Source organism: Chenopodium album, chromosome 16 (genome assembly GCF_948465745.1).
Source record: "Chenopodium album chromosome 16, dcCheAlbu1.1, whole genome shotgun sequence".
NCBI classification, from domain to species: Eukaryota; Viridiplantae; Streptophyta; class Magnoliopsida; order Caryophyllales; family Amaranthaceae; genus Chenopodium; species Chenopodium album.
In genome coordinates, this window is record NC_137849.1 from 20,272,732 (window position 1) to 20,344,820 (window position 72,089).

General features: G+C 35.2%; 1 protein-coding gene and 2 non-coding genes across 3 annotated transcripts; 2 read left to right on the top strand and 1 right to left on the bottom strand.

The window, feature by feature from the left end:
- Positions 1-10,219: 10,219 nt before the first annotated feature.
- On the top strand, positions 10,220-10,293 carry TRNAD-GUC (transfer RNA aspartic acid (anticodon GUC)). Its single transcript has one exon. It is a non-coding gene; the product is annotated as a tRNA-Asp (tRNA).
- Positions 10,294-12,440: 2,147 nt separating this feature from the next.
- On the bottom strand, positions 12,441-12,511 carry TRNAC-GCA (transfer RNA cysteine (anticodon GCA)). The gene has a single exon. It is a non-coding gene; the product is annotated as a tRNA-Cys (tRNA).
- Positions 12,512-32,509: 19,998 nt separating this feature from the next.
- LOC145586297 (uncharacterized) lies at positions 32,510-44,598 on the top strand. Its single transcript, XM_081643081.1, has 17 exons — positions 32,510-33,211; positions 33,827-34,180; positions 34,274-34,414; positions 34,929-35,061; positions 35,159-35,272; positions 35,377-35,450; positions 35,536-35,610; positions 37,751-37,843; positions 37,929-37,989; positions 39,478-39,810; positions 40,257-40,383; positions 40,551-40,650; positions 41,629-41,698; positions 41,794-41,946; positions 42,044-42,139; positions 42,493-42,812; positions 43,790-44,598. The coding sequence occupies exons 1-17, from the start codon at positions 33,131-33,133 to the stop codon at positions 44,048-44,050; spliced, it is 2,586 nt and encodes an 861-aa protein (XP_081499207.1). The 5' UTR covers positions 32,510-33,130; the 3' UTR covers positions 44,051-44,598.
- The last annotated feature ends 27,491 nt before the right edge of the window (positions 44,599-72,089 follow it).

Consider the following 72,089-nt stretch of genomic DNA (forward strand, 5'->3'; position numbering starts at 1 on the left):
ACTGAAATAAAAAGGGAAGAAATTGTTACCAAAGTTAACGAAAATAATGAATTGAATTAAACCAAGAGTTGTATAGAGAGAAACAAGAGAGAAGTTTTAGCTTAAGGGAAGATTAAACTAATGAAAGAGAGGTAATTATATCAAAAGCAACTAAAATGTATTTATACAAAAACATAAAAATCCTAATTAAAATCTAAGTAAGAAAATCGCCGAAAAAACACTCCAAGACACGCACCCGACCAGGCGCTTGCTCGCCCGGCCGGGTCCGCCTTTTTCATCAAGGGCCCCATCCGGACGGGCGAAGCCTTGGGCTATGGTTAGCACTTTGATTGGGCTTTTAATCCTAAGCCCAATCCGGATTTCCACTTCGGGACTTGAATACTCGGTCCAAAGCCTCGGCTTCTCACATGTCAAGCCCTTAATCATCGGTTTGATGACTCCAACCGGCCCTGGGCTACAAGAGATGGTCGTACTCCTCCAATGCTCGTAGTTGCTCCAAATAATCCCTGGAAAATGCTCCAAAAGTGCAATTTCCTACAAAACTACGAAAACACTATAAAGCACACATTAGCAATAAAAGTGGCTCTAAAGAGCCAAAAATACTCCTAAATATGATTAAGGGACGGGGGCAAATCACTATATAAAATAGACATATCACCAATCTTCTAATTCTCTTAATCCTTTAATCCGTGTCAACTCGTATAACATAGGATTGTAGATTTTTATTTTTATTTTTTTATTTATACTCATGAGTCCTAACTCTTCTAGAATTCCAGTCCTCTTCCTTGTTTCTCGTGATTATTGTGCTAACCTTAACATGTGTTCTTTGGTTGTGTTTGATCTTATTTATGACTAACAATTGCCTATGGACCTTAACATGTGTTCTTTGGTTGTGTTTGATCTTATTTATGACTAACAATTGCCAATGGATCGTTTTCAACTAGTAAATAGCATAAACATTAAAATTGGACAAAATTAATCAAGTTAGTTTGTCTTCTTATTCTTCTATGCTATTTTGGCCCAAGTGTCAGTCGTCTTGGTGTTTTTTACATGTCTAGCCATACAATCATACCACGAGTCTTATAACATCACTCACAAGTCAAGTTGAGTCCATACACTTTACTTTAGACTCGAGTCATGCACCATGTCATTTATGATCGTATACTAGGTTCATGCACCTTTTTTACCTTCATAAAAAATGAGGTGCATGATGTAGCAAATCAATTTAATTGTTTCAATTTTATTTATGTTTTTATTGAAGTTACTAACAATTTATTCATGATGTAGCAATTCAAAGAAACGCAGAACGTGAGTAATTAATTCTATTAATTACTCTTTTTATTATTCTTGTTGCTAGTATTATGATTAGGTTTATTATTATTTGATTTTATTAACGTTATTATGGTTAAATTGCTTCCAATGTTGATGTTTATTCTATCGTTTGTTCATGATCACTAAATTGCATGTTTAAAGGGAATATGTAATTGGAAAATCACGACTAATAAGATAATTTGGACGACCGGCTTAGGTTCCTTTTTAATCTTGTTGTTAATTGAAATGATCATAATATTTTAGAATTATATGTTGAATTAACTTTCAACCAATTTAGCATAATTATAGTTTGGAGCAAATTGAATCTTTTTCTTTTCATGCCTTTGAGATCGCAGAAAATACTTTTCACTGTAAGAATCGAGTAGAAGCCAATACAGGCGAAAGTGACTCCATGACTCACTTCGCACCATCATCCCCGATCCTCCTTTCGTGGTTCCGAACCATATGGAGTTAGTATCTCATGGATTATGAATGAGGTGTAACCTTCACGGGTCAATCGTTGTTGCCTACTGTTGTCCCTTTATCGCGGTTGCCTTAAATTATCCGTGAACGGTTTACAAGTTTCTTAAAAACTTGTTGATGGCTCCCCACTTTGTTTTGTCCCTAATCGTGTCCCTACTCGTATATGTCAATTCCCACTTCCTATAAGTGCCAAGCATATTCACAACATGCTTACGTAGGCGCGCTTCGAACAATGCCTACAATAACCGTTCACTCACGAAATTCACTAAGTTAAAAGGATACTCACTTAACATCAAGGCAAACAAGTAAATATCAAGTCTTTAGCAAAGTTAGTCACTATCATGCTTTGCATCAAATAAAAGAGAAAATAAAATTGATGCTTCTTATTCCTCTTATAGTCAAATTGTTCACTCAACAAACAAAATAAATACTTAATAAGATGGGAATATAGCAATCAAGAGACATGATGATTACAATATGCAGACCTAAATCACTTGTCTTTTAAACATTGCATAAGCATAAAATTGCTAAAAACAAATTGTTATAGTAAAGGATAACAATTATGGATAATAACAGTTATAGTGGGACAAGGAGATAACCTAACATTCACACATAAAGTCATGGAGCATACGATCAACTGCTTAAAAGCCAAAACAAGGTATTACACAAACCAAGACTTTGAGTCCAACACTAATTCATCATATTACACTTTTCCCCACATTGGATGACAAAGGTCTTTCACTAAGTATTGAATTTAGACATGAAAAACTATACACATTTCACATGGGGCTCATAAGAACTAAATTCCTACAAGAAAATTCTATAAACTCATAGAACCATTACCCTCAGATGTCAAAGTTAAGTCTAAAAACAAAATATAGTTAATTATGGAGAAAAGAATATGTGAACATACCTCCATGGTGCCTCCAATAATATACCTTAGCGATCAATTAGGAACAACCCAATGACCACCACTTGTATTATTGTGCATCCACTAAGTATTTTGAGCTCTTGAAGCACACTTAGATCCTTCTTCTTTAATTGAATCATATTGGCATCGTGTGGAGATTTACTAGAAATAGCATCAAAAGAAATAAAATTCTAAAGAATCACTTTCCACACATAAAGAAATTGATAATGATTTTTTGAACAAATGCCAATACTAAACTAATTCGAACCAAATAAGAACAAAATTGAGCAAAACATGCAATAATAATTAATAACTCTTGAAACTCTCTCCTAGGGTGGACACTTAAAGGAGTAAAATAATCTAACCATTGAATTAATTAAAAATAATTCAAGCTTTATCATACTTCAAAAAATCATCGCAAGGTTAACACAACTTAGTTAACACACTAAAATATTAAAAATAGCCACCAAAAGAATTTCAAGAGTAAAATTAATAGAAGTAGTCATGTATCCCCAACAAGAGTTGTAATATATAGCACAACTAAGAGTCACAAAAACAACAACCATTAGTGATATTCTCCTATGGAGAATAATACATATATAATTCAAAAACTTTACTCACTTAGTTATTTAATAGAATTAACACAAGTTCTTGAGATAAAAAAGTATGCAAAGTAACCATCATGAGCATGAACAAAGTTTCCACAAAGCAAGACATATATATGTCAACATATATGTTCCAAAGTAATACATTTTGAGATCATACTCAACATCATACTCATTGTAGCAAAAATCCATGGCAATAATACATACAAGAACATGCATCCTAAAGTTGACCAACCCACGAATTATCTAACTAAATATAAGTATGTAAACATTAGGAAGAAACATCTTGCTAATAAAATTTATTTATAAACCAAGGGCATAACAAAGCCCTTCATAATGAATAACCACATATTACCCCAATACTCTAATAAAAAGATACATAAATCAATTAGGGGATAACTTTAAATACTAAATCCAAACACAAGTATTGTACCAATAAATGAGACAAACATACCGTGTAATATCATACTTGTATAACATGGATTATACATAAGCCTTTACTCTAATATTCACATTAGCAATAAACATATATATTTGACAAAATCAATATGTAACACTCATTTGTCAAACATCAATATTCATAAAATTGCTAAGAGTATTATCAGAAATTTAAACCACATGCTAAACTAATCAATAAAAACTTAGTTCAGAATGGACCTCCCTTGAATTAAATCAAGTAATGAAATTAATCCTTCTCATGACATGTCCAAATATCATCTCCAAATATAGCTCAAAGACTCCGTCATAAGTCCTAAACGTGAGCAGAAATAAACAATCCACCCGTTCAAAATAAAGCCTCATATGTCCCAAACAAGCTCCCAAAATTTTAGCCAAAACCGACAACAATGACCTTTGATCGGGGGCCATCTTCAAGACTGCTCCAAGAAAAACGTGAACATAAGTTTTTTTTTTAAAGAATACTTTTCTTCACACCATACCATCTTTCAATCAATACCCATTGAGTAGCCATTGAAATTTAAAAATTCGTTTTCAAAATTGTTGTAGTAAAATAAGTGTTTCAAAGGCTACAAATAACAGAATGAATAATGCAATTGTTTAATCAAAAGGAAGATGGTGTGGCGTGACTTCGTCAGTGACTTTGAAAAAAGAATTTTGGCACAACAGGGGTGCACATTGTATCGCCGGTACATGCCCTAAGATTACATACCACTCTCACTCAAAGGTACTTTTGGATGAGAAGTGGAGTCATATAAACTTATGCACAAAAGAAGAGGAAAAGTGTTTAGCTCTTTTATGTGTATATTTCTGATTTTTGCACCGTGATTATATAGCATAATCATGGATAGATGAAAAGATGAGGGAGATGAAATGAAGATAGTTTAATTAGAATTAAGGAGGTAGATTAAACTCTAAAACATACACTTAAAGACGGAGTAATGTGGAGGTTACAAAGCATCGATCTAGAAAAAGAAAAGAATTCAAGAAGAAGGCTAAAAGACGCTCAAGAACTCGATAGTCCCACGTGCCCTACTGGCATGGTCACTCCCGACCGGGCGAGCAAACCCAACTGGACGTTGTTGCTCGCGCCCGACCGGGCGAGCTTGCTTGGTCTGCCTGGACACCTAGGAGTTTCCCTTTTTTTCTTGATATTGTATTTCAGCTTTCTTCCGCCCTGCCAGGACGGGCACTAGGGTATTCACCAAAATACTTTTTCTTGATATTTAATTTATTTTCCTTCCTTTAATACAATAAGAACCCTTTGGGTATTGGAATCCATTACTAAAAACCTCAACCAAACAAAAAACAAGATAGAATGAATTCTAACTCCAGTCCTATCCATTCCAAATGATCCAACCAAACGACCCCTAAAATATTCCACCTTAAAGGCGAATTACAAGTCAGGTACAAAATACATGTCTTTGATAAAGAGAGAATCATTATATGTAATCTAAGGAACTATTAAATAGCATGTCCAAATTATTAAGGAATTCTGTTATTTTAAATAGTTGTATATTTTAAATCTCTTCTCTTTTCTCTAATAATTACTCTTGTAACTCGTCAATATATAGTGATTCAACATTGGTATTATTAATTATATAGAATGATACAACTTTAATTTGACGACATTAGTAACATGTTTACTAACATTATCTATGCACTAACATTCCTAATTTCTTTCTTAATTAGAAAGTAAAGAAAACCAATAGAAACATATTTACTAATATAATTTACACCTCTTCTCGTTTCTTGAACGGTTTCCCAATATAATGTTAGAAATAAAATAAAATTAACAATCTAGTGTTGTGTCAATAAATTCCATATTCTAGTGTTCATGTAGGTTCGGGATACACAAAGCTAGTATATTTCTTGGGTTGGTGTGGTTAACTAAAATATATTTAGGGTTTACAACTTCTTTTATTTTTATATTTTATTTACAAGTATTTATTTTTTATTTTTAAGGAAAAGCGAGCTTCATGTTTATAAAATCAAATTAAATCAAGTTGCACCAAAGTAGATAAACTTTGACTCTTTGAGGAAACTAACCCATAAATATTCATCATTACCATTAGCATTCGCTCTTAATGTCAGACAAAATCAAGCTCTTACATATTAAATCTAGCATCTCTAGATTTTTTTTTTTTTTCTGAAACTTGGCATCTCTAGATTTGGGAGAGTTCATATATAAAATTATGAATAGAACAACCTATCTAAGTTGGGGAATATATAATTTTAAATTAAAGGCATAAATTAAGATTTGGGGAAATTGTAACTTACCAATTTTTTTTATTATTATTTTTTTATTATCAAAATCAACAAATAAATTGTAGTGTTGGCAATGGCCATTCGAGATCGTCAATTTTGTTGGCTTGCAATGGTGGGCGGAGGAGGGAGGAAACCAAGAGAGACAACTGCCCTTTTCTATTGGAGTAAGAGTTGTATGTAAAATATTTTATTTAATTAGTTAACCACTTCAATCCAAGAAATATACTAGCTTTGTGTATCCGAACCCACATGACCATCAGAATATGGAATTTATTTTGACACAACACTAGATTGCGAATTTCTTTTATTTCTAACACTAGATTGGGAAACCTATAACTATTTTTTTTTTAATGACACCAGTTTACAACAAATATAGACACAAGTGACACATACATTACAGTACACTTGTGGAAGAAATTGCTTTAGGGTAAAGACATACAAATTAGAAAACTTGTCGATCAATTTGTTTTAAGGGAGCATACATGAACCATTAAAATAACAAATTAAAAAATAACAATTGTTTTATTACGCATAAGATGGTTTTAAAGAAGACATAAGAAATTACATGTAGAACTGTAAATCTAACCATTATGACAATCTTATGGGTGACTACTATTCGTTTATGAAATTAATTAAGAAAAAAAAACAACGGTAAATCTGAAATCAGGAGAATTACCCACTACAACAGAGATGCGTAAATTAGATATGAAAAAATAAAAAAGGATCAAGTCCAATTCACTCGTAAATTATCCGATAGATCCCCTCTTAAATGAACTTGAGAATTGTATAGGGTCGGAATAGCTAGTTGTTTTGGGGTTTTTTGTACGTACTCGAGTGGAGGGCGTCTACGTCCCGCGGGAGACAGATTCGCAATGCAACACTCGAACGGCTTGGTCATCTACAAAACAACGGACCCCCGGGGGGGCGGAGGTCCACCTCCGACGATCAAGTTAGTGACCGGAATAATGTATTTTAGAGAGAGAAAGTAGAGAGAAGGGAGAGTAATTGTGGGGGGCATTGCCCTTGGAGGATGAATTGGATCCCTTGAAACTGATGTAAATGATCAGTATTTATAGAGCATTGGGACATGTGCCTTTTAGGTTTTTTAACCTAAGTACATTGGCTTCCCACCATTTTACGGTTTCTAGGGTTTTGGGCTTAGAGCCCATTTTTACCCTTCTATCATTGAGTGACACGTGTCATGCTCTAATTGGCTCATTGAGCGTTGAGCTAGCGGACACGTGTCGCGGTGGCAGAGCATACATGGCCGGTTGTATATACTTTGTGTAAAATACCTGCTTGTTGATTAACAAGGCCGGCTGTAGCATTAATTCATGCTATTAAATGCGACTAGATATATGGATATTTGTTTGATAATGATCAGACATCACAATAATGCCGCATGTATACCCTTGTAAATAGGATATTACTCTTCAAAAGCTTTGATATATATAAATATGAAAAATAACAAATGGGAAGAGTAGGTTGTTTGAGAATGAATAACCAGGCGCTTGGCTTATTACATACGGCTGCCGCCTCTATTAATCAAACAATCAAGTAGCCGACTTTGAGGTTGAACAAGGCAACCATGGCAGCCGGCTTTAAGGTTGAACTAGGCAACCATGGCAGCCGGCTTTGAGTAATGAACAGAGCAGCCGCTTAATTGATGAATATAGCAGCCACGCAGCCGGCTTAATTGAAGAACAAAGCAGCCATTTGCAGCCCCTAGAGCTGGCTTTGATTAATGAACAAAGTAACCATGGCAGCTGGTTTTTGATTAACGAACACAGCAGCCCTACAGCCGGACATAATCGGTGAACATAGCAGCCCTGCAGCTGGGCTTATTTAGTGAGCAACGCAGCCCTTCAGCCAGATATAATTGGTGAACAAAATAGCCCTTACGGCTGGGCTTGATTGAAGCACAAATCGGCCCTTACGGTTGGGCTTGGTTGAAGCGCAAAGCAGCCCCTACGGCTGGTAGGTGCGGCTGCTCTCCCAAGGTGAGCTAGCTCGCTAAAGACATGGTCATTCGGGCACCATTGCCGGCTGACATCATTGATGATAGTGACCGGCTGCCACCATTGATTGTGGTATCCGGCTGATACATTTGATGATGGTAACCGGCTGACTTGCTTGCAAAAAATTTAGCCATGCCGCTTGTATATTAATGGTGGAGCAGCTCAATGGTGCCGCTTGTATTAGCGGTGTTGAAAACTTGGTGGTTGCGTGGCATACATGGCCGATTTGTATGCACTCATGTAAAGTAGAAGCATAGCGTAGCTGGGCATCCGGCTGAGCATACTCAAACTCTAACTGTTGGTTGGCCTTGCTGACTGTCAACTCTTTATTTTTAAGGGGCGTCAAATACTCTTGAGCTTTTCCACCTATATCAATTTACCCAAGCAAGCTAACAAAAGACAAGCTGTGCCATTTGCCTCATACATTATTCTCATATATGATAATAACAAAAGACGAGCTTATTAGTGGGCCATTTGTAGCATAGATGTGAGTGCCGCTTGGCAACCACTTGAGTGTAAATAATTACCACTTGTATTTATACAAGTTGAGGCTTCCTCATCATTCATGGATAATGAAGGATGGATGCTCAAGTTTGGCCGCATGTGATAGTGCATAATAGCACTTTGTTGGTTTAATTAAAAACCACTAAATTCTTCTCTTTTTTACAAAAGTTTGATAAGCTCATTCCATTAGTTGTCAAAACTAGTGGAATATATAGATAAAGTAGAATGCGGGGCTGGATGAGGTGGCCTGAGCATGCGGCCGACTCATTAAATGAGTTGGATTAAAATAGTGGAGTTGGCCAATTTAGCCGTCTCACCCCCAAGGTATCATCCCCCAACTTAGATCAAACGACATTGCCTTTAAACCTTCCATTGAGAGAATAAAAGATGCATGACTTGGTCTGACAGGCCTTCTTGACCGTCTTACTCTCGGCATTCGGTCTCATGACGCCTGATATACTTGACACCTTGCCTTATGACGCCTGCTGTCTCCTAAAGGAGGCTCTCCCTCTTGAGTCGGGGATCCACCACCATTGTGCCATTACAGATGTGTCTCCCCACAGACGGCGCCAAATGTTTTGGGGTTTTTTGTAGAGCTCTGGATTTTTGTTCATCCCTCGCCATAATAGTATCCTTGGGTTTGCAACGATAACTTGGTATATCTACTATATGGCCGTTAACTAAAATATGTCTATGGTTAACTAATTGGCGGGCTCCAGGAATAGTCGGAGCCATGCCCAATCGAAAAAGAATGTTATCCAAACGCATTTCAAGTAATTGTAGTAAAACCTGACCTGTTGACCCTTTGGCTTTTCTGGCGATCCGAACGTATTTAAGTAATTATCGTTCTGTAATACCATAATGAAAACGTAATTTTTGTTTTTCTTCTAGACGAATACGATATTGCGATCTTTTCCCGGAACGTGATTGGTTTCTAAGATCACTTCCGGCTCTAGGCCTTTTATTAGTTAGTCCGGGTAAAGCCCCTAGACGGCGTATTTTTTTGAAACGAGGCCCTCGGTAATGCGACATAAAGACTCCTTTCTTTATTTATTTTCTTTATTTCTATTTATATATATATATATTCGATTTTTTTGTAAAACCGAAATTAAAACTGAACTAAATGATAAATGAAATGAAATCCACTGAAGTGTTGGATTCCAATGAATAATGAAATGGGTTGTATATACATCATATACAAAATATATAGAATATTCTATATTTTATTTTGTATTAAAATATGTAAGTAAAAAGAAAAAGGAAAAGAAAGAGTTTTCCTGATTTGGTCTGTCGAGCTTGAACCCTTTTCTTTTTATTCCTAGGTGGAAGTTTCTACAACATAATCGATCGTTATTTTTTTCTTTGATCAGAATAATGATCTAGATTCATATTATGGTATGGTCTTTAAGTTAAAATTGTTAAAGTATAAATAGAATAAAATAGAAAGAAAAAAAGAAAACTCTTTTTCTTTATTTTATCAATAGATTTTGAAATAAGAAAAATTTACTAGCAATTCGTGTCGTTCTCACTAAATAAAGTCCATATTCATGTGAAATGAAGATAAATATATCACTCGCGTCTCTGTTACAACACAAAAATTCTACCTAGAAATGCTTTGAGTCAAATCATATAAAAAGTATAGATACTGTATACTTTAGTTCCTTGGGATTGTAGTTCAATTGGTTAGAGCACCGCCCTGTCAAGGCGGAAGTTGCGGGTTCGAGCCCCGTCAGTCCCGACGGATCTAATAATCAATAAATATATCAATGGATCTTTCCACTTTTTTGGAAAAGAACAACAATAGAATTTCACTTTTAATAGGAAGTCTTCGGATGATTCTTAGGTCTTTTTTTTTCTTTTTGAGTTTATTTTCTTCTCATTTTCAAACAAATAGAAAAATTTCCATTACTTGAACTAGAACAAATTCCTAAAACGGATATGTGGCTTAGTACTAGAAAATTTTTTGATTGGTAAGATTTTATTTAGGATTTCAAAAGATAACATAGTAGGTCTGGTTTTTCAATTTCTCGCGTCTATCTAATGGAATAGAATTCCAGATGTTTCTCGGGAGTACATGTATAAATGGAATTTGTTTCTTGTACAACACCCAATTTTTTATTAAAATTACCTTGACAAAATACTTTTCAGATTGATCCCATTTCCGTCTATTTTTTGTTTTTGGATTTTTCTAACCAGCGGAAGTGGAAACGAAAAAGTGAAACTTCATTAGATGATTGATTGTAGAAGAAAGACGTCAGGTTCTGGAAAAAAGAGTAAAAAAGAACGATAACTTAAGGGAATTCTTGATTAGCTAACAAATTCCATTTTTCTTTTTTTGGATTCGGTATGGATAAAAGAGCTTCCTATGGTATACTATTCAATTCGCGACCGCGAATTGATATGATAGCTCAGATATTGTTATTCCTGATATTAATCTGATTCAATATCATCAACAGATAAAATTTGGATCATCTCTATGGGATTAAATCCCGAGTTAATGGTACGTAAAAAAACGATAAGATTATGGAAGTAAATATTCTCGCATTTATTGCTACTGCACTATTCATTCTAGTTCCTACTGCTTTTTTACTTATTATCTATGTAAAAACGGTTAGCCAGAATGATTAATTTGAATGAAACTTGATTTCGTAGTTCTTTGACGGATTCCAATTGCGTTTCTTAACTGAAACGAGCAGGCGCGAATCAGCAATATTCGATGAGAGCGGATAGTATGGTAGAAAGATTCATATGAATCTTTCTACCATACTATCAATTAGATTAGTCTTTTTTCGTGTAAGACGCTGTACTATAAACTATAATTTATGATAAAGATACAAACTTAATCCCGGTACCTGCCGAAAGAATCAAAGAAAAAAAAAGTAAAGTTTGGTATATATTAAGAAAAAACCAAATTAGTAATCTTTTTTTATCATTGCCAAGCCAACCCAAGAAGAAAAGTAATTGAATTGATTGGCTGGTGGATAGATGCTCGAAAGAGTTCGATGGGATGAAAACTTCTTTGAATTTTGAAATGAAATATTGAAACAAAAGGGATCCGCTGTTCCCCATTATACTTATAAAACTTATCTAATTGAATTTTGATAAGAGTCCATTCGTGGAAATTTAAGAAAAATTCAATTAGATAAATTTCCTATCATCTATATCTCCTTTCGAAATATAAACGTGGGAATTATTGAAATATCTTTTTTATTGACATTATTATCTTTAAATACACTTTGCGAAGCGATCGATAAAACAAATGATAATGATACAGTTTTATTCCTCAACTAAACTAAATTAGTATTTCTAGAGTCCACTTCTTCCCCATACTACAAGTGAAAGAGAAAATGTAAAGACTACCATTAAAGCAGCCCAAGCCAGACTTACAATATCCATGTGAATTATGTTCCCTATTTCTATGAATATGAAGGAATTTTTCCATAATTGTTTCATAATAATAGTGAAATCCCTGGTACAGAGTCAAAAATTTTGGGGATTATTCCTTTAATGAACTAATCCAATACCTGAATACTCAGCTCAGAGACTCTTTTGAGTTTGTATAGAAACTATATTACGCTTTTCTTTATCCACAATTCGAAATTGGTTAGATATTCCCTCCCGCCGACTTCAAGGCCCAGTCAGTAATCGCGCCAATAGGGCGGGAAGGGAATGGAGAGTTTTCGATAGTCCTTCTACTACTTACTAAAAGTCAAATCTTTTCTTGAATCCTAGACACAACAATTTATAGAACTTTCTTTTTTGAGAACCCCACAAGTACGTACCAAGAGACTTCTTCTTCTCCTTCCCCTCGGCCGACGAAGAATTTGGGGAGTTATCGATTATAGCAGTTGATAAGGGAGTTCGAGTCTTTTGTTAATTAGAATCAGGCGACACCCGGATTTGAACTGGGGAACAAGGATTTGCAGTCCTCCGCCTTACCACTCGGCCATGCCGCCAAAACAATACAAAATAGACGATACTTAAATAGTCCCTTTTGGGGGTAGATTACTGCACTTCGTTTTTTATTTATTGGACTTGCATTTTGAATCTCTTTTCCTTGGTTGCCCTTCCACTACTTACTAAATACTTACTAAAAGCAAAATCTTTCTTTTTTTGTTTTGATTCGATTCAGACCAAAAACTACGGACTTTCAGTCAAAATTCATGATAAACACGATCAATTGGAACCATTAACTATTGGCTTGACTGCGGTTTCATGAACGATTCGTAAATTTTGATTTCAAATTATGTTTACCTAATGACATAAGAAAATCCAAAGGATAACTAATCAGTATTGCATCTTTTCAAGAAAAAATCGAAAACTCTTTATTTCCTTTTCTTTTTCTCAATTGCAATTATAACAAGAATTATGAGTATATGTAAACCCCGGAACCAGAACAAAAATTACACAGACGATAGTCAAGTATCTTATATATGATATATAGATATCTGCACGTGGTTAAATTGACTATTTAATAGAATAAACATAACCCGCTTTACAATACAACGATATTTTAGTAATTCTACAAATAGAGTACTAAGATAGGTAAAAATATCTCTTTTCTACGCAAATCCCTTTTTTTTGTATTGTTACAAAAGGGCCAAAAATATTGATTAAATAAATGAACTCTTTATTGTTTCTGATTATTATGTCTTTATCTCGGCGAAGGGATCAAATCCTGCATCTGTTTCGTTTTTGGTATCCAATCGGGTTGGAATATGTAATATCATAATAATGGTAGAAATGGAACTGATATTCTATACTAAAACTCAATTTTATAAATCGAATTTAAGTTAAGTATAAGTAACAGAATTCTTTTTATTAAGAATGTTTTATCAATTCCTTTTGCATCTGTTACATTTTAAAATTTGAGTAGAAACTTTTCTGACGTGACATGTTGAAAAATCACTTTTCACAATTTATTATTGACTATATAAGTCTACGACTCTCATCCATACATGTTAAATTTCATGGTGTGTTGTTTTATTAAACTTAATTTTGCGTGTAGGATTGATGTACATCAAGTGAAATTAAACATTATTAAAACAAATAAATAAAAGTTGACACCTAGAGTCAATATAATCCTGAGAGTGAGGGATAACTGAAGTGGTTAGAGCTTCCCTCCCGTTTCTAGGATATCATGGGATCCATTCTCACCCCTGCCCTTGTGACTCTCTAAACACCAAAAAAAAAAAAAAAAAAAAAAAAAAAAAAAAAAAAAAATTATGTATTTCCCACAGACGGCGCCAAATGTTTTGGGGTTTTTTGTACGTACCCAAGTGGAGGGCGTGTACGTCCCGCGGGAGACAGATCCGCAATGCAACACTCGAACGGCTTGGTTACCTGCAAAACAACGGACCTCCGGGGGGGGCCGGAGGTCCGCCGCCGACAATCAAGTTAGTGACCGGAAGAATGTATTTTAGAGAGAGAAAGTAGAAGAAGGGAGAGTAATTGTGGGGGACATTGCTCTTGGAGGATGAATTGGATCCCTTGAAACTGATGTAAATGATCAATATTTATAGAGCATTGGGACATGTACCTTTTAGGTTTTTTAACCTAAGTAGATTGGCTTCCCACCGTTTTACGATTTTTAGAGTTTTGGGCTTAGAGCCCATTTTTACCCTTCTATCATTGAGTGACACGTGTCATGCTCTAATTGGCTCATTGAGCACTGAGCTTGCGGACACGTGTCGCGGTGGCATTGGTCCACATATAGAGGGTATACACTAGTAATGTACAATCATTTTAGACGTGACATGTTGAAAAATCACTTTTCACAATTTATTATTGACTATATAAGTCTACGACTCTCATCCATACATGTTAAATTTCATGGTGTGTTGTTTTATTAAACTTAATTATGCGTGTAGGATTGATGTACATCAAGTGAAATTAAACATTATTAAAACAAATAAATAAAAGTTGACACCTAGAGTCAATATAATCCTGAGAGTGAGGGATAACTGAAGTGGTTAGAGCTTCCCTCCCGTTTCTAGGATATCATGGGATCCATTCTCACCCCTGCCCTTGTGACTCTCTAAACACCAAAAAAAAAAAAAAAAAAAAAAAATATGTATTTCACTCTGAAACGTGGTTTAACACTTTTATGATAGAATCTCATTATCTACAAATAATACAAGAATCAATTTAAACGCAAAAATTAATTCATAAGCTTTCTTTAATTTTTCTTGTATAGACTACAGAGGACTAAATACATAGCTTTTCATTTTCCAACTCAATGCAAATACATAGAGCTAGATAAGAGAATTGAAAAACAAAGATTTTGTAACACAAAAGATCCATATAAAATCAAACACTTACAAACTAACGATTTTAATAATGTTCTTGATCCAAATCAAAATTTACAAAATAACAATCAATCAAACAATTTGAAAACTAGGAGCAACAAACAACTAAAATGCCTAATTTCAAACAATCATACCTATTGAGACAGTAAAGTATCTAAAAATGCCTAGAATTATATGACACACTAAGTTTGACTACCATATATACCTAAAAATTAAAAGATTACAATTGCTTGATCTTTCTTACTCAACATCAATTACGTACTCATACTCGGCAGAAACTATTCTTTCTCGATCATCATGACATTTTTACCATCGGTTATGAATGATTTCACAAAAATCTTCCATATTTTCGCCACATATTTTTAACTTCCTGGCTCCTGCCCTTTTCGTCCCAAACTGCCGGATTTTTTTCCATGTTCTCCTTCTTTCCCCTCATCGGGATCGGTAAAAGTCGAATCGGTTCCTTGACCTCCGTCTTCCCCAAGATTATGCGAATCACCGTACCCCGGATTAGTCGGCTTAACTTCTGTTTGCTGATACGAGGAGTCATTTACTATTGCTCCAACTGTTCCCAAAATTGTGGAATTAGTATCTTAAGCCCTTTTTTAACCGCTTTCTTGGACACCATGATTGGCCTTTTGCATCAGCATCAACAACTCAAAGAGCACAGAATGATTGAAATTCTCTGGGAATTCACTAACAGTAGTGCATGAGTTACCATTTTTAAATTTATCTGTAAAAAAAAAAAAAAAAAAAAAAAAAAAAAAAAAAAAAAAAAAAATCAAATCTCTCAACGTTCATCTTGTTCATCGAATTTCTCACTCCTCCTTCATCATAAAAATCTCACCCTCCTGGTGGTTCATCATCAAAATTTCTCTCTCCTCCTTCATCATCAAAATCTCACTCCTCTTGGTGGTTCATCATCAAAATTTCAATTTCTCTCTCCTCCTTCATCATCAAAATATCTCTCCTTCTTCATCTTCCCTATCTTTTGTCCAGATCTGGAGGTGGTCGCCTATGGGTTTCACGGGTGTGGTGGTTCATGGCGGCACGAGTTTTGTGGATGGTGGTCTAGGTTTTGTGGGTTACGTGGGTTTTGTGGGTGGACTTAGATGTCGGGGGTCTAGGTGGTAGACTAAGTTTTGTGGGTTTCGTGGGTGGTCTAGGTGGTGTTGGGTTTCGTGGTGGTGGTGGCTTAATCGGGATTAATTCAATTCGTGGGAGGAGGTGGTTGTTTTTGGTGGGTTTTGGTGGTTGTTTTTGACAGGTTTTGGTGGTAATTTTCGGTGGATTTTGGTGGTTTCAGGGGGTTTTGGTGGTGGTTTTCGGTCGATTCGTGGATGTTGGTGGTTTTCGGTGGGTTTTGGGTTTTCAATGGTGGTGGTTTTCGGTGGGTTCTGGATTACGGTAGTGGTGGTGGTGATTCTGGGTTCTGAGTTTGGTGGTTTAGTTTTTTTGGTTAATTGTGGTTTTTTTTTAATTGGATTAATACTTAAGTACTACCCTTATATTTCAATAATCATGTTTACAAACTTTTGCCTAGGAGTCTGTGCTACCCCCTTTGTTGCAAATAACTGTTAACGGATTTAGTATTTAATTCTTCCTCACAAACCCTTGATGTTAAGGTTTATAAGTTTATGGTTCACGCTACTTTACCACCTTCTAATTCATTCATTTCAATTTTGAAGTCCAATTAGCCGAACAAATCCAACCAAAATGGAAAACATTAATAATTCAAAAAATGAAAAAAAAAAATTGATTTATTCTGAAATTGAACCCATCTTATTGGTTAGCAATTATAATTATCAATTAGAATCACATAAATTATCAATTAGGACCATTTCAATTCCAAAAGAAAATGGACCATTTGCTTCCAAGATTCCTAAATGCAATAAACTGATAAATAGGAACTAGAATTGAATAATGAAACACTTACTAAAGAAAAGGTAATGAAACATCCACCCAATTTACACATTCTACAGTAAATACCACCCCACGGCCCATGTTCTTAATAATCTAAAGTCGATTCCTGTACTCCATACTTACCTACCTGAATATTATAGTGGAATTTGACAACTAAGCATACCAAAGAATTTTCAAATGTAGGCAAATAATCCTAAGTCATACTTATTTTGAGTATTGTTACCAAAATAATACCAATAATATGTAGTATTATTTTATTAACACATGTTTCTTTTATTATGTGAATCGCTAAACGACGCCCACAAATTTATCACATCGCCCGCATTTAATGAATGAAATTACAATGTTACCCCTAGTGCCAAACCGCCAAACAACCGCCACTACTGCCCACCTCCGCCTAATAACCACCCTCACCACTGTCCACCACCACCCAACAACCACCCCCACCACAGTCCACCGCCGCCCAATAACCACCCCCCAAATGTCGCATCTCCACTGCGGATGACTAAATAATTTTTTTTTGCCGGAAAATGCTCCAACCGCCCTAAAAAAGCGATTTGGCCATGGTCAAACCGCTCAGGCAATACGGTTTGACCGTGGTCAAAACGCCCAGGCTAGGCGGTTCAACCATGGTCAAACCGTATTGCCTAGGCGGTTTGACCGTGGTCAAACCGCCTAGGCAATACGGTTTGACCATGGTTGAACCGCCTAGCCTGGGCGTTTTGACCACGGTCGAACCGCCTAGCCTGGGCGGTTTGACCACGGTCAAACCGTTTTCCCTAGGCTGTTTGACCATGGTTGAACCGCCTAGACAGGACGGTTCGTCTACTTTTCCGGCGAAAAAAAATAAAGCGGTGGTGGTGGTGATTTAAAGTGGTGGATGTTGTTTTACGTCGGTGGCAGTGGCGGTGGTGGTGGTGGTGATTTTAAGTGAGGAGACAGAAAGAGGTTAAGTTAGAGATTGGGGGTAATAACGTAAATTCATTCATAATTTGCGGGCGATTTGAGTAATTTGCGGGCGTCGAATAACACCCCCTTTATTATAGGATGCAATTTTTATGGACGTAAGTTGCAAATATCAATTTAGAGACAAGGATTAAAATATAGTCAATTAAAAAAATTTACTCATAATTAAAATTTGAATAGATTTTTCTTTCAAAAAAATAAAAAAAATAGTTGAATAGATTATTAAAAAAAAAAATCAAGAAAAAGGTAATAACAAAATGGTGAAGTACGTAACTAAAAACTACTCTGTAACAAAATGTTTTGTGCAATAAATAACTCAAGTTGTTTTGTGTTGTAAGACTTATAACTAACTCAACAATAAAACCCCTTTAAAATAAAAAAAAATAAAAAAAACTCAACAATAAAAATGATTTCCCAAAATACCCTTTAAAAATCAATTCAAGACAACTCTGTATATTAATTAAATCAAGAAACAAAAAAGTCTTTCTTGATTTTTTCATACCAAAATTAGTTTTCTATAAATAGACGTCATTTTTACACATTTGTTACTCTCTTTCTCTCTCTAAAATTCATCGAACTTTGTGTTTTACATCACAAACTTTCCTCTCTTTCTCTGTCGTTGTATTCTCCCTTTTTCATACCTAAATTTGCTTTCAATTCTCTCTTTCTCTCTCTAAACACCACAATGGCACCCAATAATGTAGAACAACCTGAGGCACACGCGCAACAGGAAAATACTGCGGGGATCTAGGATTACATCTCTGGGAAGAATTTAGTTGGCTCTAATAAGACTACAAGAATGCTGATGATTTCACTGTTCACGTGGATTATAATAATCTGTATTTGGCTTTCTACTGTGAAGAAAGATGTCACTATGGTAGTTTTACAGTCGTTTTCTTTCTCGGTGATTGTAGGGATTATTTCAAACACCCAACTTTGAGCCCTACTGTGATCATGCACTTAAGCATGGTGACGTCCAAAGGAAAGGAAGGTAGAGCAAAAGAGTTGCTAACAAGTTTTAGGAACTTGTAAACCGTTCACGGGTGAAGGTTACACCCCATTCACGATCACAGAGATCGCTAACTCCATAGTAGTGTTGAACCATGACTAGGTATTCGGAGATGAAGGTATTAATCAAACCTAAAAAAGATTAAACTCGCCCTAAATAGGTCTTTACTTTGTTCTTCTCATATTCATGTGCGCTTTCCGATCAATATTCAATCATTACATTAATCCTAAACCGGTTTTATCTATGTTGGCTGATTATTAATGAACAAATAAATCTATTATTGGCGATCATTTGAATTAAAATTATATTAGCCTAAATCAAATTATTAATTTTCTTATTAAGTATGATTTTAAGTACAAATTCTCTTTAATCCTTTAAGAGAGGGTGTGATCAAGCAATAACAATAATAATAAACAACATAATAATTATCGACAAATTATATATATATATATATATATATATATATATATATATATATATATATATATATATATATATATATATATATATATATATATATATATATATATATATATATATATATATATATATGAGTTATTCATAACTTAACAAATGATGTAAAACTATTCATTAATTTACAAATTACGTTAAGATTTATATATAATATGACATAACAATCACCATCATAATAATAAAAATAATCTCATCAAAGCATCAATAACTATATACTAAAAGACACACCAACAATGACACGTGTCATCTTCTGGTGTGTCCTTAATTTATTTATTTATTTATTTATTTTTTTTGGAAACAATCTTTTTAAGAAATAAATTAAATCTTTCTACATATAAGTAATAATTACATATAATGTATAATAGAATATTTGATGTAGCTTTCAAAAAAAAAAAAAAACATTAACAACTATAAAATTAAGTAAAAAAATAAAAATAATATTCTTAACTTGGTGAGATATGTACTTTTTTTTTTTGGGAAAGACATAGTATGTACTACATAAGTTTAATATAACAAGATTACATATTATTTTCTTGATTTATTTTTTTAATTATGTAATAGAAGCTACAAGCTTAAATAATTAAATACGAATATCTAATCAACAAATGATACTTATGTTATTTCCTTGAATAATTTATGATTAGAATTTGATATGAATGTAACATACAAAAGTGAAAAAAAAAAATTTAATATAATGTTAAAAACAGTTATTGAAAATTACCGTGCATGACATAGGACCTAACCTAGTAATATTATATTAGCAAGATCCTAGATATGATACTAACATGATTAATAACAAATCGTACCATGTCACTAAATTTATAAAAATCAAAGCTTTATCCTAGACATGATACTAAAAATTATAAAGACATCCTAACATGATACTAGGAATTAAAATAAAAATCTAAGAATGATTTCTATATCAAAATAATAATTAAGAAATGATCAAATTACTCACTTTGATGTCTCGTACCTCTTTCTATCAAAACAAAACACACTTTAGTAACTTCAATAAAAATATTAAATCAAACAATCAAAATAATAATTGAAATATAGATTTGGGATCAAACCCTCAAAACTATCAACCTTTCACGTCAAGGTCTTAGGCAACTTCGAACTTGGCTAGGTGTATTCAAATCTTGTGAATGAGTAATTGTGACCAAATTAATAAAATCAAGGAAATTTTGTCTAGAACTACCCTAAACATAGGGTCATTTGTGAACAACTACCCGTTTTTTTTATTTGTTTAGAACTACCCACAAGTTATGAAACGTTTGGGTAGCACTACACAATAACGTTTTTCGTCCAATTAAGACGTAATTAGGGCCCACTTTTTCACTTTTTTCACGTAATTAACTCTCCTCCAACTACCTAGAACTTAATTGAACCCCCAAACCCTAGAAATCAAAACCCCTAAATTCATTTTAACCCACAAACCCTAATCCGAATCACTAATTTAGACCCTAATTATGTTAATTGCATTCAATTAAAACTTGTAAACAAATACAACAAACAGTGAATTAAAAGAAAAGTGTGAAACATTAATAGAAAAGTTAAAAAGAGGGCCCTAGTAATGTATTAATTGGACGGAAAATGTTACTGGGTAGTGCGACCTAAACGTTTCACAACTTGCGGGTAGTTTTAAACGGAAAAAAAAAAAAAAAAAAAACGGGTAGTTGTTCACAACTAACCCAGTCTATAGGGTAGTTCTAGAAAAATTTTCCTAAACTCAAAAGGGATGTGTGTTTATGAGGCTAGGCTTTAAAAAAGAATAGAGAAAGAGAGAAAGAATAAATTTTAGCTTAAAGAGAGAGAAGAGATAGTGATTGGGGATTAAAAACAGAGAAATTATCCTTATTTATAGAGAAAACGAGCGAAAAAGATCAGAACAGAGTCAGAATTCAATCGGAATAAAACTCCTTTTATCGCCTGGCGAAAGATTTATCGCGGCACAATGAAATCATCGCGACGCTATAAAAAAAGTTTTTTTGCGGATTTTGTTTTTATCATGTCTTTTGATTCGAAAATAGAAATAAGGAAAATAATATGTCGTTGGAAAGCTCTTGAAGTCTAATTTCCAACCCAATTAAAATCAGATTCAAATCTTTTTTAGAATAAAAGATATGGTCAAAATAGTGGAAGGATGTCAGTTTTGGATAGAGTTTCGTATTTCATTCATATTTTTTCGTTATAGCTCGAAATCAATATTATAGTATATCATTAGAAAGATAATTTCAAGGGATATCCAACCATCTAAGATTTGGATAAAAATTATGAGGCACAAAAATCATATCTGAATATCTTTGGACGTCTTTCAATCCGAATAGAATTAGGACTTTCAAAAAGAGAAGTTTTATTCAATTTCAAACTCTTTAATCTTATCTTTTGAAAAGGATAGATTAGAAACTTCTAGAGACTTCTAGAAGCTTGTAATAAATCCTAATGGTTTTAAAAATATAATTAATATTAATGGACCCTCCACATGATCATTGAGTCGCATATAAAGCTCGGTTTAGGCCCAGTTTAGTATTTTGGCAATAATTTCCTCGTTATAACTCGGAATTGGGCTTATAATATATTGTTGGAAAGCTCTTTTCAAACCCTATCCAATTACACAATTATTGAACCCAGATTATGGACCAAAATAAACTGGTTTGAACATTTTTCATAAATAGGATACGAAATGAATGATTTTTGAAATATGAAATGAATTATTTTTATTTAAAACATTTTAGAAAAGGGATATCCACAAGACTCTTCAACATTTCACCTTGCTTGATAATCAATGACGTGAAAGGTACTCATCACTGGGTTTGGTTTTTGGGGAGACACAATTAGGTGTCTACAGTGACGTTTAAAAATGGTAACTCATGCACTACTGTCAATGAATTCCTAACGAATTTCAATCATTCTGTGCTCTTTGAGTTGTTGATGGTGATACAAAAGGCCAATCATGGTGTCCAAGAAAGCAGTTTAAAAAGGGTCCAAAATACCAATTCCACAATTCTGGGAACAGTTGGAGCAATAGTAAATGACTCCTCGTATTAGCATACAGAAGTTGAGCCGACTAATCCGGGGAACGGTGATTCGAATAATCTCGGGGAAGACAGAGGTCATGGAACCGATTTGACTTCGATCGATCCCGATGAGGGGAAAGAAGGAGAACATGGAAATAAATCCAACAGTTTGGGACGAAAAGGGCAGGAGCCAAGAAGTTAAAAATATGTGGTGAAAATATGGAAGATTTTTGTGAAATCATTCATAACCGATGGTAAAAATGTCATGATGATCAAGAAAGAACAGTTTCTGTCAAGTATGAGTACGTGATTGAAGTTGAGTCAGAAAGATCAAGCAATTGTAGTCTTTTAATTTTGGGAAGTTCACTTTTCCACGTTATGCCCCCTCCTTTTAAGAGTTCCACACTGTAACCTCAAGGTCCATTTATTGATTACGACGTAAACCTCGATTACGACGTAAACCTCGCAGTTAACCCTCCGTTACATGTTGCCGTTAGTGGGGCCCAATTTACACCTATTTAATTTTTTTCTCTCGATTTTTGTGCTAAAAAATGTTTTGTTAAAGGTTTTAGGGGTCATTTAAGGCCTAATGGAACCAAATTGAGCTCAAATTTTGCAAAAACATAACGTAAAAACCCTGTTTTATGAATTCAGATTCTCGTAGTTAAATTTAGATTTCACAAAACCGGGTTTTTACGTTATTTTTTTTGCAAAATCTAAGCTCAATTTGGACTCTTAAGAGCTAACATGACCCCTAAAACATTTAATGAAACATTATTTTGGCACGAAAATTGAGAGAAAAAAATTAAATAGGTGTAAAGTGGGCCCTACTAACGGCAACATGTAACAGAGGGTTAATGACAAGGTTACAGCGTAATCAATAAATAGACCTTGAGGTTACAGCGTGGAACTTTTAAAAGGAGGGTGCACAGTGTGAAAAAATAAATACCTGAGGATTACTACGTAGAATTTCCCTTTAATTTTTAGGTATGGTAGTCAAACTTAGTGTGTCATATAATTCTAGGCATTTTTAGATACTTTGCTATCTCAATAGGTATGATTGTTCGGAATTAGGCATTTTAGTTGTTTGTTGCTCCTAGTTTTCAAATTGTTTGATTGATTGTTATTTTGTAAAATTTTTATTTGGATCAAGAACATTAAGAAAATCGTTAGTTTGTAAGTGTTTGCTTTTATATGGATCTTTTGTGTGACAAAATCTTTGCTTTTCAATTCTCTTATCTCTATATATTTGCATTGAGTTGGAAAATGAAAAGCTCTGTATTTATTCCTCTGTAGTCTGTACAGGAACAATTAATGAAAGCTTATGCATTAATTTTTGCGTTTAAATTGATATATTAGTAGATAATGAGATACTATCATAAAATTGTTAAACCATGTTACAAAGTGAAATATATAAGGATTTTTTTTTTTTTTTTTTTTTTTTTTTTTTGTGTTTAGAGAGCCACAAGGGTAGGGGTGAGAATTGATCCCATGATGTCCTGGAACTGGGAGGGAAGCTCTAACCACTTGAGCTATCCCTCACTCTTAGGGTTACATTGACTCTAGGTGTCAACTTTTTTTTTTTAATAATGTTTAATTTCACTTGATGTACATCAATCCTACGCGCACAATTAAGTTTAATTAAACAACACGTCGTGAAATTTAATATGTATGGTATGAGAGTCGTAGACTCATAGTCAATAATAAATTTGTGAAAAGTGATTGTTCAACATTCACATCTAAAATGATTGTACACTACTAGCTATGTCGACTCTATACAATTCTCAAGTTCATTTAAGAGGGGATCTATCAAATAATTTACGAGTGAATTGGACTTGATCCCTTTTTATTTCCTCCTATCTAATTTAAGCATCACTGTTGTAGTGGGTAACTCTCTTGATTTCATATTTAACATTGTTTTTTTCTTTATTAATTTCATAAACGAACATTAGTCACCAATAAGATTGTCATAATGGTTAGATTTACAATTCTACATGTAATTTCTTATGTCTTCTTTAAAACCACCTTATGCTTAATAAAACCATTTTTTTTTTTTAATTCGTTATTTTAATGGTTCATGTATTCTCCCTTAAAACAAATTGATTGACCAGTTTTCTAATTTATATGTCTTTACCTTAAAGCAATTTCTTCCACAAGTGTACTGTAATGTATGTGTCATGTGTGTTTATATTTGTTTTAAACCGGTGTCATTTAAAACAAAATAGTTATAGGTTTCCCAATCTAGTGTTAGAAATAAAAGAAATTCCCAATCTAGTGTTGTGTCAAAATAAATTCCATATTCTGGTGTTCATGTAGGTTTGGATACACAAAGCTAGTATATTTCTTGGGTTGGTGTGGTTAATTAATTAAATAAAATATTTTACATACAACTCTTACTCTAATAGAAAAGGGTAGTTGTCTCTCTTGGTTTTTCCCTCCTCCGCTCACTATTGCAAGCCAACAAAATTAACGATCTCGAATAGCCATTGCCAACACTACAATTTATTTGCTGATTTTGATAATAAAAAAATAATAATAATAAAAAAAAATTGGTATGTTATAATTTTCCCAAATCTTAATTTATGCCTTTAATTTAAAATTATATTCCCCTACTTAGATAGGTTGTTTTATTCATAATTTTATATATGAACTCCCCCAAATAAAAAAATCTAAAAAGATGCTAGATGTAATATGAAGGATCAGAGCTTGAATTTGTATGACATTAAAAGCGAATGCTAATGGTAATGATGAATATTTATGGGTTAATTTCCTCAAAGAGTCAAAGTTTATCTACTCTGGTGCATTCATAAAGCTCGCTTTTCCTTAAAAAAATAATAAATAATAAATAAATAAATAAAATATGAAAATAAAAGAAGTTGTAAACCCTAAGTATATTTTAGTTAACCACACCAACCCAAGAAATATACTAGCTTTGTGTATCTCAAACCTACATGAACACTAGAATATGGAATTTATTTTGACAAAACACTAGATTGTTAATTTTATTTTATTTCTAACACCAGATTGGAAAACCGTTCAAGAAAAGAGAAGAGGTGTAAATTGTATTAGTAAATATGTTTCTATTGTTTTTCTTTACTTTCTAATTAAGAAAGAAATTAGGAATGTTAGTTCATAGATAATATTAATAAATATGTTAGTAATGTCGTCAAATTAAAGTTGTATCATTCTAGATAATTAATAATACCAATGTTGAATCTCTATATATTGAAGAGTTACAATAGTAATTATTAGAGAAAAGAGAAGAGATGTAAATTATACAAACTATTTAAAATAGCAGAATTCCTTAATAATTTGAACATGCTATTTAATAGTTCCTTAGATTATATATAGGGATTCTCTCTTTATCAAAGACATGTATCATATTATGTACCTGACTTGTAATCCGCCTTTGAGGTGGAATATTTTAGGGGTCGTTTGGTTGGATCATTTGGAATAGATAGGAATGGATTTAGAATTCATTCCATCTTGTTTTTTGTTTGGTTGAGGTTTTTAGTAATGGATTCCCATACCCAAGGGGTTCCTGTTGTATTAAAGGAAGGAAAACAAATTAAATATCAAGAAAAAGTATTTTGGTGAATACCCTCATGCACGCCCTGGCAGGGCGAAAGAGAGCTGATATACAATATCAAGAAAAAAGGGGAACTCCCGGGTGCCCAGGTAGACTAGGAAAGCTCGCCCAATAGAGCGCGAGCAACAACGTTTGGATGGGTTTGCTCACCCGGTCGGGTGTGACCATATCGGTAGGGACGTAGGATTTATCGAGTTCTTGAGTGTCTTTTAGCCTTCTTCTTGGATTCTTTTCTTGTTCTAGATTGATGCTTTGTAACCTCCACATTACTCCATCTTTAAGTGTATGTTTCGGAGTTTAATTTATCTCCTTAATTCTGATTAAACTCTCTTCATTTCATCTCCCTCATCTCTTAATCTATCCATGATTATGCTATATATTCATGGTTCAAAAATCAGAAATATACACACAAAAGAGCTAAACACTTTTCCTCTTCTTTTGTGCATAAGTTTATATGACTCCACCTCTCATCCAAAAGGCCTTTGAGTGAGAGTGGTGTGTAATTTTAGGGAACGTACCGGCTATACAATGTGCACCCTGGTTGCGCCAGAATTTGTTTTCAAAGTCACTAACGAAGTCACGCCACACCATTTTTCTTTTGATCAAACAATTGCATTATTCATTCTGTTATTTGTAGCCTTTGAAACACTTATTTTACTACAACAATTTTGAAAATGAATTTTTATTTTTAATGGATACTCAATGGGTATTGATTGAAAGATTGTATTGTGCGAAAAAAAAAATTCTTTTAAGAAAAAAAAAATTGTTCACGTTCAACTGGGAGCAGTCCTGAAGATGGCCCCCGATCGAAGGTCATTGTTGTCGGTTTTGGCTTAAATTTTTGGAGCTTGTTTGGAACATATTCGTTCTCCTCAATGTGAATAATAATGAGTCACACAAACATTACTCAAAGTTAAAAACCAATACTCAACTTCGTTGACATACCAGGAACTAACACACATTCCTTACCAAATCAACTAGTCAAGCACTATATTCACAAGTAGTTGGGAAAAATTGATGCATTTTAATATTTCAAAGCAATCAAACATCAAATTATGATCAACTAATCCTCAATATATATCATCACATACCAAGAATCAAAACAATTTTGAAAATTTTCATCAAGTGGCACAGGGAAGCTTCATAATTCATTGGAACGTATTTTTGGATTTTTATTTTTATTTTTTTTTATAAAACAAGAAAAACTAACCTAGAAAGTAATAAAATCTAGACTATAAAAGCAAAAAAAACTAAGCTAAGCACACCAAAGAAAATAAAAAAGAAAAGGAAAAGAAAGAGTACCAATATATAAAAGAAATTCCCCCAAGCTAAATCAGACAATGTCCTCATTGGCTTTAAGGGAAGTTAGTAAACCAAGTGACTACCTCTCATCATCAAACTCATATCCACTACCATCCCAAGCATTGCATGCATCACCTTATTACAATTTTGAGCAAGAAAGGAACAAAGTGTTAGTAGGAAAAGAGGCAAAAACGAGTCAGGTTCACCATTAAGCTCATAACTTTTTTTACATAAATGATAATGTAGTATTTCTAATTGTATTGGAAATTACACTTGAAGAACTTTCCAACGATAGGTTACACGTACAATTTCGTTAAGAAACACAGAAGTTATGGTGTTTTGAAGTTGGCTAGTTTTGTTGTCGCGGTCTCGCGTCCGACAGGGCCCACCCCTAGACTTTGGCCAAGTGTCACCCGATTTCTTCTCACACTCGATTTTTTTTTTTGTATTTTTGGTTGATTGAGCAAATGTCACCCGATCGGGTGGAACTTTCACTACGGGCTCAATTTTTACAATTTGCTTCTCTTTTTCCACTTGCTCATCTTCAAACCCGAGCCCTACACAATTCAGAGCTCTTTCTATAGCATCCACTTCATCTTTCCATGTACTAGTTTTTCCTGCGAAAGATGCAACACAAAATATTGCCTCCAAGGGATCTCTAACGAGAGCTTGGGGCTTATTAGAAAAATTATTTCATTAACCACACCAACACTATAACATTTTTCCTCTAACATGGGGGTTTTAGGGACATTATTTAGATTAAAAATAATATTATCATCCCCTACACATAATGTAAGTTTACCACATTTCACATTTATTATTGCCTTTGTGGTATGAAGGAATGGTCTACCCAAAATAATCGGAATTTGAAAATCTTCCTCCATATCAAGAACAACAAAATCAACAGGTATATAAAATTTACCTACTCTAACAGGGACATCCTCTAAAACACCTATAGGTATTTAACAGAACGGTCAGCCATTTAAAGAGTAATATAGGTGGCTTTTAATTTACCCATTTTTAATTTAGAGCTTACAGATAATGGCATAACACTTACACTAGCACCCAAATCACATAAAGCTTTATCAATCATCAGATTACCAATATGACATGGAATAGAAAAACTACCCGGATCTTTTAGTTTAGGTGGAGATTTATTCTGTAATATAGCACTACATTCTGCAGTAAAAGCAACTGTCTTTACCTCAATAATAGATCTTTTTCTAGTCAAAATTTCTTTCATAAATTTAGAATATGTAGGAACTTGAGTGATTAATTCTGTGAAAGGAATTGTTACCTGCAAATTCTTTACAACCTCCAGAAACTTACCAAATTGCTTATCCAACTTACTTTTTAAATGCCTATTAGGGAATGGAAGTTTGATAGCTGGACCCTGCACATCTCCACTCTTATCCCGGGGTTTACTCTATAAAGAATTATCAGAAAAGTTAGTTTTACCCTGGAGCCCTACAAGGCTAGTAACAACATTGTTTGGTTTAACAGAATCAGGATTAGCAATTTTTGTTGTAACAGGTTCATCATATTTGGACATAGGAGGCCCATCATAGTGTGAACCACTCCTCAGGGTAATTACATTCGCGTATACTGTTGCTTGTACTGGCTGTGATGGTAGGTCTCCCTGCTGGAGGGTTTGCAGAGCATAGGATATCTACGCAATTTGATTATCTATAATTTTATTATGAGCTAACATGAATCAATTTGCACATCCCTACTCTGCATGTGCTTTTGCATATTGGCTAACATAGTTTTGATTTCTGCTAGGCCATAATCAGATGGAGGAGTAACAACCTGTTGTGGTCTCTAATGTGGAGGTTCGTAATAACTCTGTTGTGGTTGTTGTACCTGTGGTGGGGGTTAAGCACATTTGTATTATTTGTAGGGAATATTTCAAGCATCAACTTTGAGCCCCACTGTGATCATGCATTCAAACATGGTGGCGTCCAAAGGGAAGGAAGCTAGAGAAAAAGAGTCGCCAAAAAGTTTTAGGAACTTGTAAACCATCCACGGGTGTGAAGGTTACACCCCATTCACGATCACAGAGATCACTAACTCCATAGTGGTCCTGATCCATGACTGGATATTCGAGGATGTTGGTACGAATCCAACCTAAAAGAGATTGTGCCCGCCCTAAATAGGCCTCGACTTTGTTCTTCTTATATTCATGCGCGCTTTCCAATTAACATACAATCATTAAATTAATCCTAAGCATATTTAATTCTATGTTGGTTGATTATTAATGCACAAATAAATCTATTATTGGCGATCACTTGAATTAAAATCATATTAGCCTAAATAAAATTATTAATTATCTTATTATGCGTGATTTCAAATACAAATTCCCTTTAAACCTACAAGAAAGGGCGTGATCAATCAATAACAATAATAATATCAAGCAACATAATAATATTAATATTGACACAACAAATCATCATCATCATAATAATAATCTTATCAAAGCATAATAATATTAGCAAGATCCTAGACATGATACTAACATGATTAATAACAAATCCTAGCATGTCACTAATAGTAAAAATTAAAGCTTTAACCCTAACATGATACTAGGAATATACATGATATTAGAAATATTAATTAATTCCCTAAACATGATACTAGAAAGCAATACAAGCATCCTAATTTAATACTAGGAATTAATAAAATAATCTAAACATGATTCATAAAGAAATTGAGTAATCAAACTACTTACTTTGAAACCTCGTACCTCTTTCTATTAAAACAATACACACGCTAGTAACTTCAATAAAAATATTAAATCAAACAATAATATTAATTGAGATATGGATTTGGGACCAAACCCTCAGAACTATCAACCTTTCACGTCGAGATCTAAGACAATTTCGAGCTTGGCTATGTGTATTAGTGTCTCGTGAAGGACGTATGGTGTATGTTTTATGAAAAAGGTTTAGAAAAGGGTTTTGAAAATTAAGAGAGAGCGAGAAAGAATTAATAAGCTTTCGCTTAGAGAGAGAGAAAGAGAAGATTGGTGATAATTGTTGAAGATTCTAGGTGAATTGAAAACGGGAAAAAATCACCCCTTATTTATAGCGAAAACGACTGAAAAAGATCAGATTTTGAGTCGGAATTCAATTCGGAGTAAAACCAGATTCATCGCGACGTGATAGTTTTATCGTGATGCGATGACCTTATCGCATCGCGATAAATCCATTGCATCGCGGCGCGATAAATTCCGTACGATAAGATTTCATACGGAATCCGACTTCCAATCAAATTGGGTTAGCCGGTCTTCCGTACTTATCTTTATTAAATCAGTTTTAAATCCATTAAAAGCACTTGTTTTATTCAATGTAGAATTCTTTATCATTATATTTTCAAAATAGGATAAATTAAGACCTTCTAGAAGATAATAATTAATCCTAATGCCTTTAGAACTTAAAATAACCTTCTAGGTAATTCTAGAAAATTAAGATAGATCCTAATGGTTTTAGAAATATAATTAAAATTAATGGACCATCCTCATGATCATTGGGTCCGCATATAAAGCTCGATTTAGGCGCAGTTTAATATTTTGGCTATAAGTATGACCAAAGTATTGCATCGGCAAGTGTGAAATGACAAATGGTGCAATTATAAAAAAAAAGGAGGAAGTATAAAACTAATTATCAATATGGCTTGAAAATCAAAATTATCAATTGTAACACAAGTACATTCATAATAATTATTTATGTTATAAAAAAAATCATCTAAAACATGTAGAGCCCAAAAAATAGATGCAAATATCAAAGGTCTATCTAATAAATTAAACTCACATCTTTTTATAAATTAAAAGTTGAGGGATCACCTAAATCACTAGTTAGAAGCTAATATGACTCTTGGCAAACTATTTTTAAAGTATTATGATATGTTGCAGTAAAATTGAAATTATTGTGATATTATCTTTAATCTCATATTGTATTAAATTAGATTACCTGGCATCGTCCGAGCCAACAACCAGCTTATAGTAAAATCTACAATAAGATTAGCTCATGGAGTAATTCAGAGGAAATTAAAAAGGTTAAGGGATTAGATTTGGAATTTGGATGGCCTCCATGATTCTAATCTTCCTTTGGCAAAGTTGCCATAAAAGCTTAGGGTTGCGAGATGATTAATTTAAAAGAAATATAATACGTACGTATATCGACACTTGTATTATGCGTAACCTTTGCCATGAAACTATAGATCATTCTTATCCTCGATCGTAAAAAGTTTAGGGAATTTTGAAATATAATTCTTTTAGTTATGAGCCTATGGAAAGAACGGAATTCTATTGTATTTTATATTAAGATCCAAATATATTTATAGAAGAGTGCGCTTAATGTTAGTTCAATATGAGTGATATTATATAATTTACACAGATATTAAGTGTCACTCTATTGGATCCTTTCTTAGGAAACAATTCACTCCTATTCCCCCTATCTAAATAACCCTTTTCTATGGCATGAAAGGTCCCTCATCTCATAATTTCTGTAAACTCAAGTTAAAAAAGTCCGGTTCATGACAACTTAGCGAAAATATGCGTCATCCTTTAAGACAATAATAGCAATGCACACACTTTCAATCTAGGTAACATAAAAGCTTTTTATAAATGACTAGCCTTCTGGCCCGTGCAATGCACGGGTTATTCATATAAAATTGTATTGAGAGATAAGTGAGGAAATATCAATAAGTTATTATGGGGTATAATATGTAATCGAAACATGATTAAAGAAATTAAAATTTTGGAACTTTAATCGAAAAGAGGCTTAAATAGAAAGTGGTGGGGGGGGGGGGGGGGGGGGGGGCTAAAATTAAAGAGAGAATAGAAAAATGTTGAATTGAAGAGGAGAGATGAAGTGTGTTTGGAAGATGAAATATAAGTTTAATGAAATAATTAAAAAAAATGGTGTAAAAAAAAATAATACTGTAAGATGATGACACTTTGGTTAGAGAAGAAGATAGAGAAGTGTATAGAATGGATGGGGACATGTCACACGTGCCTTTCTTAGTTTCTTGGTTATAGTTCTTAAATATTAAGTATAGATAGATTTAAAACTCATCATAGAGAGATCTGACTAGCAATTGAGAGTAACATAAGAAAATGTTATCATCAAAAGGAAAAATCTTCAAATTATCAATTCATTGCAAAGATCGTGGGGTAGATCCATGGTTGATTGCTCATATGATTATAATTATTTGCTTCCCTTTTTAACAATTTGATAATTCGAGTATTTGTTTCCGCATACCCATTGAGAAAAAAATACAAATATTATACGATTATAAGAACAAAAAGAAAAGGTAAATCCATTAGAATTTAGGAGGATCCAATAATCAATAAGCCATGATATTTTCACCCAATTGCTAACTTTATTGAAATATAATACTCCATAACAAACAAATAATTGTCTACCCACCATAACCTAACCTTTCATAGTCTCCCTTTTTCTCACCTACGCTAAACTACTTTATATCATTTCTCCACATCCATTACCACCATTATCCAACATCAAACAACCAAAACCTTCCATATATAAAATTAGAACTTTCACAATTCCAAAAAAAAAAAAAAAACCAAAAAAAAAAAAAAAAAAAACCACATTTATATCACATATATCCATTTTGTTTTTATTTTTATTTCATTTTCTTAAAATTTTGCTCTCAGTCGTTTGGTAGCTCCACAGTACAACCCCACCTCACTTGAACCCAGAAAAATAAAAGAAGAATCAGTCTTTCAGTCTTCAAATTCACTTCATCATTTCCCTTTTTCCCCAGAAAATTTAATATCTTACTTTCATTTTTTCAGTTTTAATTTAATTATTTTTAAATCAATTAACTACAACGATTCGTTCTTCAGTCTTTTTGTACCTGTTCTTGGGATTAATTTTGAAATGTTGGGATTTTCATGGGTACGCGTATCGATCGAAATAGCGCTGGATTTTTGATGGGAAAGTGGGTTTTTAGTGAAATTATTCATGGAGGTGATGATTTATAAAACTCCATGTTTTGGGTTACGATTTGTTCATTGTTTCAGATTTGCTGTCATTCTTTTCGAGGTAAGTTTTTACATCTTATGTAATCTAATTTGTGTAATTATAGAATGATTACATTAATGTAATACTGGGTTTTTGTTGTTGGAATTATTTCATTTTTTTTTTGCGTTTTCTTTTTGGAAAATTAATGTGAATATATGGTAAATTTGTGTCATTTTTCCAATTGGGGGTTTATTTGTTTGGCTCGATTGGAAATTAGTAATGAAATTAATACTCAATTTTCCACATTCATTAGATCTTTATACTTTATTTACATAATTTCCTTATACAGATTACTAATGTTAAACTTAACTCAGAGAAAAAAAGTACTACTAGGTATGACTTAGGAGGTTTAATTGTGTCATTATTAGCTCAAATTACACAATCAAAGTGACAATTAATAGCGGACGAAGGGAGTTAAATTTATAGTGTGTCTAATTTGCACTTCTTGAGTGAAATTTTAGTTGACAAATGATGTTTATTTTAATGGAAATTCTTTTTTATTTATTTTTTATTTTTTTATTAATCAATTGAATTTGAGGTCACAGATTTTTGCTTTGGATAGTGAAGCAGCATAGTTAATTGTCGATTCACAGTTGTCGTGTAAGTTGCTTATCGGCTAATGTTATACTGTGGCAGATTGTTTTGGTATTGGGGTTGTTCTCAAATGCAGCAGAGTCCATTGATTATCAACTTCAACAGCAAGGGCAAGAAAGGGAAGTTAAAAGTATTAGTTCACATTCTTGTATACATGATCAAATTATTGCACAGCGGAGGCGACCTGGTCGCCAGGTTTATTCTGTTACCCCTCAAGTGTATGAGGAGCCTAGTCTCACTGAGTCTCTCAGCCGCAGGGGGCGTGCTTTGCTAGGTATGACGGAATCCATGCCACAATCTGAAGATGGGAAGTGGCCGATTAGAATATTTTTAAATTATGACGCAGTAGGTCATTCTCCTGATAGAGATTGCCGAAATGTTGGGGACATTGTAAAGGTGAGGATTGGGAGCGGTAGCTGCATTTATGTGCATAGTAGTGGATGCTTTTGCTGATTCTCTTGTCTTGTATGTTGCATCTTGATTGATCAGGTTGGGGAGCCTCCTATGACGTCTTTTCCAGGAACACCTTTTTGTAATCCTAATGTTGATCCACCAATATCGGGGGATTGCTGGTATAATTGTACTTTGGAAGACATATCTGGAGGTGACAAAAAGCATCGCCTGCATAAGGTATGCAGTTTTCCATTCTTACTCTATATGAAGCATGTATTGTGTTGATTCATTTTATGCCACAAGCCTAATGTTACAGAATGTGGTGTGAATGTGTACAGTGCAATGCGATATATCTTTTTGCTGATCATGTATGTTTTATTAGTTGTAGTGATTTTTAAGATAGGGCAGCCTGTCTGTTAAAAGATGCTCAAGTGAAGCAATAGGGAGCTTGGAAAATTGGGATATATGATGTAGTCCAAATACTTACCGCCTTACCAGGCTTGAGCTTGGGGTCAATAATTCCAGTTTTCTGGGTTTTATATAATTGCTTGACCCCCTTTGTAACAATCACAACCTCCTACGGCTGGAAAATGTTTAGAAACAAAAAAATTGTTCATTGTTCTTGCAAGCATTCCAATTTTAACAAATTTTAGGTTCATTTCAGAAAATGTTCGGTTTAAGTATTACTCAGTTTACAATCTTTACATATGGACCTGTCAAGTAATACCTATGTCTGTTAATGGATGGGCAGGCTCTGGGGCAGACAGCTGACTGGTTCCAGAGAGCCTTAGCCGTTGAGCCTGTTAGAGGAAAATTGCGACTGAGTGGATACTCTGCATGCGGACAAGATGGAGGTGTACAGCTACCAAGGGAATATGTAGAAGGTTCTGTCTTATTTGGCATTCAGTGTCAGGAATGGATTCTATTATGTCAACCTTTTGTTAGGGTTCATGACAAAATTATTTCACTTTTTCCTTTCAGAGGGTATTGCTGATGCAGATTTGGTTCTTTTGGTAACCACAAGGCCAACAACTGGAAACACACTAGCATGGGCTGTGGCGTGTGAGCGGGATCAGTGGGGCCGTGCTATTGCAGGTAAATTTACCATACATGATCTGGCATAGGGATTGGGTAATTGGGTTGATGTATCTCTGCTAAATTCTTGACAAGTATAAATTACTTTTTTCTTGTTCGTGAAGGCCACGTAAATGTTGCTCCCCGACATTTGACTGCAGAAGCTGAAACACTACTTTCTGCAACTCTCGTACATGAGGTTAGTGATTTATATTTTTCTTTTGATTTTTGTTTGAGACAGAAATTAATAAGCTTTATCACCTATTATGGTTTTATTTTTTCAGGTTATGCATGTTCTTGGTTTTGATCCACATGCTTTTGCACATTTTCGTGATGAGCGCAAAAGAAGACGAGCTCAGGTAATTTTCAGTCTAACAAAAAGTTTGTTTTTTGGGGGGGGGGGGGGGGCTGGGGGTCCCTTGGCATACCTTGTGCTCGTTTAAAATTTTGGATTATGGATGTTAGATTTAGATATAAAAGGCAGTTGGTGGAATATTTTCATGTAATGCTCGAAATGTTTATACCAAAAACCTTTAAAAGCTCAAGGCCAGCTACAAAGCAGTGGACACGATTCACTGGCACATTGTTGGTAGTATACAAGCATGTGTGGAAAGTATGTAACTGGGTTACTGATTATTCTATTAAAAGCATCCAAAGTACAATCAAACGTGGTTTGTTGCACACTTGCACTTTGGCGTTGTACACCTCAAATAGAAGCAGAATTGATGTTTAAAAGGTGTCAATGCAGATTACTTGAAAACTGGAGTGAAATATGGTTGGGGTGGTTGGAATTTACCCAATCCTCAAAGGGAAAAAGGAGATATCTAGATCTTTGACAACAGAACAAATGTGTTTTGTGAAACCTTATATATGAGAAGGAAAATATCATCACAAATCTCTTGCCTTGAGTAGAACCTTGACCTTCCAGGTAATGTTGGCTACTAAGATATGGTGCTGTGCCCTGCTGATGACTAAAGATGTACACATCCTATTAGAAGTGAATGAAAAGGTATCCACACTCTCGTGTCAACCACAGATAATTTTAGAACCAGATCATCAGCATGTTTCTTAACCTTCCTAGACCTCCGTGAATGTGTTTCTACTTTCTAGCATCGTCAACTTGGTAAGGAGACAATCATTAAACCTAAATATAAGTTACACAGAGGTCAGTCGGTCACTATGAAAGCTGATGTTAGATTCCATGGATAAGGCAATGTCACTCTTGATCGACTCTAATTATCCTGCCCCATATTTTTCTCATGCTGAATAGTTGTCAAAGGATTTACATTGATGAGGGGAACACGAATCTCTTACATCCTGAACCTCCATTTAGTTTCCAATGACACAACAAATCCAACATCCAATATGGTACTTGTGCTTAAGATTGATGACTTTTCTTAGATCTGGCCTAATTGATCTAATGAAATTTCTTTGCGAAAGTGTTGTGTTCCTTCTAATTCAATGCTAGGTCTCCTATGTTCATAGTTTGAAGTTTGAACCTCTTTTACTAGAAAATGTAGAAGGGAATCCACTGAATATGAGAGAATGCTTCCATTGGTTGGCCAATTTATGTTACCAGTAGTCTACTGTGGAATTTCCAATGAAATTTAATACTTCCTCCATATTTTTATTAGATGCATCACTTTCTAAAAATGGAAGTTTAAATTTAGATGCATCACTTTCCCTTTTAGTTAATAAATTCTCTCTATTTCTTTCCTATCACATGTGCTCTCTTTATTTTTTCTCTCTCTCTATCTCTCTACTCCAGAAATTGTCTAGGAGTCCGCAATTACAAAAGTGATGCAATATACTCTATAATTTAATTTATTCGTTTCATTCTTTTGTGTTCTACTTGGTTGATAATCATATTATTTTGAAACAGGATGAGTGGATGTTAGATAAAGTAGGATAAAGTAAGAGAGAGTGTAAAAAGGTGGGCAATTGTAAAAGAAAGGTGAATAAAGAGATTGTGCGGAAAGGTGTAATTATTATGGGATAAGAGGGGTTAGACAGTAAAGTGGGGTATGTCTAAAATAGAATAAAGCAAAGTGAGCATTAATAAGAACTGAGTGAGTATCTTTTAGACTTAAAAATTAGGATGCTTCTTGGGAGAACATGATTGTTCCACGAATGAACTATAGTTGTGCATCTATTATTAGGTAGTTGAAGCCCTGTTGCCCGGTAGTGCTATTGCATTATAGTTTATTCACAGCTTGGTAAAGTTTTGAAAGTTTGACGATTTGGGAAGGTCAATGTGTCGCTTCCTTGGGCGCTTGCCTTATTTTCACTTATCCTTTCTAATGCTAGTGCCATATGTTTCTATACTCAGTTTAAATTCTCTATTGGCTCTCTGTTCAGATTTTAGATCTTTGTTGTGTACATATGTCATTTTTGAGGAAAAATCCTCTTTATCTGAGCAAATAATCAACATTGATTGACAATCTTTATCTATAACTATCCGTAAATTTCTGTAACTTTGGCCTCACGACTTGTTTGCAGGTCACAAAACATAACATGGATGAAAGGCTAGGAAGGATGGTAACACGTGTAGTGCTCCCTCGTGTTATAATGCATGCGCGGTATCATTATGGGGTACTTGATTAAACTTTCAATTCTTTGTGCATGCAATTATGCAAGCCTTATGACTTAGTGTATAACTTATCTGTTACTTTGGCAGGCATTTTCTGAAAACTTTACTGGTTTAGAGCTAGAAGATGGTGGTGGGCGAGGAACATCAGGTCATTCCCTTCTCCTTTGTCTTTTACCCTTTCTATTTTTATCAAAGTTACTAAGAACCATTTTTAACACAGCATGTTTTGTATACTGGATCCAAGATCCTTGCCCAACTCTCCACTCTGCTCTTGGACTTGGAGCCCATATAAATAACTCCCTTTGTTCCAATTTATTGTCCACTTGCCCTCTTCCCTGTTTGAAGTGGAATCCTACTTTCTCTTATTTTACCTCTTTCCATCACATCAATCCGATAATTTCACAACTTTCACACTTGCTTTGTTGCTCTTGCCGATAATTTCACAATTTTCACACTTGCTTTGTTGCTCTTGCTACTTTTGTATTGTAATTTCTACAATTTCCTATTTTACAAATTTCAATATATTATTCTCTTTTAACACTTTTTGTCCCCGCTCTTGTTTTCTTAATATGCATGACAAAGCTTAATTGGAAGATAACATTTGGACGTCGAAGTACTAATCATAAAGAGGGCTGGGGTGGGTTCAATGTGGAGCGTAGGATTTTATGGCAGTGGAAGATATATTATGAGAAGAGTTATAGGCTGTGATAATGAAAGTCAGGGAGGGAGTTGACAATGGCTTCACCAGTGGTGATGTGGTAAATGATGTGAGAAAAATGACTAGCAGTAGCTAAGAATTGTAAGTGGCAGCAGATCTGGATTGAGAGATACAGACAATTGAATTGCTGATGGGATGTTAATGATGAGATAAGAGAGGTTGGTAGTTGGTACTGAATTCAGATCTTGAATTTCATGGCATGCCGAGGAGAGAGTAGATAACAAGAAAAGGGGGGAGAAGGAGAGGGGGGGGGGGGGGGGAGGGATTACATGGGTACAAGGATCAGTAATAACAAGAATGTTCGCTGTGAATTTTTAAACATTAATGCTTTGTAGAAGTGGTCATGTCAGGATATTTAGACATGTAAAATTCCTTAACAACTATGAAAGTTCTTGTCATCAAAGGGTCTTTAAAAATATTATAATATGTACTATGTTATGTTACGGTTTAAATTGTTTTAAATAATTTGTGCATATACTCTATCTAATCTCTTCCTCAAATTGCATGCCTATGAGGTGGAGAAAGTATATTTTGTTTTTTTAAAAGCCATGTGACCATGTCTCTAGCCATGTCCATTAATAGGACAATGCCCATATTTTCTGGGCCATGACAAAGTAGGCATCCAAATTCTTATTTCCAACCTTGTACTGCAGTGTTAGTAGCCTAGTAACATAAATATGAAGTCCGGAGATACTGCATGGATGTAATAGTTTTGCACTTTTGCCATATCTAATCTAATGTAATTCACCTTTTGTAAAACCCTCAAACTGTTATTTTTGTTTGTACTCCCTATTAGGCTATAAATCTTATAAATCTTTGTTTGTACTCCAGTGCAAACATTCCTTTTGTGCTAAGTTCATTAATGTATCTAAGATTTTCAGTTCAGTGACTTATATAGTTCATTGTTTATGCTTTCAGGCTCGCATTGGGAGAAGAGACTGTTGATGAACGAGATCATGACAGGATCTGTAGATACTAGGTCTGTTGTTTCAACAATGACTCTGGCTTTATTGGAGGATAGTGGATGGTACAAGGCCAACTATAGCATGGCAGACCGCCTTGACTGGGGGCGCAATCAAGGCACTGAATTTGTTACTTCACCATGTAATCAATGGAAGGGTGCCTATCATTGCAACAATACCCAATTGTCAGGTTGTACATATAATAGAGAGGCAGAAGGGTACTGCCCCATTGTAAATTATATTGGCAATCTCCCTCAGTGGGCCCAGTACTTCCCACAGGCAAATAAAGGTGTATTTTCATGACATGGATCTTCTATTACATTTATAATTTCCCCTCATATAGTCCTTCCTGCCTCGTGGCATCTGTGCTTAGTTCCTAATCATGTTGCTAGTGTAATGATTGAAAAGGTAATAATCTGTGATGTAATTTATCACCATGGAAGAGAATTCTTTGTTAGATGCAAAATAGCTTCAACTGTTGAAATAAATTAGCTTACTTGTAGTATAAGAAATCAATCATATACCCTAACTCCTAATCAAACAACCCTGGAAGCATGTAAAATAGATTCAGGATACGGTGAGTGGAATATTTGGAGTTTGAAGCTCTTTCAGGGGGTAGGGGGGACTGGTTGAAGAGGAAGAGCAACCTGTACCAGGAGTTCTATGAGCAAGTTGTGTTGTTTATAGACGTTTAATTTTTGTCTGTAACATAGATTCTTGATTTGGCTATTGCAGGTGGGCAGTCTTCATTGGCAGATTATTGCACATTCTTTGTAGCTTATTCTGATGGGTCTTGTACCGACACCAACAGTGCAAGAGCACCTGACAGAATGCTGGGAGAAGTGCGTGGAAGCAATTCCAGGTATTACTTATTCTTTATATTTGAGCCTGAATCTTGTCAGGTATTTTGGTCATGGTGTTGTTAATGAGCCTTTCTCGTTTCTGGTGAACATGAAACGTCTTCTAGATGTTAAGATAAAAAAATATAAGTATTTGTAGCTGCTAAATTTTGTCTTGAACATGGTGTAGGTGCATGGCCTCTTCTTTAGTTCGAACTGGGTTTGTACGTGGTTCAACGACTCAGGGAAATGGTTGTTACCAGCATCGATGTATAAACAAGACATTAGAGGTAAGGCTGGGATATTTAATACTTGTATTTGTTGTGTACATAAAAAGATATGGGGCTACAAAGTGATTGGTGGAATGGCTAATAGAGCAAGAGAAGATGTAGGAGGAGGGATGGAAGGGGCCGTAGATTTTTTGAAGCTAGATGATTTGACAGGATATATTTTTCCTGAGTCACAAAATTTACTCCCTCCATCCCTTTAGTCTTCCTACTTTTACTTTTTTGGTTTGCCCCATATATACTTTCTATATTTATTTATTTTTTAACTTTTTGGTTTGTCCCAAATAGACTTTGCATTTCCTCTTTTGGTTTGGCTGCAGCTAAAATTTTTTAAACCCTTCCCATTATATGCTCCCATTATCTCTCTCTTGAATTAAAATAAAAAATCTAAAAAAAAAATACTATAAGATAGTTTTATTTGGTAAGATCATATACTGTCTACTGGGTAACTAGTAATGTTACTTATATGATTAATGAAGCAAAAATGGTAGCTAGGAAAAATGTAAATTAATACTCGTATATGAGTGGCAAACTAATATAAAAACATGATAACTAATTTCTACTTATAGTTACCCTTTCATAATTCGTTGTCAATTTTTTTTTTTTTTTCTCTCTATTAGCTAAATCTTTATTAGTTACCAAGAGTGTGCTGGTGTCGTGCTGACATCATAATGTCTTACTTACCTTGTTAGACCACCTTACAAGAGACATACTGTATATTAACCCTATATCACACTCCCCCAATTTCTCTCTCCTAAATAAAAAAATAATAAAATTTCCCTGCCTCAGCTTTTTATTCGTACTATACATGACAATGGTCCACCACTAGAAGCCTTCTAAAAGTTTTGGGAAAATTTTTATGGAAAAGAGTCCTATGTAGACCCTTTAGCTAATTTATGGGGTGCTGTGTGCATTATCTTGTAAGAGCCATTTTGTTTGACAAGGCAATTTGTTGTATAATATTCCTTTTCATGCTCATAGATTGCAGTGGATGGCATATGGAAAGCCTGCCCTGCAGCAGGTGGCCACATTCAGTTCCCTGGGTTCAATGGTAATCACACAGCTAACTTGTGAAGTATGTAACTATTTAATTGTCTTTTTTTTTTTCCTTCTGCAGCCCTGTAATTCTATTGTTGCTTTGTTTAGGGGAGCTGGTTTGCCCTGGTTATCATGAACTTTGCAGCACATCATCACTTCCTATCTCAGGTCAATGTCCCAATTCTTGCAATTTGAATGGAGATTGTGTAAATGGGAGGTGTCGTTGTTTTTTGGGGTTCCATGGCCATGACTGTAATAAACGTAAGTTACCCCTTGCCCTCTGCAGTCTTCTTTACAAAAAAAAGTTAGAATTTTATTTTCTATGCCTCTGAAAGTACGTGCTAATTTTGTAATGCAGGCCTCTGTCCTACTAACTGTACCAACCATGGCACCTGTCTTGATAATGGGGTCTGTGAGTGTCATAATGGATACACAGGCGTTGACTGTTCCACAGGTAATGTTGAAGATCCTCGACATAATAAGATCCCTGCTATTTGTGTTGTGTGATTTAGAGCAAGGGTTTACGGCAGCATAAACTTTGATTAGTTGGTTTTGCTGAAAAAGAACATATTACTGTCATCACTCAATATCATCATGCATAGTTGTTGTTTCTTGTTTGATGTGTGGCAATGAAATAGCTATCTTAGTTTTGCATGATTATGATTTCAGTGTCGGCTATATCTATATGTGTGAAAAATTTATTAAGACTCTCGTAGATATCATTGCCTGTGATTTGTGCAAAATTTATCAAGTAGAATTAAGTAGAGCCTCCTTATAACTTGTATTTTACTTGAATGTGATTTGCAGCTGTATGTGATGAGCAATGCAGCCTTCATGGAGGTGTCTGTGACAATGGAGTTTGTGAGTTCCGTTGCTCTGATTATGCTGGCTACACATGCCAAAATAGTTCTTTGTTGATGTCAAGTCTCTCAGTCTGCCAAAACGTTCTTAAAAATGATTTTTCTGGGAAACACTGTGCTCCTAGTGAACTAAGTATATTGCAGCAGCTTGAAGAGGTGGTTGTCATGCCCAACTATCACCGTCTCTTTCCAGGTGGGGCTCGAAAGTTATTCAACATTTTTGGCAGCAGTTATTGTGATGAAGCTGCTAAAAGGCTAGCATGCTGGGTAAGTTTGTTAGTTAATATGACACATGCAAATCCCATTCTTTTTACGATTAATTCCATTTGCTGAGATATTTAGAGGATCTTTTAATTCCACATCTGCAAATGTTGAGATCAAAGTTGTTTAATTGAGTGAGTGTGTCAATATTATGCCAGTGCTAATTTTATGACAAATAAATGAGAGTTACTTTGCATGAAATGACAGTTTAAGTATCATTAGTATGTCTCAGTGCTAAATTTTTGGAAAGCATATGTGAAGGAAAGTATTAATTTTGTAGATCCCATCATTGTATTTTGTAGTTTTCAAAATTTGTAGATCCCATCATTGTATAAACTTATGTCAGCTATATGCATCCAAATACGCCATTGGCGAGTTATCCACTGAAATTTATACCATTCCTTGTCAGAGAAAACCAGCACTGCTAGCCAACTGCCCATACATATATAAGATGATGCTCTTGTGCGTCAGTGCCGGTTAGCTCATCCGTGGGTGATTTCATATGTCTTTTAGCCTATTTGGGGCATGTGGATGTGGTTCAGATGTTATAAGATTATTCGATGTCCTTTTCTATGGCAGATTTTGTGAAGGATATACTTGGAGTTATGAGGTTTGCTTATGAGGGCATGGAAGCTATTTCGAGATAATAGTCATTTGGATGATGAAATTTTCATAGATGTTATAGAGTGTAATTTGATATGAGAGGAGAAGGATGATTCTTCAATTTTTCAGTTGGCAATAGCAAGTATTCATTTTTAGCAAGTATATGCATATATTATTATTATTTTATTTTTTTGGTTGTAGATAGCATTTATTTTCCAGGCATTGAGATTCACACATGTATGTGTATATTATTATTATTTTATTTTTTTGGTTGTAGATAGCATTTATTTTCCAGGCATTGAGATTCACACATGTATGTGTAATATTTGTTACTATATGTGCATCAGTTTAACTCACATATGTTGCCTTTCTCATTCTAGATCTCAATTCAAAAGTGCGACATGGATGGTGACAACAGGCTACGAGTCTGCTATTCAGCATGCCAGTCTTATAACTTAGCATGTGGGGCTTCGCTGGACTGCTCAGACCAAACACTTTTCAGCAACAAGGAAGAAACTGAAGATCAATGTACTGGCGCTAGCGAGATAAAGTTGTCATGGTTTAGTCGCTTTAGAGGCAGCAGTCACCGTGTTGATAGTTCCTTGAAAGAATCATCTGTAAAATATAGTCAGAAGCTGTAAACCACCCCCCACCCCCCCCCCCCCCCCCCCCTCTCGCTCACCTTGTAATTTTTATAGGCTGTTTATTGTAGGAGAAAGGCAGGCACAATCTGTCGTGCCTTTAGGTGTAGGAATTTAGCTTTCTTCCCATTCTAAATGTCATTTAGGAATGGGGGTTGAGTAGGAAAATTCAGCTAGCTAGGCTTTCAAAATGAAAGTCCCAATTGTAGAGAAAATTGTATGAGGCAAAAGGAAAAAACAAAGAAATATCAAGGGAAAAAAGGAAAAATGTAGGACAAAAGAAAAAGGAATACTTTTGTCAATGTTAAATCTCAGAGATGGCCGAAGGCTGTTAATGAGAATGAGAAATCGTCAATTTCGGTTTGAGTTCGTACTTCATGTATGTATATTTAGTGAAGGCATTCTCCTCTGCGTCTTAGATGTTTGTATATGTTAATTAAGCCTGGTTTGTATGTATGTATACTAATGCAGAGAATAATGCTTACTTTGCCATTCTACTTTGGTACCAAAAAAGTTAGTAGTAAGGACTCTTTAATTTCTGGATTTGAGAGGTTGCGAGTTTGAATCTTATCATCTCTATGTTTTGGGGTGGGAAGTTACTTTTCCTTTTCCATCTCTTCTTCGAAGGGCTTGGTTTGCGTTCTTGACAAAGATTGGATTTAGCAGACCTTTGAAACGTGGACAAATAAATCCATTCGTATTACTTAAAAAAAAAAAAAGAGAGAAACATGTACACTTATTAGACTAACTAGAGTGTACCCGTGCAATGCACGGGATATATATTTTACAGAATAATATTACAAAAAATATTACAAAAAATGTAACACGAAGTAATAGAAAATATATTTCAAATTCGCACCAAATATATATATATATATATATATATATATATATATATATATATATATATTTCAAATGCGGAAAGTTAAATTTGTCTCCCTCCGTCCCATAATAATTGACACAGTTCCTATTTTTGTACCTTTCACTATATTTGACATGCCACTAAATACGGAATGATACAACTAATTAAAAAAAATATTTTATCACATTTTCTCTCTCCTCGCCTACTCTACTCTCACCATACTTCTTGTTTTCTTATAATGTAAAAATACAAAAGTGAATATTTATATAATAAACAAATAATTTTCTTAAACTACGTGTTCATCCCAACGTTCCAAGTATTATAGGATGGAGGGAGTATATGATATCTAACTGTTATATATGGCTGATCACATCGTGTGCCCAGTTGTTATTACATGAGTTATTATTATTAGTTTTACAGGGGTTATCCATTTAGTATTATAGAGGTAATCCCGTTCGTGTTATAAGGGTTATTTCGTTAGTGTTATTGGAGTTACATTGTTCTTTTGCAAGCAGCTACACTGGTGGTTTGCTGCACATAAAACGTATTGGCCTTGTTTGGCAAATGGCTGTTGGCTATTGGCTGGTTCACTTGGCTTGTTTGACCAGCTGGAATGTTTGGTTGTTTATAATGGCTTTTGAAATTGGCTGTTTATAAAAGTGTTTGGTAAATTAGTTGTTGGTTGTTGGCTCTTTATTAGATAATTTGTGGGCCAACAAGCCAAAAGCCAACAAAAAAAGCTACTCAAAGCAGCTTTTTCATTTTGGCTTAAAAGCTAGCTTTTTCGCTAACTAAAAAGCCAATTACCAAACACATTTTTGGCTGTTTGACCACATAAAAAAACCAAAAGCCAAAAGCTAAACAAAAAGCCATTTACCAAACATGGCCTTTTTTTTTTTTTTTTTTTTTTTTTTTTTTTTTTTTTAATTATTGGATTAACAATAAGGTAGTTATTGAACATTTCTAGAAATATCAATCAATGTGCATACCGTACCTGTGCTAATGCCCGGATTATATTATACGCGAAGGAAAACAACACAAAGTGAAATGTTGGTAATTATATGAATTCCTTGAAAAAAAATAAAAAAAAAAGTAAATTATTGGGATGGGTAGTAAACATGATGTATACATTTTTTTGTTTCACAAAGTTTCATATGTAGCTGGCAACACCGTGTGGCTAGATTATTTATTTTGGGGTTACTCGGTTAGTTAAGGGTTACTCAGTAAGGGGTCACTCAATTGAAGGTTACTCAGTCGGTCAGAGGTTACTCTGTTAGGGATTACTCAATCAAGGGTTATTCGGTCAATTAGGGATTACATGATCGGTCAATCAGAGGTTACATGATCGGTCAATCAGAGGTTAATCAGTCAAGGGATATTCAGTTAGTCAGGGGTTACTCAGTCTAGAGTTACTTAGTCAAGGAATACTCGGTCTGGCAGGGGTTACTTGGTTAGTGTTTTGTGTGTGTCAGTTGGTCGGTGTGGCCAGCCACACAGAAAATCGTGCTATTTTGATTTGATATAAAGGTGTGATTAAAAGAAAAACAGTTATTAAATTTTTAATGAAAAATAGTGGATCTTATGGTGGTTGTATTTTTTTATTTTAAATGAAGTACATATAATTTTAAGATTAATTTTCAAGTGTTAAAAATGTTCAAAATTAAAATAGATTCCTTGTAATTTTGGGGATTGGGGTTTTTAAAACCAAATTATTGGTTGTTATATTAAAATAAGTAATTTTTTGTTTTTTTATTTTTTTTATGTAAAATGCATAACATGTGTGTTATTAGTAAAAATAGTAATAGTGGAAGTTACTTGGAGATTTATTTTTGTTTTTATTTTTTTTAAAAATGTGGAAGTTATTTGGAGGATAATGCAACAAAAAAAAAAAAAAAAAGGAGTGCATGAGAATTGAGGATTGGGAGTTTGGAGAAACCTCATTAACTTACTCTTAAATTATATAATAGATGTCCGAAATTTTAACTAGTTTATCTTCTTTTTTTTTTTTTTTTTTTTTTTTTTTTTTTTTTTTGTTTTTTGTTTTTTGGACATGAGCTTAAACAGTAGACTATAATCAACTATTAAAAGAAGACAAGCTGTCATTTGAAGTAGTTGCCAAGACATGCGCTCTATTGACCATTTCTCGGCTAAATTTGAACTAGTTTAGGATGGATGAACGAATGGACGTGGGATACTAAATTAATCTATTACGTACTAGTTAAATACAAGTATTTCTAATGAAATAAAATAAACTTAAATTTGTTGTATTGTTAAGCAACATGAGGGGATAAATTAAAAGAATAAAAGTGCGAGGATAGTTCAAAATTTATAGTTTTAATAAAATGTTTAAATTTACTACTTTTTCCAACTTTGTTTGTTCTTCCCATTTAAAATAGTGGTACTATATATGAGATGATAAAATATATTGAATTTTTCTCAATATTTATAAAGTGAATGTAATTGTGTTGGTCTTAATCTATTCATCTTAATGAGTTGTTTATTAACATTCAAAGGTTATATTATTTTACAGATATGCAACTAATGATATTTATGGTCAAAATAATACTCCCTCCATTACATATTACTCGCAACAATTACTAAAAATGGCCGTTACATATTACTCGCAATAAATTTTTTTCCTTTTATAGTAAGTTTTTATGTGTAATTTTACAAAATTACCTTTACCTTTTTTTAAACACCCTTATTAAAATACTGATTTTAACTTATTAACTTAAACCCTAACATTGATTAACTTAATTATTTCCACCAAAATCATTCTTCTTCCATCTAAATTCATTCTCATCTTCATTGGCAACCACCACCACCACCACCAATCTCCATTCTATGTTCATCATCCCAGAAATTTCTCTCTTTGTTCATCTCCACTCGATTCGACCGAAACATTCTATGGAGACACCACCGTCTCCAGAAGTCACTGCCGTTGTCCCTTTTGTTGTGCCCGTCTCCGTTTTCTCTCTCTTCCTCTTCTTGTTGTTTTGTCATTTCCAGTGAATCACATATTTGAAGGTTTTATGGTCAAATTTAACCATAAAAACTCTAGATCTAGAGTTTTGATGGTTAAATTTGACCAATTAAAGCTTTAATTGATGATAGAGAAGGCATTAGTTTGTGGTGCTAGGCGAGATTTTTGGGTTCGTCGTTTCATAGATTGTGGGTTCGTGGGTTTTGGGTTATGGGTTATGGGTTCGAGTTCGTTGTGGAATTTGGGGTTCTGGGTTTGGGTTTGAGTTCTAGGTTGAGGATTTTGGGGTTGTGGGTTCACGGGTTGTGGGTGGTGGTTCTGGGTTCGTGGGTTGTGGGTGGTAGGTTTCGGGGTTGTGGGTGATGGTTCTTGGTTCGTGGGTTGTGGGTGATGGTTCTGAGTTTCGGGGTTGTGGGTGATGGTTTTGGGTTCATGGGTTGTGGGTTTCGGGGTTGTGGGTGGTGGTGGGTTGTAGTGGGTTCGGTGCTGCTGGGTGGTGGTGGTGGGTGGTTTCGTGCTGCTAAATGGTGGTTTTGTGGTGCTAGATGGTGGTGTTGGGTAGTTTCGTGGTTCTAGGTGGTGGACTAGTGGTGCTAGGTGGTGGTTTGTTAATTCAAGTTGCTGGATTGTGATTTTTGATTTTTTTTTTTTTTTTTTTTTTTTTTTTGGGTTGGATTAACACTTAAATGTATGCCCTTATTTTTCATTAATCATGCTTTCAATATTTTACCTAGGAGTCCGCAATCCCCTAGTTTATTGTGAGTAATACGTAACGGAGGCAGTGTATACAGACAAACGTGCATATTTAAAAAGAACTTTTGGAATCAAAGGGAAATAAATCAGCACTATAACACTTCTTTAGTTTCTTTAAGATTGTAACACTATTCCGGATTATGTGGTAACTGTAAGGAGGGTGTGCCCATCGTAGAGGATCCTTCTCCTTAAATGCCCATGGCCCTTTAAATGTCTAGGACTTTACACTTGTTAAGGTGTATTAGGATTTGAATTCTTGACTGTTTGGGGGACCTTGAATTAGAATTGATTCTATCATTACGCTTTTTTGTAAGAAATAAGTAGGAGTCGCCAATGAGTTTTAGGAAAACTCATAAACCTCGTTCATGCCTTTCTCCCAAGTAGAGTTCAAGGGATATTTAGCACGAATTGTAAGTCTACATGTACCAAAAATGAGTTCGGGAGCGAGGCTACTAAAATAACGTTTCCTTTAGGGGGGAATTGCTATCCTAGCCTTAGTACGGCCTCTACTAGCTCTTCCTTTTTCACAATTTCATCACCAAACAATATATGCAACGCGATACCTAAAACCTAAGTTAGTTGATTTTATTTACAAGCATCAATCACGTAGGAATTACATTGCAAAGGTCGTTATTCTTATTTAATCAATATTCGTGAGAAGAGCGATAAATAAACAAGATTCGCCTTGACTTAGGTGATCAATCAACAATTAATTATTCAATTCTATTCTTTATTTAACACAAGATACTATGTGGAATTAATTAATTAAAAGTTCGTTTAAAGTGATCAAACAACACTAATTAATTAATTAAAGGTTATTTAAACAAGAAAACAAAGGTGATTGATCTAAGTGCTCGGGAATTTACCACTTCTCCTTGCTAGATCTTCGTTTAGAACACTTATGGACTCCTTCTTGTTCGGGAAGCTCCACCGTAGTAACAAGTATTGAGGGGGAGTGAGTGTTTTGGACAAGAGGGTTAAGAGTACACTAGTTCACAAAGTTTCTGCCACAGTTTTAGGTTAATTTCTGTCTCATTAAGCCTCGTATTAAGCCTCTATTTATAGGAAATGGATGCGTTTAGGGTTTTGAGTGTTCTGCCACAGTAGGTGTCGCGCGCGACAGCCCAACACAAGTGACCTAGATGCGCTGCTATAGGCAGCGCAACTGAATGTCTTGCGCGCGGTATTATGGTAAGATTCGATTTTATATTTTTATGAAATTCTGAATCTTCAGCAAGCGCATCACTAGAGGTTGCGCTGGGTGTCACGCGTAACCTTGTGAGTTGCGCACGCCAGACCAGCGCGACTCATTGAGATGCGTGCGGATTTCTCTGCGGCATCATTGATTTTTAACCTAGGCGCCTCTAAATTCGTCATAATTAGGTTTTAACCTCGGGCTTAAGCCTAATTATGATCGGGCTTAGTTAATTTGGACCTTAATTCATTTTGTTTTGGGTCAGGCTAGTCATTTTGCGTTCTTTTGACTTAATCAGTTGTCCATAAGCATTCTTCACGTTGATCCAACACAAAGATGGTTTTATTTATCGTCATAGCACTTCTTGTCGGGACAGGAGGCCAAAGTAGATGTCTAAATTTAGCCCCCACTTTGATCGAGTCTAGAATAGACGATGATCAAAGTAGCCAAGGAAATCAATCCGAGACTCATTTTACGAAGTTCCCTAAGAATAGAGAATCTTTCAGTAATGTTAAGGATGTCGAAATGATCCTTGATTTGCTAAGTGTTTGAGACAAGTAGCTATTAAGGCTAGAAAAAGTATTTTCTAGTCCTAACGGACTAAAGAATCTAGATTGATCCTTTGCAAATGTAGAACGCTTTTATAAGTAAAGGCTGTCCTGGGTGACGTCATGTCATGAGAAGATATCGGTTTAAAACGATTAAAGAGGATGATATCCTCCCAATTATGGCATCGTTGATCTAAAGTCCCTCGATACGTCATTGAAACTTTAGTCTGATTTTAACAAGTTAAAAGATGATAAAAGGAGAGGTGTTTCAGCATTCGTAGCCTAACACGTGAATAAAGTTCTTGACACTCGCTTGTCAAAACGCAATATGCGGTGTCCACAAGATAGAAATACATGTCTTAGTGTAGACACCCATTTGTGTCTCCCCAAAACCAAACCCAGTGATGAATACCTTTTGCGTCAAACTATAATCGAATGAGGTGAAAGTGTGAAAAGTCAAGTGTTGCGGTTAGTTTTTATTAAAATCCTTCTCTCTGTTTTCGAAAACCCATTCTATTTTATAAAAACGTCCATTCAGTTTATTTTGGTCCTTGATAAGGGTCCAATAATAGTGCAGTTGGATGGGGATTGAAAAGACCTTTCCGACGATATATTATAAGCCCAATTCCGATGAATATTGAGGAAGTTATGGCCAAAATACTAAACTGGGCCCGGTGCTTTATTTTAATGCGGCCCAATGATCTAGAGGAGGGCCCAATATTAATTGTTATTCCTAAGTTATTAGGATTAATTATAGTTTTCTAGAAGTTTCTAGAAAGTTCTTTTTAATTCTAATGTTGATAGGATTAATAATTAATTATCTTTAAAGGTTTTTTTATTTGGAATAAAATATTGTTTTATTATCTTAAATACGTATTTTATCTTCTGTACGGATTCCGTAGATCAAGTTGATTAAAGATCGGATTCCGTGTAAAGATAAAAACGCGCTTATACAGGCTGTCGCCAGACAACAAGTCTGTCGCTACGCGACAGACCCTGTCGCCTCGCGACAGACCCTGTCGCCTCGCGACAGACCCTGTCGCCTCGCGACAGACATTGTCGCGCCGCGACAGAGTCCATTCCTGGCGACAGCGTGGAGTTTTATTCCTTATCAAATTCCGTGTTTTTCCGGATTATTTTCATTATAAATAGCGTCCGGATTCCTGTTTTCAGAAAAAACTTTTCATCAATCAATTCTCTTCCTTAGTTCTCTCTTTTCTCTCTTGAGCAATATATGCTTTCTTTCTCCCTCTTTTTCTAAACTGGCCTTTTTACATACAATATTCCGCATTCACAAGACTTAGAGTCTCTTAGCCAAGTTCGAAGTTGCCTTCGCCCTAGACGTGCAAGGTTTGATATTTTCTGAGGGTTTGGTCCAAAACTAGTCTAAACTTTATTTAATTTGATTTCAATTTAATTCTTTAATTATTATTCTTTATTATTTTCATTGAAGTTTACTAACTTGTGTATTTTGTTATTAGAAAGAGGTACGAGGCTTCAAAGTAAGTAGATTAGCTTACTCCCTATTTCTTTCACAATGTAGAAAGCATGCTTATTATTGTTTAATATTCCTAGTATCATGTTAGGATGTTATTTAATGCTTTCTAGTGTCATGTTTAGGGTGCTTTTACTTCTTTCTAATATCATGTTAGTACCATGTTAGATTTAAAGCTTTGATCTTTATTGCTTAGTGACATGCTAGGATTTGTTATTAATATTGTTAGTATCATGCCTAGGATCTTGCTATTATTATCAAGCTTTATTATGCCTTATCATGATTATTATTTATTGTTTATTATTATATTGCTTGATATATATTTTTTATTGTTATTGCTTGATCACACCTTTTATGCAGGTTTAAAGGGAATTTGTACTTGAAATCACGCTTAATAAGATAATTAATAATTTGGTTTAGGCTAATGTGATTTTAACTCAAGTGATCGCCAATAATAGATTTGTTTGTGCATTAATATTCAACCAACATAGATAAACAGGGTAGGTTTAATATAATGTTTGTATGTTATTCGAAAAGCGCGCATGAATACGAGCAGAACAAAGTAGAGGCCTATTTTATAGGGCGGGTCCTTTCTTTTGTAGATTGGATTCGTACCCTCATCCCCGGACCCTATTTGGTTCAAGACCTTATGGAGTAGTTGATGGTCCTTTGGATTGTCTTTTGGGTACAAGTTCCTTAAAACTTGTTGGCGACTCTTTTTGCTCTTTGTCTTTCCCTTTGGAACGCCACCGTACTTTAGTGTATGATCACAGTGGGGTTCAAGTTTGGGGTTATCGTAATGCTTGAAATATTCCCTACAGTTTTTTGGCGACTCCACTGGGGAGGATTTCTATTTATATTCCTGAAATTTATTAAATTTTGGCAATTATTTAGAATGAGCGGATGAGACTCGAAAAATTCTAAGTATTTCATGTGCGTGATTTGATTAACATTATTGTCATATGCATTAAAAGGTCCTCATGGGAGCACCCCATGAGTCAATCCATAGGAATTTTACACGTAGGAAATTTGGGAAATATCTTTCATGACTAGAATCGAAAAGATAATACGAAATCTGGAAAATTCGAAGAACACAGAAACTTGCCAAGGCATGTAGGAACTAGCGTCTAGAAAACAGGGCTTGTCGCCCGTAAAAAGTTTCTGTCGCCTGGCGACAGGGACTTTTTTGCGGCGACAGTCCCTGTAGTCTGGCGCCAAGTTCTTCCAATACCGAGCCAGGGTTCTGTCTTCTTGCTTTGACCTTTTCTAGTGTTGTTGGCTCGATTTTGCTTATTGATTGAGTCGTTTTCTCACTTTTCTGAAACCCATATGTGTTCTACATATGGATATAACCCTCTGGGGGTTCCTGCTTCGCCTGCCCAATGGAGTATTCCACTATTTTGTGCAAAGCTCAGATTTGGGGACGTGTAAGTTTTGTGAATCCATCCAACCATGGCGTCGAGTCCGATCTCCTATCGCACTCGCGGAATCTTGTCCATTCGCTCCAACCCTCTTGGCAGGCTTGTGTGCAATGCATGTGGATTCTTAACCATGGACCTTTTTTGACTTAACCCATATCCTCGAACTTTAGAGAACTAGAGCCATGGTTAGGTTGCAAACTCATCTTGTGACTATGTGAACTATGTGTACTTTTTGCGTGTATATATTATATGTGCGCTAACCGTTTGTTTGACTTGTGTTCAAGACTAATAAATTGACTAATGACTAAAAGGACTTTGTCTAATTAATTAATTAATTAATCTTGAATTAATTAAAGGCTAATAATTTAATCAATTCGACTTAGTACGACTTTAAGCATGTCCATTTAGAGTAAAATTACTGGAAATAGTCCAAATTAATGTTCCAGCAATGGCGCAGGAGTTTGGACTGTGGCGCTGCAGTTTAGTGTCTGTTGCCTGGCGACAATTTTGTCGTCTGGCGACAGGCTCTAAACAGTGGCGACAGTTCTGTTGCTTTAGCGGTAGTCCAGTTTTCTTAGTCGAGTCATCACGATGAGTCTAATTAATAGTCTACTAATCGGATTAATCAGTTTGTTAATATTTCAAACCATGTTCAAGTCTTTAATTGAGTTTAGGCACTTAAAAGTCCAATGGTCATACACCAAGAGTCAAAGACCTTGTTTAATTAATTAATTAATTAATTTGAACTAATGAACAAGCCTAAAATCAAGTCATAGTTCCATTAAGTCAACCCGGATTTTTTTTATTCCCGTATACTGCATATGCGTCAACTTGTTTTGGTCATAGCCGGAGTTCTAGGAAGAACCACGAGTCGTACAACCTATGGATCTGTAGCCCTGGGTTTTATATTTAATTTGGCGTTGGTTTAGTCCCAATCAGAGTCACAGATTAAAAGTTATGACTAAAATACCACAGCCTGTCCAGTTTAATGCACATACGTGAAGTCTTAACTTAGTCTTTGCTTGAGTCTAGTCACATAGTCTAGCCACATGGTCCTGACACAAGTCTTAACATGTCACCTAAACTCACTAGTCTTAGCACACACTTTGCATATTTCACCATGACCATGTCTTAGGTTCATGCATGAGTCGTTCTTCCGTCATTTGAGTTGGGGGTCCATTCTATTCTTAATCCCTCCATATTTCTTCATCTACATCTTCTTCCTACACTACATTCTTTCCCCATGCATATCATACCTCTCACTCTTCCATAATCTTTTCCCATATATTGCATGTTGAATAAGGCTTGAGTCAAAATAATTGGTATGAAACTTATCCCTAATTTCCCTTTCTACAGTACTTGGTCGAGGGAAGGACGTTTAATCAAGGACAACACCTTTGTTCAAGTTTTACTTTTTGACAAACCAATCGGTAGGAAAAGGAAAGCTAAGAAGACAATGGCTAGTCAAGAAGAACTTAATGAAGTCAAGGGACATGTAGCCAACTTGACTGAAAGATTGCAAAATTTATCTCTGCAAATAAGTAACCCTGCAAGACAGAAACAAATGGACCTAATCCAGGAAAGCTTGGGCGAACTGTCCAACGACTTTAGATTCCAAGAGATTAGCTCCCAAGGGGTCTCGGTGGATAAGGACCTTCTCCCACAAAAGTTCAATCCCAATGACATCCCTAAGTTTAAAGCTATGGACAATCCTTATTTTCATTTAAGAGCTTTTGAAACTGTAATGAATATTAAGGGGATAGATAGAAAAGCATTTCATTCTGTATTTTCATTATCCTTAGAAGCTGTATGTCAACAGTGGTACTTTTCACTTGATAATGAAAAGACCTCTAGTTGGGAATCTATTGTGAGCGCTTTCATTGAAAGGTATAAATGCAATATACAAGTTGAAACCGATCATAGAGAGCTAGAAATGCTAAAACAAAAAGAAAATGAGGGTTTCACCTCCTTCTTTAATAAATGGAGGGAAACTACTGCGAAAATGGTTGAAGTACCTAGTGAGAAAGAATCTGTCAGGATGTTCATTAAGAACCTCCAAGAAAAATACTCTAAGCACCTTAGGTACCAAAGCAATTTAAACACCTTCAAAGCTGTATATGATATAGGTATTGACATCGAAGATGACCTTCTGAAAGATGATAGTGCGAGAAGAAAGAAGAACGATCATCCCTTTTCTTCCTCTCCCATTAACGAAGTACATGCTACGAACACCTCTAAGAAGCGAATCCAAAGGTCAAAAAGAGTGTTCACTCCACTCGGTATGAGTTATGAAACAGCTTTCGAAAAACTACACCACAAAGGACTGGTCATGCCCATAGGACCTATCAAAGACCCAGTTCCCGAAGCCAGGCCACCTAAGTGGAATCCTAGTAAACACTGCAAATATCATCAAGGAAGGGGTCACGACTGAGGAGTGTTGGAAACTCAAAGAAGCTATTCAGGACCTGATTGATGAAAATAAAACTTTCGAGATTCTAGCCATCACAGGAGATCAAACATCCTTCGATCCTTCACTCCTTATCACACCTGTAGGTGAGCCCATGATCGATATGACTTGTATAACTTCTATTGATGAAGTAGCCATGATTGAGGAAGACGAAGGGTCCTTTCCTAGATAATATCGAGGAAAATTTGTCAAGTCTAAAAGAAGACGTTCGAAAACTATAAGAGGCCATTGCCATGCTCTTGAATATGGTAGAAGGATTAGCAAGTCGGATAATGGTTATCGAACAAAATTCTCACCAAAGATTCAATGAAGAATTCAATGCTCCTAAGCCACGGGCAAAACGGACCATGGAAAACCTCATTAATTCAAATCACATTCATACTCCTCTTAGCAACAGGAAGGCCAAAAATAGTACCAATAATAACAGTGGCTGGAAAGGAAAGAAGAACGACAATCTTTCTTCTTCCAAAACTACCCATTCAAATAACGTCAGCACATTTGACTTGGATGAGATCCTTGCCATGAACAAACGAGGACAAATGAGAAACATCACACCTATTGGTATAAGTTATGACACCGCATTTGATCGTTTACATGCAAAAGGTCTTATAACTCCAATTGGACCGTTTGGGGATCCACCTGTCGAAAGGAGGACGACTAGCTGGAATCCCAATGCATTTTGCAAGTATCACCAGGGCAGGGGTCATACTACTGAGAGCTGTTGGAAGCTAAAGGAGGCCATCCAATATTTGATCGACAATAACAAGCTTCCTATACCTCCAGTCGGCAAGAAGACCGAGTGATGATAAAGCACAAGACAAGAGGCGAGCTTCAACGACAAGATTTCGTGACCTCTTTTTTCTATTTCTTTTTTATTACTTTCCCCAATAAAGTCTAGCATAGGCACCTTTCATTTTCCTCTAGTTTTTACTTTGTAGGACTTTCATGTACTTTTTTCCTTTAATAAAATGAGCATTTTAATTTCTTGTATATGATCATGGAATTGCATTGTAAAAAAAATAAAAAAATAAAAAATAAAAAAAATAAAAAATAAAAAAAATAAAAAATATATAAAATAATAAAAAAAATATATAAATAAATAAAAAAAAAACGCCGAATTAAGCACAAGGTATACCAATGATTTGAGGCACCCCTTGTAGCCATATCATATCTCTTACCCTTAAAAAATATAATCCTTTTCTTGATAAACCACTTTGAGCCTCGTCTAACGATAGACCTTTCATTTTTCAACCCACATCTACTAACCTTGGGATGGGATGGTGTGTAACTTATGCAAATTCTAAATATGAAAGCTTGAGTGATCTCAAAAGAATAAAATAAATAATAAATAAATAAAAGTGTACAAAAGGGCAAGTGTTCCAATGTCTTGGATATAAAAATATCTTTGATAAGAACATGTCTCAGATTGCGTTTCTTATCGAGTGCTCGGTACCGTGCTTGAGAAACATGAATGCCAAGTAAGTGATAGACCGCATGATCGGGATTGCCCACACTTATAAAAATAAAAATGCAAAAGCAAAAAAAAAGAAGAGCAAATAAAAAAAAATAATAAAAATAAAAGAGAGCTCAAAAATGAGAAACCTCAAGCATAAAAATATAAAGATTCAAAAACAAGGTTGCACACCTTGGGGACTTATTTAGGGTCTTGAGCCTTTATCTCCTTCTTCTTCAACCTTTAGCCTAACCACGTTACAACCCTTAAAAGACCTTTTTGAGGTATACATACACTTGTGCGAGGTTCGGCTAGAGCTACGTTTGGCCTGATTCTTAACAGATACGTAGGCAACCTCATATTGAGGTGCGGCCATAATAAAAATGCATTCATTTTCACATTCACACACTTACACCATGATCATATCAAGGGATCTCCAATGCTCATCCCTATTTACTTAGAGCTAGACTTGGGGGCTTGATCCTTACATCATTAGCCTACCTAGCCTAAGAGTCATCATTATTTGACTCTTATCAAATAATACTTTTCCACACCGTTAGCCTTTGCAGCTTAGCTTTAGTGTCACTTTCACACACTTCACAGATACATGACTAAATAGACTTCCAATTAGGAACCATTTGTCATGAAATCTTAACATAATGTTGAAACAAGCTTTGTCACATCACTCATCACTTATAATCATCATTGTATCAAAGTATGAAGTGCTTAGCCTCCGCGCCTAAGTTACCTAAATACTTTCATAATTAAGTCAACTAAGATAGTTTAGGATGAATTAATCCTTTTATCTTGAGGGATAGTATCAAATGCATATACTTGACTAAGCTCATTCAACGTGCACCATCAAACACTTCGATTTATTTTTCGCGTCTTTCTTTTTTGGGAGAAAGTCGGTACCCTCCACAAAAAATGACGGAAATTTTTTTCTTTTTTTGCATTTTCAAGTCGCACACTACACGAGTCATGTACATTGAGTCATGTCGTGTCAATTCACCTTGGGTCAACCTCAAGTCAGTCAGTCACATTGAGTAAACTTCAAGTCAATCATTCACCTTAGGTCAACCCTAAGAAACACATCAAGTCTTAGGTCAACCCTAAGAAAAACACCAGCAAAGTCTTTTGGCAATTCTTTTGATTTTTTACAGGATACAACCATTCAACAAAGCTCCTGTTCGCAGCCAACCGAACGATCGCAACAAACATTCAAATCATCAAAGCTCTGTTGTTCAGAGACGCGTGGACATATCATCAAAGCTCTTTTGTTCAGAGACGCGTGGACATATTATCAAGCTCTATTGTTCAGAGACGCGTGGACATATTATCAAGCTCTATTGTTCAGAGACGCGTGGACATATCATCAAAGCTCTTTTGTTCAGAGACGCGTGGACATATCATCAAGCTCTATTGTTCAGAGACGAGTGAACAATCCTAAAAAATGACTCCATTGTTCAGAGACGAGTGAACATTCCTCAAAAATGACTCCATTGTTCAAAGAGACGAGTGAACAATCCTCAAAAATGACTCCATTACAAGTGAACATCAATAACAACAAGATGGCGTTCTCTAGCTTGTAGAAGGTCGTCAAAATGAAATGCAACAAAACAGTTACCCCAGAGACGTGTGCTCGACGGTGCAAGATACGCGTTTCTTAACTCTTTTTTAACTAATGATTGTTTTGCAGGTATCGGCGTTATAAGAATGATTTAGAATCGCAGAACGTTTTGAATCATTCTCCGTCCCTATCGATACTTTGACTTTCGTTTTCGAAACATAAGTTTCTCCAAACTCAGTCAAAGTGGGGGCTTCTGTAGACACCCATTTGTGTCTCCCCAAAACCAAACCCAGTGATGAATACCTTTTGCGTCAAACTATAATCGAATGAGGTGAAAGTGTGAAAAGTCAAGTGTTGCGATTAGTTTTTATTAAAATCCTTCTCTCTGTTTTCGAAAACCCATTCTATTTTATAAAAACGTCCATTCAGTTTATTTTGGTCCTTGATAAGGGTCCAATAATAGTGTAGTTGGATGGGGCTTGAAAAGACCTTTCCGACGATATATTATAAGCCCAATTCCGATGAATATTGAGGAAGTTATGGCCAAAATACTAAACTGGGCCCGGTGCTTTATTTTAATGCGGCCCAATGATCTAGAGGAGGGCCCAATATTAATTGTTATTCCTAAGTTATTAGGATTAATTATAGTTTTCTAGAAGTTTCTAGAATGTTCTTTTTAATTCTAATGTTGATAGGATTAATAATTAATTATCTTTAAAGGTTTTTTTATTTGGAATAAAATATTTTTTTATTATCTTAAATACGTATTTTATCTTCTGTACGGATTCCGTAGATCAAGTTGATTAAAGATCGGATTCCGTGTAAAGATAAAAACGCGCTTATACAGGCTGTCGCCAGACGACAAGTCTGTCGCTACGCGACAGACCCTGTCGCTACGCGACAGACCCTGTCGCCTCGCGACAGACCCTGTCGCCTCGCGACAGACCCTGTCGCCTCGCGACAGACATTGTCGCGCCGCGACAGAGTCCATTCCTGGCGACAGCGTGGAGTTTTATTCCTTATCAAATTCCGTGTTTTTCCGGATTATTTTCATTATAAATAGCGTCCGGATTCCTGTTTTCAGAAAAAACTTTTCATCAATCAATTCTCTTCCTTAGTTCTCTCTTTTCTCTCTTGAGCAATATATGCTTTCTTTCTCCCTCTTTTTCTAAACTGGCCTTTTTACATACAATATTCCGCATTCACAAGACTTAGAGTCTCTTAGCCAAGTTCGAAGTTGCCTTCGCCCTAGACGTGCAAGGTTTGATATTTTCTGAGGGTTTGGTCCAAAACTAGTCTAAACTTTATTTAATTTGATTTCAATTTAATTCTTTAATTATTATTCTTTATTATTTTCATTGAAGTTTACTAACTTGTGTATTTTGTTATTAGAAAGAGGTACGAGGCTTCAAAGTAAGTAGATTAGCTTACTCCCTATTTCTTTCACAATGTAGAAAGCATGCTTATTATTGTTTAATATTCCTAGTATCATGTTAGGATGTTATTTAATGCTTTCTAGTGTCATGTTTAGGGTGCTTTTACTTCTTTCTAATATCATGTTAGTACCATGTTAGATTTAAAGCTTTGATCTTTATTGCTTAGTGACATGCTAGGATTTGTTATTAATATTGTTAGTATCATGCCTAGGATCTTGCTATTATTATCAAGCTTTATTATGCCTTATCATGATTATTATTTATTGTTTATTATTATATTGCTTGATATATATTTTTTATTGTTATTGCTTGATCACACCTTTTATGCAGGTTTAAAGGGAATTTGTACTTGAAATCACGCTTAATAAGATAATTAATAATTTGGTTTAGGCTAATGTGATTTTAACTCAAGTGATCGCCAATAATAGATTTGTTTGTGCATTAATATTCAACCAACATAGATAAACAGGGTAGGTTTAATATAATGTTTGTATGTTATTCGAAAAGCGCGCATGAATACGAGCAGAACAAAGTAGAGGCCTATTTTATAGGGCGGGTCCTTTCTTTTGTAGATTGGATTCGTACCCTCATCCCCGGACCCTATTTGGTTCAAGACCTTATGGAGTAGTTGATGGTCCTTTGGATTGTCTTTTGGGTACAAGTTCCTTAAAACTTGTTGGCGACTCTTTTTGCTCTTTGTCTTTCCCTTTGGAACGCCACCGTACTTTAGTGTATGATCACAGTGGGGTTCAAGTTTGGGGTTATCGTAATGCTTGAAATATCCCTACACTTAGGACTGGAGGCACATATCCAAATCCAGTGAGAGAGGAGAAAATCGGCAAGGCTCTCACCAATTTTGTCCACAAGATGAAAACACGTGTCTCAAGACTGGGGGCACGTGCCTAAATAGACGCGACATCACATCTCGCTCTTACACAGGGGGTGGACGGACACCCCAATTGTCCGGTAAGCCAGTAAGCTCACTAACTACCGTATTTTCTTCCGATCGAGAAGTGTCTGTTCTCGATTGGTTCGGCGTGCCAGTCGACTCGTTTTAGCTAACGCCTACAGAAAGATAGATATTCTACCGTTTTAGTTACGTGACAGGATAAAGTCGTATCACCTAGTCAAAAATAATTCCTAAGTCCTTTAACTATGCAGATAGGGAAGAAGGGTCGAACCACAGGGAAACGAGTCAATTTATTCCTAATTAAATTAAATAATCTAAATTATTAAGTAACCAATTTATTGTTATGAAAAAAACTAAACTACAAAGATTAAAGTTTTAGGAGAAAATCAAATAATAAAAGCCTAGAGTATAGGTTCACCAATAAATAATATTCCAGGGTAAAACATAAAATCAATCATTAATGCATTAATTAATCAGATCATAAAGGGCTTTCGCTACGTATTACAATCACATAATTAATCTACAGGTATTAAATCGCATCTTTCGAATCTTGACTTAACCATTTATAAATTAACCTGCCTATTTAAACAAAGCCTAAACATTAATTCTCATATGTCGAATCTCGAATCAATATTGCAAAACTCATACAATTAAACCAGGCCTAATCTAATTGCATAGTATTAAATCAATTAATAGGAAATTAATCAAGCATTGACAATCAATAATAATAAATTACCCCTTCATATTATTTATGGATCCCCACAACCCTAGAAAATAATCTACTCACACATAATTAAATCTAAGCTAACCAAAGCAATTAAGCAAAACATGATGAACAAAAGCAAATAAATCACTGAAATAAAAAGGAAAGAAATTGTTACCAAAGTTAACGAAAATAATGAATTGAATTAAACCAAGAGTTGTAGAGAGAGAAACAAGAGAGAAGTTTTAGCTTAAGAGAAGATTAAACTAATGAAAGAGAGGTAATTGTATCAAAAGCAACTAAAACGTATTTATACAAAACATAAAAATCCTAAATAAAATCTAAGTAAAAATCTGATAGAAATACGCTCCAAGACACGCGCCCGGTCGGGCGCTAGCTCGCCCTGTCGAGCCCGCCTTTTTCATCAGTGAAGCTTCTCTTGCGCCCGGTCGGTCGCGAGATAGGGCGAATGGCAGCTTCCTTTGTTCTTCCGCCTTGCCCGGCCGGGCGCGCCTCAGGGCGAGGAGCCTGACCGGGCAAGGCCACTTGGGCAACCATGGACTCTCGATTTGGGCTAACAACTTGGCCCAAACACTAATTTCCTCCTTGGGGCTTTAATCACTTGGTGTCCAATGCCTCACTTCTCAAACGTCAGGCCCTTTATCACCGGTTTGATGACTCCAACCAGCCCTGGGCTATAAAAGATGGTCGTGCTCTCCCTATGCTCGTAGTTGCTCCAAATAATCTCGGAAAAATGCTCCAAATATGCAATCTACTATAAAACATAACCAAACTACGAAAACACTAGAAAGGACAAATTAGTAATAAAAGTGGCTCTAAAGAGATAAAAATACTCCTAATTATGACCAAGGGACGAGGGCAAATCACTATATAAAATAGACATATCAAACTCCCCCAAGCCAAACCTTTGCTTGTCTCAAAGAAAAGAACTCATCAATGAACAAATAAAACATACTTCATCCCAAATCGATCTAAAACAAACATAACCAATTCAAGGCAAATCCAACAAGTATGCATCAAAACCAACCAATCAAATCCATCCAATCACTCATCCTCCCTAACAATTGTCAAATAGAGATACCCACAAGAGCATATAGAATTTAAGACTAGTGCTCACGCACTCAACTCTCATTTATATGGCGGATATAAAATGTATCCGATCACTCTCCATCCCAACCCCTTTATGTGAACAATGCCCTCCCAACTCACAACACTCGTGTGTTTGAAAGACATGCATTCAACCTAAATAGTCGACTCGAAATATATCAAATCATTCTTTGCATTGATAAGCAACTAATTTCACATTCATACAACACTATGCACAAAGGTCGGCAGGTCTTAAAGCTTGTAATGTAAGGATTAGGGTTCTGGTAGGATAAATTTTGGAAAATGTGAGAGTAAAGCCATGCTTAAGGGAGCCGTAATCCTAAATAAACCAAAGTCAAAAATAAATAATGACCAACTGTAGGGAATATTTCAAGCCATCCCACACTTGAGCCCCACTGTGATCATACACTCAAGCATGGTGGCGTCCAAAGGGAAGGAAGCTAGAGCAAAAGAGTCGCCAACAAGTTTTAGGAACTTGTAAACCGTTCACAGGGTGAAGGTTACACCCCTTAACGATCCAGGAGATCGTTAACTCCAATAGGTCTAGAACCAAGACTGGAAGTTCGGGGATGAAGGTACAAATCCAACCTAAAAGAGACTAAACCTACCCTAATAATAGGCCTCTCTTTTATTCTTCTCGTATTCATATCCGCTTTCTGACTAACATGCAATCATTAGGTTTACCGTAAACCTGTTTAATCTATGTTGGTTGAATTTAATGCGCAAACAAAACTATTATTGGCGATCACTTGAATTATAATCATATTAGCCTAAACAAGATTATTAATTATCTTATTAAGCGTGATTACAAATACAAATTCCCTTTAATCCTGCAAGAGAGGGCGTGATCAAGCAATGACAATGACAATATATATCAAGCAATAATAACGATAACGATAATCATAACAATCACCATAATAATAATCATAATAATAATCATAATAACGCTAAAGCATAATAATAGCAAGATCCTAGGCACGATACTAACAAGATTAATAACAAATCCTAGCATGTCACTAAGCAATAAAGATCAAAGCTTTATTCCTAACATGATACTAACATGCTATTAGAAAGAATAGGAAGCATCATAATATATATACATGATATTAGAAATTTAGTTATCCCTAAACATGATACTAGGAAGCAATAAAACATCCTAACATGATACTAGGAATCAACAAAATAATTTAAGCATGATTTCTATATCCAAAGATCAATAAAGCAATTAAAGCACTTACTTCGATGCCTCGTATCTCTTTCTAATAACAAAATACATACGTTAGTAACTTTAAGGAAAATATAATAATCAAAACAATTAAATTAAATAATTGAAATAGAGATTTGGAACAAACCCTCAGAAATATCAAACCTTTCACGTCTAGGGTGAAGGCAATTTCGAACTTGGCTAGGTATGTCTAGAACTAATGTATGAGGAATTGTGTTTGAGGGAAGGTTTAGAAAAAGAATAGATAGAGAAAGCTTCTAGCTTTAGAGAGAGAAAGAGAGAGATGATTGTTGATTGTAGATGATTGAAAAAAGGGGAGATATGACCTCTATTTATAGGAAAAAAGAGAGTCGAAGAATAAGAAAAGAATCCGAATTCGAATCAAAATAAAACTCGTCGGTCAGTAGTTTTTGCGAATTTTGTTTTTATCATATCTTTTGATCCAGAAGTCCAAATAAGTCATATAATATGTCGTTGGAAAGCTCTTGAAGTTTAATTTCCAACCCAATTAGAATCAGATTAAATATTTTGTAGATAAAAAGATATGGCCGAAATAGTGGGACGGTGTCAGTTTTGGATAGAGTTTTGTATTCCATTCATATCTTTTTCATTATAGCTCGAAATTAATATTATAATATATCATTGGAAAGATAATTTCAAGATCTATCCAACCATATAATATTTGGATAAACATTATGAGGCACAAAAATAATATCTGACTGCCTTTGAACATCTTTAAATTCGAATAGAATTAGGACTTAAAAAAGGAAAGTTTTAAAAAAGGAAAGTTTTTATTCAATTTCAAATTCTATGATTTTATCTTTTCAAAAAAGGATAATTAAGATCTTTTAGAAACTTATTGAAGCTTCTAATTAAAATCCTAATTATTTTAGGGATAGGATTAAACCTTTGGACCTCCACATGATCATTGGGCCGTAGGTAAAATCCGGTTTGGACCCAGTTTAGTATTTAGGCCATAACTTCCTCATTATTCATCGGAATTGGACTTATAATATATCGTTGAAAAGGTCTTTCCAAGCCCCATCCAAATACACTATTATTGGACCCATATCATGGACCAAACTAAACTGGAATGCACTTTTTTTCACAAATAGGGTAAGAAAAGAAATATTTTCAAAAACCGAAAGAAGAGATATTTTAATAAAAACACATCCTCATCACTAGACTTTTCACACTTTCACTTCGTTCGATAATCAAATGACGTGAAAGGTATTCATCACTGGGTTTTGTTTTGGGGAGACACATTTGGGTGTCTACACCAACCAATCCCAACATAACTCAACTCTTTCAAAAATTCACCAAACAAATAATCTAATCATACCAAACATTCCCAATACTTACAATTTCACTCATAAAAATATAATATTATAGAACTTGAGTGAATAAACAAACTTGAACCTTTCGATTTGAATTTTTTCATTGAAACTCATTTTTTAATTTCTTTTTAACCTTCACTTAGAACATTTGAACATCAAACAATTTTTTCCTTTTTGCTCATTTATTTTTCTTTGAAGTTCACTTATTTTCTTTTCTTTTTTTTTTCACTATCATGCTTTATTTTTTTTCAAGAATTTCAACTTTCAAAACCATCAAAAATAAAACACAATGAAGAACAAAACAACTTCTCAAAACCACCTAAATTGTGCAAATAATAAGCACACTACAAACTCCCTCACCTCCCTCACTAATAGCTCCCCCAAGCTAAGCTTGGAACTAGTAACCAATGGGGCAAAATCGTCTTGTAATGTCGCTAATAAACAACAAATAGTCAAGGCAACAACATGGGTAACAAGAAGGGAACAAATGTATCTAAATTCATCTGAAGGCTACTGTAGGCGTCGTTCGAAGTGCGCCTACGTTAAAGCATGTGCGAATATGCTTGACACTCATAGGAAGTGGGAATTGACATAATACGATTAGGGACAAGGAAAGTAGGGAGCCGCCAACAAGTTTTTAAGGAACTTGTAAACCGTTCACGGATCATAAAAGGCAACCACGATAAAGGGACAACGATAGACAACAACGATTGACCCGTGAAGGTTACACCCTATTCATAATCCATGAGATTACTAACTCCATATGGTTCGGAACCACGAAAGGGGGATCAGGGATGATGGTACGAAGTGAGTCATGGAGTCACATTCGCCTGTATTGGCCTCTACTCGATTCTTATTGTGAAATGTGATTCCTGCGATCTCAAAGGCATGCAAACAAATATTCAATTTGCTCCAAACTATTATTATGCTAAATTGGTTGAATATTAATGCAAAATCTTAATAATCACTTTAATTAATAACAAGATTAAAAAGGAAACTAAACCGGTTGTCCAAATTATCTTATTAGGCGTGATTTGCAATTACATATTCCCTTTAAACATGCAATATGGTGATCAATAAATATATAATAGATTAAACATTAATATTGGAAGCAATTTAACAATAAATTGTTAGTCAAATCAAATACAAATTAACCTAATCATGATACTAGTAATATAAAAATAAAATAAGTAATTAATTACTCACATTTCGCACGCTCCTTTAAATTGCTACATCATGAATAAAGTTTTAGTAACTTCAATAAAAATATAAATCAAATTGAAATTAAATTAAATTAAATTAAAAGTAGAGTTAATTTGGTCCAAACCCTCAGTTAATTATACCTTTCACGCCTTGATTTAAGGACGGAACCTCGGGTGTTGTATGGACTCCTTGGAGTGCTTAGGGGAAGTATTATGGAAGAATAAGGTGGCTAGGGTTTAGACTAAAGCAAGAGAGAAAGAGAGAAGAGAATGATTGTTGGTGTAGAGGGAGAGAGAATGATTTTTGGTGCCCCGAACTGCATAAAGGAGGCTCATATTTATTGAGGAAATGAGTAGAGGGAACGCACGGAACCCTAAAAAGATAAAACCCTACTTTGGGGCACCGTGACACAGCAGTGGTTGCTGCGACATGGCAATGACTGTCGTGACACGGTATAATGTACTGTGATGCGGACACTATTTATTGTAAAACATGTTCAGATGGATAAAGCACGTGCAGGTATAGGCGGAGAAAATACGAAAAACTCCCGTGACACGGTAGAAAATGCCACGACGCAGCAATTTCCATCGTGGCACAGCACGTGGCACCGTGACACGGTGTACATTTTTTCCATATTTGCGTCCAAATTCATAAACGCGTGAGAAAACTCGGAAAATACACAGAAAAAGCACCGTGACACAGTGAAAAATACCGTTTTACGGCAATATGCACCGCGCCACATCAGCTTTTTCCATGACGCGACATTTTAGCTGTTGCGTGGTAATTCCAGTTTTTTACGCGTTTTTAAAACTATGATAACTTTTGATATGTAACTCGGAATAAGGCATATAATATATCATTGGAAATCTTATCAAGTCTACTTTCCAACCCAATTCGAATCAAGTCAAAATAATTTTTATATTTTAAGATATTTTCGTTTTAGTGAAAGGGTGCTGATTTTGGGCTGAGTTTAGTACTTTGCTCATATCCTCTTCGTTTTAAATCGGAATTGAGTTTATGATATATTTTTGGAAAGCTTATTTCAAGGCCTATCCAAAAAATAATAATTGGATCAAAATTATAGGGCCACAGAATCAGTTTCTCTCGGTTTTGTGATATGGACACGAAAAGTGGAAAGTAAGTTATGGTTTAGGGAAATGAGCTAGGAATTGGATTGGTTTATGAATTGTATTGAATGGAAATATGGATTAAGCACTCCAAAGGTTAAATACTCAACCCGACCAATAATGGCGGTGAAAGGTTGTTCATCATCGAGTTTTGTTTTGGGAGACATTTTAGGTGTCTATAGAAGCCCCCACTTTGACTGAGTAAGTAGAAACATCAGTTTCGAAAACGATAGTCAAAGTAGTCGATAGGGACGGAGAATGATTTAAGATGTTCTGCGATCCTAAATCACTCTTTATACGCCGATACTTGCAGAAAACGTTAGTTCCACAGATAAAAGAGTAGAGATAGAATGCTTATCTGTCACCAGTGTATCGGTGGTAAATATTTTTGATAGCATTTGACACCAATGTATCAGTGGAAAATGAGTTTGGTAGCTTTCTATGCTTGAAGAAATCCACCGGATGAAGATTGTTGTGATATAATCGCTGACTTCTTTGCCTTGAGAGGTGGCAACGACCGACAATTTTCCATGCTTGAGGAAAAACTTGTCTGATGATGAGATTGCAAGTCTCTGTGTATTGATAACCTTGCGCCGTGAATCGTCTTCGCATGGGAGATGATCACTAAATATGATGATGGTTCGATTGTCCCCGAACGTGGGCTGTAGATGGTTCGGTTGTCCCCGAACGTGGGCCGTAGATGGTTCGGTTGTCCCCAAACGTGGGCTTTAGATGGTTCGCTTTTCCCCGAACGTGGGCTATAAATGGTTCGCTTGTCCCCGAACATGGGCTGTAATTGGTTCGATTATCCCCGAACGTGGGCTGTAGATGGTTTGATTGTGCCCGAACGTGGGCTGTAGATAGTTCGCTTGTCCCCGAACATAGGCTGCAAATGGTTCGCTTATCCCCGAACGTGGGCTGTAGATCGTTCGCTTATCCCCGAACGTGGGCTATAGGTGAGACCTGCAAAATAAAATTTGCCAAAGGACCCGCCTAGACTGCGATTGACTTGACTAACTAACTTGACCAAACTTGACTTGACATGACATGACATGACATGTGTATGACTGTTGAGTGTGTGTGTATGTGTATGATTTAAGTGTGTGTGCAGACACAAGCAAACGAAGATGCAAAAGAAAAAATTTTCCGTCATTTTTTTCATGAGTGGAGGGTACCGACTTTCTCTCAAAAAAGAAAGACGTGAAAAAAGTTTTGTTTTTGACTTTTCCTCGATGAAAAAATTTTGAAAAAGTTTTTGAACTTCCTCAAAAGAAAAGACATGAAAAAGGGAAGAAGTTTTGAACTTCCTCGTTGAGCAAGACGAAATGAATCATATGGATTGAATTGCTTGTCTTGAAAATAATGTATGCATGATGCATGTTCTTAGGCCAGGAGGCTAAGGACAATTACATCATGTGACACGAGAAATGAATGAACTTAGGTCATGGAGCTAAGCATCATATGTGGTGTAAAGAAACGATCTTGAACGTCACTTAGGTCTGGAAGCTAAGCACGTATACAGATGAAGTGATTATTGCATAATGAACGTTGCTTAGGTCAAGGAGCTAAGCACGATATGCTTTGTATGATTAAAAATCATTGATATATAAATGTTGCTCAGCACATTATGCGATGCGTGAAACAATGAACATTGCTCAGGTCAGGAAGCTAAGAAAGTACACAATGTTTCTTTTAATGAAAGTTGTCTTGAAAGATGATGAAGCATGTGTGGTAGGGAAATAAGATTTCATGATAAAGGGTTCCTAAGGGAAAGATGATATGGCTATGTATGTGTGAAAGAAGTGTGTGAAAGTGATAGTAAGGTGAGGCTGCAAAGGCTATGGTGATGGAAAGAGATGTGAGAAGAGTCGAAATGGTGACCCTTTAGGCTAGGTAGGCTAAATGATGTGGGTTCAAGCCCCCAAGTCTAGCTCTAGATGGATAGGGTCATAGGGATAAGCATTGGATATTCTTCGACTCGATCATGCATATGAATGTGGCCGCACCTCAATGTGAGGTTGCCTACGTATCCGTTAGGAATTAGGCCGAACGTAGCTCTAACCGAACTTTTCACGAGTGTGTGTACACCTCAAAGAGGTCTTTCAAGGGTTGTAATGGTTAAGATGATGGTTTAAGGAAGAAAGGGGTAAAAGGCTCAACACTCGAGAGAAGCCCCCAAGATATGCAATTATGTATTGGACTTTACAAGTTTTATTTTTCATATATTTTTTTGTTTTGAATTTATTTTCTTTTTTTCTTTCATTCTTTTGAATCAATGTAGGCAATCTCAGATCATGCGGTCCATCACTCACTTAGCATTCATGTTTCTCAGGCACGGTACCAAGCACTCGATGAGAGACGTAATTTGAGACGTGTTCATATCGAAGACATTGGAACACTTGCCTTTAGACATTGTTTTTTTATTTACTTATTCTTTTTTTTTGTTTTTTTTCGTTATTTATTATTATTATTATTATTTTTTATTTGAACTTGCTTTTTGACTGTTACACAAATTGCACACCTTCCCATACCAGGGTTAAGTGAATGTGGGTTGAATAAATAATAAGGTCACTCGTTACACGAGGCTTGTGGTTGAATAAATAATAAGGTTAATCGTTAGACGAGGCTTGTGATTGAAATGGATATGTGATTGAATGGTTAATAGGGAATGACAGGGTTGCAAAGGTGCCTCAAGTCATTAGTGTACCTTGTGTTTAGTTCGGTAATTGATTTTTTTTTTATTTTTTATTTTTTTTATTTTTTTTGTAAAAATGATCGAGATGTATAGAATACTCAATTTATTGATGAAAATGATGAATAAGCTAACAAAATTATCAAATTATAGAAAGGGAAACCTATGCTAGACTTGAATCGGGGAAAGGGAAACTAATAAAAAGAAGAAATCATGAAATCTCGCGCGAAGGGCTCGCCATGCTCCTTGTCTTCATTACTGCTTGTCACTTCTTACCACCTGGAGGGACGGGAAGTTTTTTGGCATCTACTAAGTCTTGAATGGCGTCCTTCAAATTTTAGCATTGTTCGGTAGAGTGACCCCTTCCTTGATGGTACTTGCAATGGGCATTGGGATTCCATTTGGCTCTCCTTTCTTCAGGTTTTGGCTCTGGAAATTGCCAAATAGGTGTGATCAAGCCGTGACCGTAGAGGCGATCAAAGGCCGCATCATAAGTCATTCCTAAAGGAGTGTAAGTTGTTCTTTTCTTGGGCAATGGAGCATCAAGAGCTAACACTTCATTGAAATCAACTTGGCTTATATTGTTGGTAGTATTTTCGTGCTTAGAAGACGAAGAAGAAGGAAGGTCATTATTCTTGTTTTTCCAAGTGTTATTATTGTTACTACCGGCAGTCTTTATTAGCTTATCCTCGATATTGATGTCGATGTCGTATACAGCTTCGAAAGTGTTTAGTGGAAGATATTTGAGATGTTCCTTATACTTGTGAGTCAGATTTGGATGAAGAGGCGAACCATCTCTCTTTCTTTGGGAGTATATACCAAGAGTGAAGCCGTTTCCCTCCACCTGTTCAGATAAGCGGTGAAGCCTACATCCTCTTTCTGTTTGAGAATGGAGAGTTCATGTTCAGAAGTTTTGGTTTGAATGTTACACTTGTAATGATTCATGAAACTGTCGGTGACATCTTGCCAAGTCGCAGTTCGCTTGGCATCTAGGGAATAAAACCATTGTTGGCAAGCATGCTCTAAGGAGAGAGGGAACATCGTAGGGAAGAGTGTTACGTCCAATCCCTTAAGAGCCATGGTTGCAGAGAACGCCTTCAAATGGAATATTGGATTGTCAGTAGGCTTTTGGAATATCAGCAGTGGAGAACTTTTCAGGGAGCCTGTCTTTCACATCCAAAGGAGTGGGAGGCTGTTCCACATAAGTGAAATCCTCAGAAATCTTACTCATCTGTTCCTTCAATTTTTCAAGGGTAAAAACAATGACCTTGTTTTGTTCCACAGTAGTGACCTAGTTGTAAGGGTTTTCATCATGGCAGACAGTGCCTCGATGGATTTGTTGATGTTCTCAATATCTTCCTTAGTGGCCATTGGAACAAATTGAAAGTAGTTTGAAGGTGAATGCCTCTTAGATCTAAGATATTGTTGCGGTGATGACTCGAACCGTATTAATCTACCCCTGCTCCTTAACCAAGTACTGAAATAAAATAATTCACTTAATTGTTTGACTCATTGCTCAAGATAGGAAAGG

What these genes read in the sequence shown, in the direction of transcription:
- LOC145586297 (XM_081643081.1), top strand. Translation starts at nt 33,131, where the DNA reads ATGGAGGTGATGATTTATAAAACTCCATGTTTTGGGTTACGATTTGTT. An exon ending in GCAAAAGAAGACGAGCTCAG is followed by an intron (nt 35,611 to 37,750) that starts GTAATTTTCAGT and finishes ACTTGTTTGCAG; the next exon opens with GTCACAAAACATAACATGGA. An exon ending in GTATAAACAAGACATTAGAG is followed by an intron (nt 40,651 to 41,628) that starts GTAAGGCTGGGA and finishes TCATGCTCATAG; the next exon opens with ATTGCAGTGGATGGCATATG.